The sequence below is a fragment of the Wolffia australiana genome, chromosome 7, assembly GCF_029677425.1.
Source record: "Wolffia australiana isolate 7733 chromosome 7, ASM2967742v1".
Classification (NCBI taxonomy): Eukaryota; Viridiplantae; Streptophyta; class Magnoliopsida; order Alismatales; family Araceae; genus Wolffia; species Wolffia australiana.
This window is the reverse complement of record NC_135841.1, coordinates 12,627,988-12,700,076: the sequence shown is the minus strand read 5'-3', so window position 1 is coordinate 12,700,076 and position 72,089 is coordinate 12,627,988. Positions and strand designations below refer to the sequence as shown.

Here is a 72,089-nt window from a genome sequence, read left to right as displayed (position 1 = left end):
GAAATAAACCTTCTTGTGGAGGAGATATTAATAATATTATCATTTATTCTAGGTGGTTGATTATATATATATGTAATCGGATGTATGAACTAATTATATTATCTAGTAGGGACCAAGAATTAGGGATATATTAAAAACTGTATTTCAGTTTTAATAATATATAAGAAATATAATTAAAGAAGAAGAGGAGAAAAAGAAGATATTACATCATCTGTCATATATTATTGGAAGATGAAGAAATGTAGATTATCTTAATACATGATCATCATAAATATCATGTTATTGTTAGTAAAAAATGTATTCATTTTATGTGTATATTTATATTTTTATTTAAAAGGATCATAAATCCAAGTTACGTTTAAAATGGTTCATTTCACTTATAGAGTGAAATTCATGTTTCTCTTGATTTCTGATGACTTAACATAGTTTTGTTACATTAACTTCATAAATCCAGTAATTTTTAGAGTCAGAGATAATATTTATTTTGATCTCACAATGTTTTGTAATGGAAAAACAATTCACAATCAAATAATATAATTATTATTCTGCATTTTGTATTAAATATAATTTCACTTATAAAATTATTTCCATTGCAGAAAAAATAATTTCTGAGATAGAAAATATAATTTAAAATTATAATATTTTATCAAAATTTTAACCTTTTCTACTCCTAAATGTGCATGCCTTGTGGATGATGCTCAACAAAAAGAGGAAAAAGAAAATAAGATAGCTCAGATTGCTTCAAATTCAAACGATGATATAAAACAATTTGGGAGGAGGCTCAGGCTGAAAGTTTGAGGGAAGTTTCTAATAACATGATAAATCCATGTATATGTTCATACATTTTAGATTTTTTGGTATTATTAATTTATAATTTATCATGTTCTCACTTGAATTAACGAAATATTTATGCACTAGCTATAAATTCTATTTTTTGCAAATTATGGTTATTTTTAATGAACTCCTTGACTTCTTTGAAGTCAAGAAATTGTAGTACTGATGATCATTATATAGTTTCACATATGCAGACATTTACATGAATAAGAAGATGATAACTCTTAAAGAGTTGGAGAATTTTCAGGAGGTTAGTGATTCTACAAGGGGCCTTGAAAGGATCAATTAGACTTGTGAATATTTAAAAGAGAAATCTTTAGAAGACGGGCCACTACCTAACCTACCCATTGGGCTCTCAAAAGCCTTATAAAGAAAGAAGCTAAAGATTACAGGGGCAAGCTCTCAACAAATCGAGAAAAGAGGAAAAATGGCAAGAAAAGAAAACAGAAATTTCCAAAAGGGTTACTCTTTTAATTATCCCTAATTACAAATAGACTTTTTCTCCCTCATTTCCCCTCATTCTTGACGTGCTCTTAAAGAGTTGGAGAATTTTCAGGAGGTTAGTGATTCTACAAGGGGCCTTGAAAGGATCAATTAGACTTGTGAATATTTAAAAGAGAAATCTTTAGAAGACGGGCCACTACCTAACCTACCCATTGGGCTCTCAAAAGCCTTATAAAGAAAGAAGCTAAAGATTACAGGGGCAAGCTCTCAACAAATCGAGAAAAGAGGAAAAATGGCAAGAAAAGAAAACAGAAATTTCCAAAAGGGTTACTCTTTTAATTATCCCTAATTACAAATAGACTTTTTCTCCCTCATTTCCCCTCATTCTTGACGTGCTCTAGAAATTGGCTGGCCAGGAAGACAAGGCATTTTTCAGAGTCCCGGTTGTTCAACCCCCTTAATGTAAGTTTATTGAAGTTTTCTCTTAATCCCATCTCTTGTTTGTATTGAAAAATGCCTGATCCTGGAAAAATATAATGATCCAGAGTTGGGAGAAAGCATTGAAGGCTCATTTAATTTGCATTGAGATTTTACGAACTTAGATTTCTATTTTCCCATCCTTATCCATCCATTTACCCGTAATATCCATATTTTCTCACTCTATTTACTCATTTACTCTATTTTCTCTCTATAAGATTGGTTATTTCTCTCTCTAGACCTTCACTCATATCCCAAGTTACTCCCCTAAAACTTTCATAAAATATCTTCTTCATTTACACCTTCAAATTGTATCTCAAACTCCTTCTACACTCTCTCTTCATTTTCTCTCTCTATCTCCTCATTTCAGCCTTTTCTCTCTGTAAAATTCATTCTGTATCTATTTATAACTTTATCCGTATCAATTGGTCATCCCCACAAAATTTTATATAAAAACTTCCTCGATTTACACCTACAAATTCCCTCTCAAACTACCTCAACACCATTTCTTCATTTTCTCTCTCTATCCTCTCATTTTGAGCTTTTCTCTCTCTAAAAATATTTATTTCTCTCTGAAATCTCTCCCTATATCTCTCTAGATCCTAAATCAATTCCCACTTTGAATTCCAAAATAATTGCATTTAAATATCACTTTTTATCCTTTCATAATTCATATTTTTCCTCTCATAGCTGCCACCCTGCGCTGCGTGCGGTGCTTGTGCAGCAGGGACAGTCCTCTGCATGCCCGTCCATGCACCGTCAGTGCACACGACCGCAGGGCACAAGGTAGCCCTGTACAGGACTTAGCCAAATCAGCTAACTCCTGACCATATTGGGTCAAGTACAATGGGGCTTAGCCCAGTTGGCCAAGTCTTGACTTAGCCAAATTTGGTTGAATCTTAGTGGGCTGACCAACTAAGGTCAGCCCTATACGGGCCGCACCAGTCCCGCCCGCCCATTCGGTCTGCCACCGCCGAGGCCGCTCTACTGCAGCCTCTCCACTGACACCGTTGTTGCTCCTCTGTCTCCACCGTTCCGCCGTCGCCGCCACTCTACCGCCATCACCCATTTTGCAATCGCCGACGCCGCCGCTCTGCTGCTGCCACCGCTCCATTTCCGCCATTCTGCTGCCACACCCATCGCACCATTGGCGATGTTCCGTTGCCACACCCATCGCACCACTGCCGCTGTTCCGCGACCACACCCATCGCACCGTTGTCGCCGTTGCTCCGCCACTGATATCGCCCCGCCACCATCGCTGCCTCCATCACTCTACTGCCGCCACCAATGCTGCTCTGCCGCCGCGACGCTCTGCTGCCACCACCACCATCGTCGGTGCTCCATCATCGCCGTCATTGCTACTCCATCGCCGCCATCGCCAGCGATTGCTGGAGCTGGTTAAATTCACTATTTTTTGCAATAAAAAATGATTAATAAATAAATAAAATAAAAAAATTAGAAACAATTTTTTTGGGCATTAAAAAATTCTGAAAAATTAGGAAATTTTAAGAAAATTCAGATAATAAATTTCCGGATATTTTAAAATGTAAAAAAAATATAATATATCTAGGTCTTGTTTTTAATATTTCTAGTGGTTTTTGGAGTGAATTAAATTCCAGAAAATTTGATAAATATTTACTTTTGATTTCGTTTGTTGAGAGAGATTAGGAAAACTACTTTACAATATTTTTAGTGTTTTTCTTTGTATTTTGGGTCCAATTTAAGTCATAGGAAATTATATAAAATACCAAAAATCCATAAAAATCCTAGAAATTCTATTTTGCACTTTAAAAATACTTTTTTTATCCCACACTTGAGAAAAAATTCTGAACTTAAATTTATGCCTCTCTATGGATTGATCCCTTACTTGCCATATATGAAGTATTGAGTATTTGGACTTATCAGTTATATCTTTCCCTCCTCTATCCATCCATTATCTTGGATCTATAAATTGAATCCCCATCCTTGTAAAAAATACCCTTATATATATCTTGTCATTAAGATTAGAAAAAAGATTTGCACATTCAGAATATTTTTTGTGTCTGCTCGTACATTGTAAGAGTGAAAGATTACGGGTTTTACACTATCACACACATTACCTCCAACTTGCACTCTCATCAACTCTTACTTGCCCTATCCGCTTAAGGAAACTTACGAAAATTGTCCCATAAACCAGAATCGATAAATGATCTTTTAGCCCTAACTTCATGTTTATCAACAGGAGGAGATGTAGATAGATTTATTTAAGGAAAAAGTTATAGAGTTTTCTGTTAGAAAGTAAAAAAAGAATTTACTGAATTTCTAAAAGCATGTGGAGTTTGATAAAATGCCTCAAAGAGGTGTTTCAAAATAAGTTGATTCAAAATACGCTGATTCAAAATAAGAATTAAGATTACATTCTAGCTAATTCAATGCATATGACTATTATTAAATTGAAATTTCCAACAATAAGACTTTTAAAATCACACAGGGATTGTCTCAATACAAATTATCAGGGTATGGGCACCTAGATCACTTCCACTGACCTTGGTGTGGGTTCTTACTCATCATGCACTTTTTTATGGCACAAATCCATGACATGTGAATCTTTTTCAAGGCCTCTATTAGCTTGTCAAGCTGCAACAGACGTGTCACAGCTCTTGGTCAGCCAGCCAAACGTAGGAGAGATCTCCCATGGTTGTTCTTGTTCTTGATTGGAAGATGCTAAAATGATAGTGAAAATACCCGTTTAAGGTTCTATGAGGGGTTTCCTTCCACTGTTGATGGCGTGAGACATCTCACAGTGACCCTTTCATCACCATAAGATGGCCCTTGGTGGTCCTTGCAGCAAAGAAATGACATCCAACCTGAGGAAAATAATGGCATGAGTTAGAGATTCACAACTTTTCGCTGGCCATCAGATCTCCTTAAGAGATGGACTGGTGGTTGCAATTAAATTGCAGCCTTGGAACTCACTCAAATCATGATCCTCCATCATGGTAGGAGGATCATAGTCAATTGTCCTTCACCAAATCAGATTGCCCAGTCATGTGGGCATTGGTGTCCTCATGAGCAATCGTCACCCAATCGCACACCTGGAAAAACAAGGTAAGTATTAACCTTTTGGATCTTTTAATCGCTGTCTGATCTTCTTTATGAACATCATATCATCATGATTATGTCTTCTCACTTTAAGATTGTCCTGTTATGATGCGGGCATCAAGCCAGATCAGCTCAAAGCATGATGATTTCTGAATATTATTTCTTGAAATTCATGATTCATATATTGATCTTGACCAGCCGGGCCTGCACTGAAACTTAAAGGACAAATTTGTTTATCCCATATCAAAAAAGTACAAAAATTATAAATTATGAAACTAATACATTTTTACTGAATTAAAACCTCCTTCCCTAGTCGCATGGGCTCCACACTCTATCTCTAGATATTGGGCCAACTATGGACCCTTCTTGTTCTGCCTTGGCTTGTTGTGCTTGTGTCATTTATGGGCTCTAGTTGTGCTGTTGCATTAATGCTGTCATTTTAGCGCTTGCTTGCAGCTGGCTGGGTTGCACACTAAGCACTATTTGCACTACGGATGACTTGAGAACTGCTGGATGAGCTCGCTTGGCCACTGGCTTCTGCACATCCTTTATTCAGCTTCACCTCTCTCTTTTTTATTAGAATCGGCCCTAAAATGTAGACCAACAAACTCTAGAGAAGACTCATGCCCAAAAATCTATTGCACCTTTATAAAGTCACAATGTCAAAATACGTTATTCCATGATATCAAATACTGGGCCTATTATCCTGTAAATATTTATGATAAAACTATAAAATTTTAAAAACAAACTGGTTAATGCATGAAATGTATTTTCACATTAAAAAATAATAATATGAACATAATGATCCCAAAATTGACTTGAAATGTGTATTATTGCATACACCATATGAGATTGGTCAATTATCATGGAATACAGAGGTCTTGTAAGCAGTTTAATCATCGTACCTCTCATCCGATCCAAGTGTTTCCATGGCTCTCAAACTTACATTTACGTTTTCTTTAAACCCCACAACTCCTCACCTTATCGCCCTTATTTATGTTTATGCCATCATAATTATGACTTTTTAATACAGGTATGTAAGATCAGTCATCTATTAACCTGGAAATATATTCTCCTTTAGATAACCAGGATCAGCTCAATACTTTATTTGCAATAATTTATTACTGATTCTACTAGCTGTCTCTTGTCTCAGGAAATTTATATTTATTTGCTTGTAAAATGAACCAATATGTAACTTTGAAAAGCAACGCCCACTTTCTGGTGTTGAAGTTATAATGTTAGGAACAATTAGTTTGCAATAAACTATATCAGAAATGGTTATAAATGGTTATCGACTGTATTAAAATTATTAACTGAATACAATTTGGGATTAACTCTATCAAAGTGTTTAGAAATAGTTATCAACTGGATTAAAATTGTTAACTTGATAAAATTTCAGATGAACAGCACTAGAATTTTTTGAAAATGGTTACCAACTGGATTAAAATTATTAGCCCAATACAATTTGGGATCAACTACATCACAAATGGTTAGCTCAACATAAATTGGGATCAGGTGTATCAGAAATGGTTAGGTGTTTTTAAAACTTTTGGATCAACTACATCAAAAATGAAAAAAAATATTCCTGAACAGTTCTGATACATTTTATAACCATTCTAGAAATTCTATAAGAAGTGTAGAAGGTACCTTCAAAATTGCATCTTTCAAAAGTGCAATAAATTTCATATTCAGTCAGTAGTTATGGTCAAAAGATTTACAATTGATGGAGGACCATCCAGCAGATGGCGGCTCAGCGACGACGACGCCACCCGAGGATGCTACGATGACGCGCCATCAGCCACGCCGAGGCGCTCGAGTCGACGTCCGTCATCCGGGGTTTAAGTACTCCGGGTAAGCAAGACTTTACCATTTTATTACTTTCATCATCATGTTGTATTTCTTTCCGAATTATGGATTGGGCCATTATCGTAGGGCCGTCCTCGTCTTTGATTTTATCTTTTAGAATTGTATTTGAATTTGTAAGGAGAGACCGAACCACGTTTCACGACGGTTCGATCTCTCCCCACGTTCTCTTGGCACCCCTCCTCCCTATATAAGGGGAGGGCATGCCCAAGGAACATTTGGAAGTTTTTGAATGAATTGAATTTTTCAAAGAGCTTCCCCTTATCGTAGTCGTAGCGTAGGGGGTGTGGCTGGCCCCAACCACGTCGAGACCACTCCGTGGTTAGAGCTCACGATCCGCCCGTCGAGATCACTCCGGACGGGTCGTGCTAATCGTGCCGTCGAGATCACTCCGGTACGTTTAAAGATTCAAGAAGTCGGCATCGCCTCGCGCGGACGGAAGCCTGCATCGAGATTACTCTGGAGGCATCTGAACACACGAGACGCCGTCGACCTGCGCCGCATCGGGAGATTTGTCTTCATCGAGGAGACTCGCCCGCGACGATCAAGAACCTCTGTCGCCAAGGATCTTGATTCTCTCCTCCACCTACACCCTTCTCAACTATTCGCCCCGACCATCTTCTACCCCGGCTCCCTGATTCCCCTCATCGTCCTCGCCATTTCTTGATCCCCTTCCCCTTCTTCACCTTCGCTGCTCTTGATTCCCCTCATCGGCCTCGCCATTTCTTGATCCTCCCCTTCTTCACCTTCGTCGTTCTTGATTCCCTTCATCGTCCTCGCCATTTCTTGATCTTCTTCCATCATTCACCCAACGTTTCTTGATCCCTTTTCCCCCCCTTCCCCCTCGTCCTTCTTGCTCTTATCATCAACCCCCTCCCGCTTCTTGACCCTCATCCTCGCCCCTCCCCCCTCCCCCTTCTTCTTCTTGATTCTTGATCCCCAAACCCCGTTCTGGAACCCTCTCGCCCTCACCCCTACACTCTCCCCGCCGCGGCCCCTGCTTCCCGCCGCTCTCTCGCCGCACGCCTCAGCATTGGCCCGCGCCGAGACCGGGTGCTTCGCCGTGTCCACGCCCAGCCCCGCGACTCGCCCACGCCGCTGCCCGCGCGCGCCGCGGACTCGTCCCTCCCGCGGCTCGTCAACTCCGCGCCACGCCGTGATCCGCCGTGGTCCGCCAGCTCTGTCATCACCGTGTCATCGCCGTGACCCGCCATTTCGGCTGTGCCTTGGACTAAGCCACCATCAGGTTCGCTCGTCTCCCCTCCCTCTTATTCCAGTATTATTACTGCTTGCAGTCCGGTCGCCCGCTATCGCGTCCCCTGCCAAGACCTCTGGATCGAACATCGGAATAGGCGTAGCCACCGACGTCGAGAGCAGGATTCTTTGAGGTAAACGGATTGTCTATGATTGCTTAAATATCGAACTCTCCAGGGCCCTTAGACGCCCCTCCCGTCCTAGTCGTCTAGTAGATTCAGCGGGTCAACGGGAGTCTGATTTCTGGATCATTCTACTCCGTGGCACGTCCCAATCTACTACGCTTACTTGTCCGCGTCTTATCTGCTCGTTTATAAACTTCAGTCCCATAAATTTGACAAAGTTATATCATAACATCATTTCACTTGTGACGTGAAACGCGCCGTTCGATCCCGGCCGCCGTCATTTCGCATCAACAATCCATCATTCCAGGATCACATTCAAGTCAATCACCTTCTTCGACATCTTAAGGGATCCATTAACCATGGTCTCAAATTCTACTACAAACCAAATCTTTGTACAGATGCATAAAACAATGCAAATGGTTCCAGCTTCCAGGAAGACAAAACGTGCACTAGTAGGTATTAGTTATGCCTCGGCACCAATCTCATCTCATAAAGTTCCAAAACAACAATAAATCTTAGGTTTCTCAAGCATAGAGGCCAAGTAAAACTTCCTGGTCAATGCAGCAATCAAATTTCTATGGCATAAATATATTTTCCAGGAATTCAGACTTGGTCTCGATCTTATAGAATTTTTTTGAGGTGAAACATTGGGGGTGACATATTTGATAGAAAATCCAGGCTTTGATGCCTAGACCTAATATGAAACCTTTCGAGATGCACTTTCATTTTGGTCAGGAGCATGTAGCAGCCCAAGTGAATTCAAGTAACTTTTGTTCCCAGTAAACATCCACAAATGCCCTCACGAAGCCAATGCTCATGCTTAGAGTTTCCCAGATCTGTGACAATCTCAACATTTTGCTCTAGTTGAGCTTGGAAGCCATGTGAATTAACAATGAGCTTGACTTGATCACAATAATCAGGAGTTTAGAGTGCCGTAGGATAGATACCCACTCCTCGCTTGACCCAGGCAATGAATAGGGTTGAGCGGTGTAGGACATGGTCCTAAGATTATGTGTAGTCTTGACCTGGGTTATCAATATATCACAACCACTGAAATAAATGATAATTAATAGAAAATATTTTTTTGTCAAAAACATGGTGCTCGGTATAACCAACCTAAGGTGCAATCTCTTGGACAGTCCAGCTGTTCCTTGGAAGCCACCCAGACGGGCTTTATAAATTTAGAGGTTTAGTATTTGTAAGAGTTTGTAGGCATGGATTGAGCATACATATCCCAGTTACACAAGTCCCAAATGTCCCACACCCATTGCAAAGAGTAAAGAGACAACAATAGTGAAACCTTAGTAGGTTAGTGGGGAGTTCTCGTTTGTTAGCAGCTGGTTAATGTCCCCCTTAAAAGTCTGCTAGGTGCCTATGGGGGACATCATGGACTCCCCTCACGTAGGTGCCTCCAACTCTCCACGGTTTACGCCACTGGTGAGGATTTTTAGGGACAAGGGCCTGGCATGTGAGAATAGCTGGAATGCCAAGTCGCTCAAATGATAGCTGCCTCGTGCATCCCAGGGAAGGTCTTGCCAAGTTGTGAATAAAGAATGGGTGTGATCAGTACCGTATAATTTGCAAGAGCATCCATCGTTTGTTTCTCCTCTCGTAGGTAGTGGTGGATACCAGTAAGGTGCATCTAACACCATGTAATGTCCTGATGTACACTCTGTACATGCCATTGTGAGCACGTCCCTGCAGGTTGCATATCAACTTAGTACTTAGAGTCCAATTTGATGACGACCGTGTGGTTTACAAACATATCCCTTTAGTTGGATTATCAGTTTTATTCTCTTCAATCCAAGCAAACAGTATGACATTATGCGTGTTGAAGTTTCTTGGCCGTTGCACAAGAAACTTTGACAGAAAGAAATTGATGGAAGAAAGGGAAAGAGAGAAAGAACACCAAGAAAAGAAAGAGAATTAGAATCATTGTATTTCCATGAAGATTTCTCAGTACATTGGTTGTAAATATCTACTGTATAGATAGTTGTTTTGGTATTTCACTGTAACGTATGTGTCCATTGTAACTAACCGAACGGATTTTTAAATTTGAATGGTTGTTTAAATCTCAACCGTTATAACACCTTTGGGTGTATCGATCACATCCGTTGATCGGTGCTGTATACCCGGACGGTTGTTTAATCTCAACCGTTATAATACTTGGGGTGCACCAATCACGTCCGTTGATCGGTGCCTGTGTACCCCGTTGTATATAACGTTTAAATCTCAACCGTTATAACTCTCTGGGTGCACTGATCACGACCGTTGATCAGTGCTATGTACCAATCGCTTTAGATCTATGTTTGTTCCTATCTATGTTTGTTCCCATCTATGTTTGTTCCTATTCTATCTTTGATCCTATTCTATGTTTAATCCTATTCTATGTTTAATCCTATTCTATATTTGAACCTATATTTGATCCTATTTCTAAGTCTCTAATGAGTATATAATATATGATTAATTTTACTATCTAATCTTAATTAAGTCCTTATCAGAAGATCGCCAAACGTTGAATCTTCAGAGATTGTTTTGGCGATTCGGCAAGTAGAACTCCTTTTCACAATGGGGGCTTGTCATGATAGTAATTTTGTAGGTTTTATTCCATCTGTCCACGCTCAGGTTTGTGGAACATTTCTGAGTGAACGACATTGTCAACATTAGGCCCGACCTTTTCCTGAGATTTTCATGTGTCCACAGAGGTAAGCACACCTCCCACTACCGTTCTCCCTTCAGAACTATAAATTCATTACTCTTGTAATCTTAAGTTACGGATGAATACAAGTTTTCTTGGTCATCTGACTTCAGAACTATAAATCAATGCTCTAAATCTGCTCGTCTATTCTCTCTTTTCCTATTTTGATCAGAATTTTCTCAGGTAAGACATGAAATCACGCAATCTGCTCTCATTCATTCCGTAGGTAATAAAAGCCAAATATTTGTACCCATGGTTCTTTTTTACCCTCAGTAATGGGCCATTACCTCTCCGACTCAGAAGAGCACATTATCTTTTAAAGGACAGGAATTAATTTAAAGACATGAAGGTCAAATTATTTCTAACCTTTGCTAAGATTGGTTCTTTTTAGAAGGGAGTTCTGGAAGTGATCACACGAGAAGGATCGTATCGTCCGGCAGGAAGAAACAAAGCCGTATAAACAAAGCCCACAGGCACACTCTTGTTGCGCAGTCATCGTCTTCCCATGGCGAAAGCCATCTCTCTTGCTGTGATCATCTTCCTTCTCGTCCTCCTTCAGGCGAGTTCATCTTCTCGAATAACCCACGATTTATCCTTCGTGATCTGACCTCCGGAATTTCGTTTTCTTCTGTCAGATGCATCTCCACTGCTGTGCGGCCATCAATAATGACGTTGGTAAGCGGCAAAACTGGTCTTGAGCTTAGGCCATCGTTCTTATACGGTCTCTGTGAAGAGAGACAGAGACGGATAGATAGAGCACTAGATCCTTACTTTATTCCCCGAATCTGTAACTGCCTCTTCATGGTATTTACAGGATAATCCCTGTTGTACTACCATCGAAATTCTAACGCGATGATTGATAGAAAATACGTCTTTCATGCAGACCTCAAAATTAGGCTTTATATAGATGTTATTAGCTGTCATCTTATATTTGACTGGTTGACGACTCCGAAGATTCATCGGCTTGTTACTTTAAACAAAGATTAGATTGTATCTTTTCGTCTTTATTGGTATCTTTGATTCTATCAAGATGAGCTATTTGCAGAGGGGCTGCGATTTGACGAGGCTTCATGTTCTTCTAAGTGTTCATACCGATGCAGCAAGGCGTCGAGGAGAAAGATGTGTCTTCGAGCGTGTAATAGCTGCTGCCATAAGTGCGGGTGCGTCCCGCCAGGGACATCCGGTAATTACGACGCTTGCCCTTGCTACGCCAGCTTGACGACTCACGGCGGGCGCCGCAAGTGTCCTTGAATCACCATCCTATGGACCTTCTCACTTGTTCTTGCTTATGTAGTAACAAAAAGCGTATGAATAACTTCTTCAAGGCCTGATTAGGATATGAATGGGGAATGCTGTCATGAATGGACGAGCACCACTTTCATGTATTATGTATTTCTGTTATCTGGTTGAGTTCACCCCACAGTGTGAGTTCCTTGTGGAAATATTATTTTCCACATTATAGTCGATCGTAAGTACTCTCCTGGATGAGCGATAAAAGTAGATAATCATGAAGAAAGAAGGGGGAGATAATTAAGATCATCGAAAGAAAATCTCGCAAGAGGACTGCTGAAATACATCAAAAATGCTTTGTTCAGGAAATGAATCAGTTAGGATTGATGTTTACCTTTTGTTTTGAACCACTCGAATATCTGCAGGAGACCTAATTCTCTGCATCCAACATTATTGTTGGAATCCTGGGTGGGTGGGGGGGCGGGGGAGGAGGGATGTCTTAGGTTTTTAAAAATTCTAAAGGGTGAAAAATATCCGATGTATAAACGAGATAGGAAATAAGGAGATGATAAAGCATTTGTACATGTTAGGAAACAACACCCTTGGCCCTCTGGATATGGGCACTAATTTATCTCAAACAAAGAAACAAGTTAGGATTTCTACGTTAAAGATGTAGATTCTTTGCATCTAACACCTCGGTTCCCTGCCTTAAGTTCTCTCCTCGTCCTTAAGCCACAAAGGTCTGCCCAAGAGATCATTTCTTCCTCGTGATCTTCCAATAAACGTGTTTCCTTTAAAATAGCTCTTTGATAAAATTGGTAAACTTAGAATTGCTTCACAAGGAATCAAAGCATTTTCAAGATTTTTCAAGCACCTAAAGGAAAACCGGACACAGTTTGGTATCAAACCCAATATATGTTATCTGCTCATGATAAGTTTCTATTTCATGTTCCATATTTATTCAAACCAGCTGTATCCACAACTCAATGTATAAAATGTAACTCATTCAATACAGTATCTATATTCATGTTTCAAAAGTGATATGCACAAAATATATTACGTCTGATTCAGTATTATTTCTATCTTCCTATTTTCTGATTCATATTTCACCACGACAAGCTTCATATTTATCTCAGTAAAATTAAATCAAATATCTCTCTGCCTCTATTTGAATCAGAAGCAGTATATATTTTTCTGATTTGCATGTTAAATTTTCTGATTCCCTCTTTATAGTAACCCATTCTTTTGAATCTCTCTCTTTCTTCCTCAATATACTCCTCAATAATTAAACCAATGATCTATGAAAATTTCATATTGTAATCAAAATATTGTCTCCAAATAGTGATTTCGACTTTTCTCAGTCTCTTACACGTACTCTCAAAATTTTCATCAGGATTTTGCTTAACCCAAGTACTCTAAAAAATAAGATTTTACTTAACCCAAGTAAACGAGCTCGAGGTATTCTCAATTGGCGAAGCCTCTAAAGACTGAGGTGTCCTCAATCAGCGAAGCCTCCAAGGTGTTCTCAATCGGCAAAGCCTCTAAAGACTGAGGTGTCCTCAATCAGCGAAGCCTCCAAGGTGTTCTCAATCGGCAAAGCCTCTAAAGACTGAGGTGTTCTCAATCAGCGAAGCCTCCAAGGTGTTCTCAATCGGCAAAGCCTCTAAAGACTGAGGTGTTCTCAATCAGCGAAGCCTCCTAGGTGTTCTCAATAGGCAAAGCCTCGAAGGTGTTCTCAATCCGCAACGCCTCCATTGCCTTAGCTGAGGTATTCTCAATCGGCGATGCCTCCAAGTACTAAGCTGAGGATTTCTCGATCAGCGAAGTCTCCAAGTACTGAGCTGAGGATTTCTCAATCGGCAAAGCCTCACCCCAAGACTCGCTATCACATTTTGCCACGTGTAACAGGTCGGTGGCAGAGGTCTGACTACATTTGTTTCACTAAAAAGATATCCATTTTTTCATTGGGTCTCATGATTTTCTTTTAAGATGAATTTACTACAAAATTTTTCACCATTATTAATCCTTCAGTATTTTCATATTTAGTTTCAGGTCAAGTAGCTCGAGGTCATTTATTGAACACAGAAAATGAAGGAGTAGCAAAACCCAATCAAATTGTGGATCCAGAGCCAGATGATGATACAAGAAGGAGATATATAATCCATCAAGGATGGAGATTAAAACAGTTTAAAATGGCAATATCCAGAAATATAACTGTCAGATTGGGCCCAAATTTTGGAGAAGCCTTGTCTTCTAACCCTCTATCCATCCATACATTTGGATATTAAAAATAACATCTGGAAGAGAGAGAAATATAGAATGGATGCTTGACCCAACCTTAGTTGGCCTAGAAGGACACCAGCTTGTGGAGGTTGAAAATTTCCTTGCTTCTTGGATTAATCTTTAAGGCATCTTCTTTATATTTATGATTTTTCATTCTTTCTTGAACGTTTCCAAAACATCAAGGCATGGGAAAAATGTACACTTTGTGGATGAATTATAAGGATAAAAGGCATTTTATTTCACTCAAGATCAAGATAAAAATAAAAAATTACTCCATCATTTTTCACATCTCATTTATTATCTGAGATGTACACATCGATTGAAAACTCCATTGAAAAATCAATTTCCTCTAAATTTTCATTAATTTTTTTCCATGTATCTTTCTTCCTTACTATCACATGAATACCATATCTATCATATCTACTCCCAATTTTTCATTAAAATTTCATTCATCTTCCACTTCAATTTTACATTTTATTTTTATTTTTCAAAATTAAAATAATTCCAAAATAAATTCAAAAATAGTACCAAGAAAATAAAGCTTTTTGGGAGACACAAACTAAAGACAAACGAGATTGGTCAAAGAGCATTAGCACCATTGCCCAATGGTAAATGGTTGTTGAACATCATATTAAACATCATAAATACTCCTAAGTCTCTAAGTTTTAATCCAATAATGTAATATACTTTTTGTCTATTTTATCCTTTAAAAATTAATCGCATCTCTCTATCTGAATGTTTATACTATTTTGCCCATTCAAGAATATTCAATAAATGGCTAATGTGCTCTAAATTTTTTAAAATTTAATATTTTTATGTCTGATAAAAGTATGACACTGCATGATATTCCTCAAAATATTTGACTATCCAAAAAAGCCTAATTGAACCATTCACTAATTATGCCTATGTAAAGTAAATGAGTGTTTTCCATGTCCTTTGTCTGTAAAAAAAATCAAGCTTTATAAAAATTTGACCAATTCTACATGACATATTTTTGCATGAAACATAGCACATTCGAAGTCTGAAGTCGAGTGGTTATTTGGTTGATGTCGATGACGAGTCTGCATGCCCGGTGTGTCAGATGACATTGGTGGCACGTCCAGTGTCGATGCGTTGACGTCGTCGCCACCATTCTTTCTTCATCAGGTCATGTATTGTGATATTGCTACCAAGGATGAAAATTGGTGAACCAAGGGCATGATTCATTGAAAAGTGTTTCTAAATTCAATTCATGACACAATTCAATAGATCGTAACTTGAACTTTTCATCAACATGTTAATATAATTAATCATTTTTTCACTTGATGTGGGAATATGGTGTTAAGAGTTTATCTTCAAAAATAATATGAACAAATATTTTTATCAAAAACACATTATACGATTTTTTACATGTATGTTCTATTTGCATATTTCCTTTCATCCATAATTCGCATCCCAACCTTTACTCTTTTGCAGTTGCTAAAAAAATTTTATCATGTAACTTTAATTGATATTTTTAATTTGATTGATTGTTTTAATTTTTTTCCGAGCTTTATTACTAAAAGAAATCAAGATTGATTCTGGTTGGAAATAAATATTGACTTGAAATGGAGCATCAAGGAGTTTTGTGCTCAGTTCTAGTGTATCTTAGAGAAACAGATTAGCCACTGATAACACACAAATCATGAGATTAATTCTATGATATTTACATTTAAGCATTAAAATAATTAAATATGTGAGTTGTCAAGCTCAATTTAAGACTTATTTTGGATCTTTGCAGATTATAGTAATTTTTTGATTTTTTTATGTCCTTTTTCCATAAGAAATTATTTTTCCAATGGAGAATATATTTTTTATAATTATTTTTGACAGATTTAAAGATCTATGAATTTTCCAAGTTGAAATAAATATTTATTATATTTTTTAACTTTGAATTTATTTTATTTTTTCGTTGATTTAAAATTTAACAGCCATGTGTCGCCATTTGATTTATCGAAATGGCGACCAATCACACCTTTCCGCAATGATTAGATGTGCTAATCATTGCAAAAAGATGTAATTATGGATCATGATGCCATAATGTGCCAATCATTATCTCACACGATGACATGTTTTTTTCGTAGGAGGCGCGATGGACCAATGACAACAAAGGAGCCATTTTTTGTGCAGTAAAAGATAAAAGAAAGCCAAAAGTTTTGGCAGTATACATGGTGTGCACATGTACCACCACAACTCAATAAAAAAGAGGAAATAAAACAAAAAATACTGATGCAGACATGGAAACAGATGACACATCAGAGACTGAAAAAGGAATCTTCCCTTTTTTCCTGATGTGAATGATGCATGTCAGTGTGCCATTCACTTTGAAAAGAGAAAAAAGGAATATTCCATGATGTGACGTCCGGCGACGCGACGCCAAGTCATGGAATAATGAATGAATAATTAAAACAAGTATTTTCCCCGTTTCCCTTGTAGGTACACATTGTGACTTTGAAAGACACGAACGTGGAAGATGAGACTATGAGGAATATAGATGAGTTGACAGTTCAGCCAAAAAACTAAAAAGAGGAAGTGTCAAAGCCGATGACAAGGGTGATGGAAATATAAGTGGCCGGCAAGCCAAGATCATTCCACACATTCCATGTTCATTAATAGAACATATTCATTATAGTGCACGTGTGATGCTTATAATGAAGTCCATGAATACATGATCGAACTTAGTGAATTATGATGAGATCGTAATATGGAGATCACTAGACTTTAAGCATGTGTTCTAAACATTCCTATTCAAAAGATACGTGAGAAGGACGTCAAAGTATCCAGATAGAATAGCACTATCTAGCCGTACTTATATGATGAGTATGGTTGGTCCCGTAGCTATTAGTGTGGAGACACTACGAATATATATTGGGTGCTCTTTATTGGAAAGATTTCACTGAATTGATCCGTACGAATCCCTGAATGGTATTATACCAAACTGTCAATCAGGTTGATTCACTTCACGGTGGTGTAAGTGGTCCTTAAACCTGATACACTAAAGACGACTTGTGGACGGACAGTTGTACTTTGGCTATGACCTACATGCCCTAATCATGGGGTTCTAAATAGTCTTAGTTTGGGTGCATCAAGAAGTTTACATAGACGATTGAGAGGTCAAGATGGGATTGTGCACCTTCGGTATAAGAAATGACAGCTCAAGGAAGAGGATATAATGATGTCCTTGGCCAAGGCAGTGAAATATTGGAGAAGAGTTCTTCGATGATTTTTGAATGCATTAGTAGTAACTCGAGTGACTGATTAAGGTTTGACCATTGACCATACCCTAAGTCGTCCAAGAAGTGTCAAGTGGATGAGGGATTATACGTACACAGTAACCGATGACAAACATTTTCCATGAGTCGATACACACTCCTTTGTATCTTCTAGAACATAAGATGTAGCTTGGCACCCCACTTGTTGAAGACTCGACCTATCGATTGGGTTAAATTGATCCCACATTAATTAATCTATACGATAATATAGTTAATTAATTTGGAAGGCCAATAAAGGTTATTGGGCCGCTGGAGTTGTTAACTAGTCTCATACATGGGCCTAGAGGGTCAAACGCAAATGGTCTTTTGGACATCAGATGATATACTTAAGTTTTGGGGGGTTTTATGAAAAATACCCACTAAGTATAAACAGAGGAAGGCCCTGAACAAAATTCACCCAGGCCATAATTGTTCATGGGCCTTTACCCTTCTTCTCCCTTCTCCCCACACCCCTCTCCAACCCCATGCGATTAGGACGATGTAACAACAAGGACAAAGAAAGAACAAGACTCATCAATGAGAAGGAAGAGATCTAATGTGCCGAGGACTGCATGGATATGTCTAGAGGCTGCACACTTGAGCAGCTCACCTCCTCTAACTCCCGAATCCAAGAAATCATGGATGTGATCCATGCAAAGTTACTATGTTTTATGTTTTTATCAATGTCGTACGATTTTGCTTGTGTTCCACTACGGATCGTTTTGATTTCTTCATCCATGTCAAGGTCTCTAGAACCCAACAGACGGGAGGAGAAAAATCAAGGGATAGGATTGCTCCAAATTAAAACGGTAATTTCTGACGATCCACACGTCCGATTGAGCTGAAATTTATGGCATTGCTTCATTGCCCCCCACTCTTTCCATCCATAGCCTTTGATCTTTAAATAGAGGCCTGGATCATTGTGTGTGTTGAAAGATACTGAGTGTTGATATCCATCGAGTGTGTTCTTTCTGGCTTGGGTGTGTGGGACAAACCATTAGATAAGGGCTTAGCGGCACTCGTAAATCAATGATCTAGGCGGAATGTAAGGATCTAAGGTAACCGTCATCGCCATACATTGCTTTTTCCTGACATCGTCATTAGCTTAATTAGGGTTTACTATCCCGCCACTCCTTACATTCTCATAATCTCGTCTCTCTCTACAACCATACCATTCACGCACTAGATCAGTATCATATCTGATGCATTCTCTACCTCATTCGCATAGCACTTCACATAATTTTAGGTTCATTTCCTCTTTTCTTTGCTAATTTCTAGTTTGAATTATAACTATAGAAGCTTTAACTCCACATCACTACCTCATCCATTAGTTTCTAGTCATTATCATATCGATAATCACTATAGTCAGAAACACTGAATCCTTGATCATCATTCCCTGTGGAGACGATCCATACTCATCTCTATGTAAACATTCATAATAAGTACTAGTATATTTATTGAATAATCTCAATTACCAACGACGAGTTAAAACCCTAAAATTGAGATTATCAGCCACACCCATGTTTAAGGCCCTGAAAGATGCTTTCAGATGCGATTATTTGTAAATAAATCAAAATATCAGTGATTTATGCATCTTTTTCCACTATATATATTGATCCTGATGGATTAAAGCATTATCTTAATGAAAATGTTATCTTGACCCTAGAGAGGACATTAATGAAACAAGGTGCTATGCATAAAATACAAAGAAAATAATGAAATTACATGATTACTGATGAAACTTTGAACATTAAAATAAATCTAAAACCATATATTAGAACTTGTTCAATGGAATTAACCTATATAAATATAATACTCCCTCTCTTTTATTTTGATTGGAGATAACCCATCAAAATTTGGGCAAAGTGAAATATTATCTTCAGGCACATCATTCCAGGTTATGGCTGGTAATGAATATAAATTTATTTGTATTAATGATTTTACAAGAGAGTGAGACATTGAGTGAGTTATGATGCAAGAGTGATGGGGGACCATCCCGGAGACGTCATGACCGGACAACATCAGCCTCACCGAGTTGCTCGCGCCGATGCTGGCCACTCGGGGTTTAAGTACCCCGTGTAAGCATCCCTATCTTCCTTGTTTTTGTTTTTGTTTGTGTTTGTGTTTTTGGATTTCATGGACTGGGCCGGTGTTGGGCCTCGTCCTCGTCCGTTACCTTTTATTTTTCAGTTTTATTTTCAAAATTGTAAGGAGAGGCCGAACCACGTCTCGCGACGGTTTGTCCTCCCCCGCCCCCACGTTCACTTGGCACCTATCCTCACTATATAAGGGGATAGCATGCCCAAGAGAACTTTTGAGTCATTTGTTGAAAAAGAAATCCAACTTGTGTCTCCACTATCGTAGGGAGTAGAGAGTAGAGAGGTCCGACTAGCCTCGCCCACGTCGAGATCACTCTGTGGTTAGAGCCCTCGTCATCACGTTGAGATCACTCCATGACGACGTGTCCAAGCATTCCGTCGAGATTACTCCAGGACGAGTAAAGAATCCCAGAAGTCGTCGCCAGCTGGAGCTGAAGAAACCTTCGTCAAGATCACTCCGAGGGAGTCCAAGGCTGCAGGTTCTACGTCGACGATCGCCTTCCATGGGATTATTCAAGATCCCACCAAGGCTCCCAAGAAAACCCCAAGAAACCATCTTCTTGAAGGTTTCTTGGGGCGGTTACAGCTCCAAAAATACCCCTCCTTGGGCTCAAGATCCGCTTTGCCGCCATCGCCTCTGCCCCCGTCGCCTTCCACAGCCGCCGACCCTGGCTCCTGCCAGCGCCCGCTCCCGCACGCCGCCCGCTCCCGCACGCCGCCCGCTCCGGCGCTCCGCCCGTGCCCGCACTCCGCCCGCGCCCTCGCGCCGCCAGCGCCAGCGCGCTGCCTCGCCGCATGCGGCCCGCGACCACGCGCCCCTGCACACCTCCCCGCGCCCCGCGCTGCTGCTCGCCGCGCGCCCCACGCGACCCAGTGCCCCGCGCCCCATTCGCCCTCGGCTCTGCCCATCCGGCTCCGACCGTCCACCGAACACGTCCATCGTCCGGCACCTCTCCAATCATTGCTGTTCCTTATCATCGACACCGACTCGTACACGACGATGCTGTGGACTATTGACAAATCAGGTACTTGCTCGTCTCTCCTCCATCTTACCAGTATCACTACTTTCTACAGTCTCGTCATCCCCTATCTCGTCCGCTGCCCCATTTCTACTTTCTACTTTGTACAGTATCACTACACTCGTCAGTAGGATAGCCACTTTTCGTCGAGAGGTAGGATCTTCTTTGTGGTACGGGGTAATTACCTACTTAGACGAAGAACTCCACCTGGGCCGCCAAACGCCCCTCTCTTCTTAGTCGTCCAGTTGGTCTACTGGGTCATTGGGAGTTTGATCTCGGATCAATATCTTCCCCTTGATCAACGAGGGTCGTCTTCACCATTCGTGAACGACTGATTCATTGCTCATTCGACGTTTCAGCATCATCATACTTTCATATCATTCACGAACTCACTCATCGATTCTTGTGGCGTAATACGAGCCGACCGATCCCGGCAGGTCGTATTACATCAAAGAGCTTTACAGTACTTGGAGGACATTTGAATAATGTTAGATATGATGTTCTTATGTGAAAAAATCATCCATCTCATATACTGGTACATTTCTGAATTCAAATACTTTAATCGATATGTTAGAGGTTAGGCTAAGACAATAGGACAAGATGATATATGTACTCATAATTTGATATTAATCATTGTAATTCTCAATACTATATTTTTATTATTGATAATCTCATTTAACGGTTTAACTCATCGTTGGTGATTGATATTATCCAATAAATATATACTGGTACTTACCTATGAATATTTAGCTAGTGATGAGTGCAGATGATTAAGGATTGAATTTTCCTAATGTAGTGATTATCCATATGAGAAGAAATAATAATAAAGAACTAATAGATGAGATAGTGAAATTAAGTTAAAGGTTCTAGATATTTATAATTCAAAATTGAAATTAGAAAAAAAAAGAGTAAATGAACGTAGAATTATGCAAAGAGGTATGTGAATGAGGTAGAGAATTGGTTTGATACAATAGTGATCAAGTGGGTAAACAGCATGGTGGTAGAGAGAGATAGAGATGAGAGTATGGGGGTGTTTGGAGACGGTGTGATAGTAAACAGGCGATAGTAAACCCTAATTACGCTAATGATGATGTAGGAAAATAGCAACATAAGGTGAAGATGCGTACCTTATATCCTTACAATCCACCTGAATCACAGTGATTTATGAGTGTCGGTAAGCTCCCCCTCTTCTCTAGTGCTTCTTCCCACACACCCAAGACTCCAAGAACACATAATGGATCTCAACACTCACTATCTTTTAATCAGCCCAAACAAGTAGGAAGCAATTTTAAGATAAATTACATAGTGATCAATGCCTCTATTATTATAACAAAAGGTATGGATGGAAAGGGGGGTGGGGGGAAGATGAAGCAATGCTGACAATTTCAGCTCAATCGGATCTGTGGATTGTCAGATATTACCGTTTGAAATCGGAGCAATCCTAGCCCTCAATTTTTCCTGTCCCCTCATCATTCGCTCTGATGCTTCTGCTTTGGCCATTTTTTGTTGAACTCTAAATTCCTTAAGATTCCTTATCCTCCCATCTTTGCGTTCGGGCTTTTCAGACCTGCCACTTGTACCTGTAAGGGAAAAAGCTAAAAAGGAATAATACCACTATGTTATTTAAATGTATTATAAAGTAACTAGCCCGTGGTTGAAAAGGCAGCGCGTAAGTGATAAGTCCAAATCTAGGGGTTTTATGTTACTACTTTAATTCAGACTAAACCAACAACACTTATGAAAATTTCAACTTAAATACATTATAATTAATATAGGGAAAGTAAGAGGTCGACCCTAAGAGAGGTAGACATCTAATTTAAGAATTTTTCTCAATCTTCAAAAAGAGAAAATGTCTTTAAAAATGACACATACCAGTTCTGGGATTTGTCTAAATTTTTAGTTAATTTATCTAATTTTATATGGTTAAAATTAAATCAGAAAACCAACGAAAAACATTAAAACATTAAAGAAATATTTTTAGAATTTCTGGGAATTCAATTTACACCAAAAACCACTAGATATATTAAAAATTACAGTTAGAGATGTTTTAGGTGTTAAAATCACTAGAAAATGAGTATATGAATTTTAGGGGTTTTTGCTGATTTTGTTGGAATTTGTAAATGCAGAAAATATTTTTTCCTAATTTTCATGATTTTTCCTAATTTTTTATAATTTGTAAATCCATAGATGAGAAAAGAACTTGTCCCAATGATCGCCAGTGTGCGCAGTGATGTTGCAGAGGTGCGGGAGTTTTTTTGCATTTTTGAAATGCAAAAAAGTTTTTTTTATTTTTTTTATAATGTTAGTTTAACCCGGTTCGAACTGAGTCGGGACAGTTCGGGACTTAACAAAAAAGTTGGCTAAGTTCTGAAAAGTTGCATCTTGTGCCCAGAAGTTGCACCTCTGTGCATGCTTAAAATCGGCAATGGTGATTTTAACGCTACCAACCCTTAACCCCTAACGCTACCAACAGTGCACAATACCGCATGACAGTGGCACCGAGGGGAGAAACCAAGTTTGTTTTAGATAAAAACAGATTTTTTAATGGTATTTTTTTGAGTTTTGAAATTGAATATCTAGGAAGAAATAGTAATGGATTTTAGAGAGACAAATAAATGATTTTAGAGAGAGAAAAGGTCAAAATGAGGAGATAGAGAGAGAAAATGAAGAAGAGATGTAGAAGCTGTTTGAGAGAGAATTTGAAGGTGCAAATGAAGGAGATACTTTATGAAATTTTTAAGGTATGAACTAGGGTTAAGGATGAAGGTTTGGAGAGAGAAAGAGTCGATTCTAGAAAGAGAAAGTAGGAAAACAAATGTTTAGAGTGAGAAAGTGGTGGTTTCAAAGGGGAAATGGATAGATTACGATGGGAAAATGTATTTTTAGGTTCCTAAAACCTCAATGCGAGTTTGGATCCTTATATTTAGCTAGGATCAGGTCATTTTCAATGCAAAAAATAAAATATATTGAATGAAAACTTCAGCAAACTTACATTAAGCAAGTTCAACAACCTGGATTCTGAAAAATGTCTTGTCCTACTGACCAGCCACTTGCTAGAATTTTCAGAATGAGGGGTAATGAGGGAAAAAAATATTATTTATAAATAGGAAGAATTACTGAAATACCCCTTTGAGCATTTTCTATTCTATTTTTTCTTGCCATTTTGCGTCTTTTGTGATCTCCATGGTCTAAGAGCTTCCCCTTGTGATCTTCAACTTCTTTCTTTGTAAGGATTTTGATAGCCCAATGGGCAGGTAAGGTAGTGGTCCATCTTCCTCATATTTCTCTTTTCAAGGTCCATAACTCCACTTGAATCTTTCGGGCCCCTTTGTAGAATCACTAAGATCCCAAAAATTATTCGACCCTAAGAATCATATGTTCTCATTCCTGTGAATTTCTGGACAACTGGAACCATAAGATACTTAACAATAATCAAACTGCTCGACTTCAGAGAAGTCAAGGAAGAAAGTGAAAAATAACCATAATGTATAGAAATTGGAATTTATAGCTAACGCATAAATATTCATTTAATTCAAATAATAAAATGATAAATTCCCAATTAATGATACCAAAATTCTGTAAAATGTCCGCAAATAACCATGCATTTATCATGTTATCAGTCACCACGCACCACATCAGCATTTTTTCTTTATCCTCCAATCAATTGTTGACACACGCATGACACTTTTACACACTCTTGCCACATGTACATGTGGGGCCGTGTCGTGTGGCCACGTCGCCTTGCCATCTTTTTGGCCAATTTCAAAAGATAAAGACAATAGGAAGTCATTTTTTCACCTCAATCCACGTGCATTTATTGCAAAAAAATGATCGCCTTTTTTATTTGTCCACATCACATGTCGCCTAAAACAACCAAAAGTGATTCATTGACCATTGAATGCAATCATGGCATCGCTAATCACGATGCCATGACTGCTTAGCTAAATGATTGGCTATTGTCAATCGCTATCGCTAGCTATGATTCATCATCATTCCACAAATTGAACGGCGGCACATGATGACGTGAAATAAGATATTCAAAATAAGTTTTAAAATCCATATTTAATAATACAAAGGTCCATAAAATACGTTATAAAAATATATTGTGACTTAAAAATTATATCTTTCCAAATTTAATGTCAATAAATTCTAGGAAAATCATATTCTGACTCAGAAAATTCTTTGTTTCAGATTCTATAGTCAGAAACATCCCCAAAAATACATAATATCATTCAGAAAATGAATTGTAATCATTTTAAGCATGATAGCATGCATATATAGTTGAAATAATGCAAAAAAATCTAAATATGACCAGATTAAGGTACTGAAAATGCATGTTATCAGTTATCTCGAATTGGATTATCATATACCTCTGTATATTATTTACTCACACTATACTATTACTTATTATATTTCTTCCTCCATGAAATTCATGTGTATCAAATAAAAATATTCTCAAGATATCAAATCTAATTCCTCATAATTAAACTTATTGGCAGAGAAATGAATAATCAAAATATTTTTCATTACTATTTATTTTTTTGGGTTGCTGTTATCTTTGAAATTAATAAAAAATAGATAGCACTGATAAAATTTAGTGATCAATACAATGTAGTTATTTTAGGTTTTACTTCATTCAAACTTAGCCTCAAATTTTATATGAATTTCCTATTCCATTGTTGTTTAGACATAAATATGGTAATAAAGGTATCAAGTTGAAGTATTTTAGAAAATTTTTAAAAATAAGATATAAGGCTTTATAAATGAGAAATTTACATTTTTAATTTTAATAATATATAAATGTGCAAATGTGACCTAAATTTAGGATATTAAAGGAGACATATTTAAATTACATTATAATGGTTATGATGATATATTTATTATTTAAATTAAATTAAATTGAATATTCAAATAGCATCAGCATGTGTTATTGGTCCATTCACCAGCAGCCAAGTCATCATGCATTAGAGAATAGTGGGCACTCGAAACCAACTCACAACTTGGATATCAGGTGTTCAAGATGTGCATACTAGCGATTGGTGCATCCAACTAGAAGGTGAGCATCTATGATTCCAGCGGCTTTTGAGTGTGCAATTAATATGTATGTGGGTACATATCCAGAAAGAAGGCAACTATTTGGGTGTTAACAAAGTTTAATTCAATAACATATAGTTGTTTAGTGTAAAATTAATTACAAGTAAAATGAGTTTTGGTTGTGCCTCATAGACATTTTAGAATTTGCCCATAAATCATCTACCGCTTAAAATCCGTCATGTATGATACTAGGGAACAGTCATCAGTGATGAAAATTTCAACCTTTTCAAAGTCAAACAAAGTTAGTTAAAAGTTTCCAGATTTTGAAATTGTTGATATTTATAGTTATCCAGGAAAAATTCTTTTAAGAAACAGGGTATATTATGATTTGAATGCATAAAAAAATATTAAATGCATATGATTATGAGTACAAGTATAATCTTATTAGTTGGATATTTGTTTATCCAGTTTGTGACTTGCAGAATGCGTAATAATGTGCTATAAATCATAAGTTTACTTCATTACATAATTTATGCATTTATATATTTTATCCGTATTGAACTTTAGATCATTACATAATTTATGTTATATATCCTAATTATATGGTTTAAATTTCATGAATTTATAGTTTTATCTTATGTCATTTGGGTAATTTGAAGCTTTATGTTTTCTCTGTTTGATCATATTTTATTTGTCTAATACTTAATGTTTGATTATATTTTATTTGTCTAATACTTTTTCTCTGTTTGATTATATCATAAATGAATTAAATGTTACCTGGATATTTATTAAGCAAGGTGGTGACTTCCAGAAAATTTAATAATGTGCTATAAATGATAATTTTACTTCACAACACGATTTAAGCATTTATGTATTTTATTCATAATGAAATTTAATTCATTTGGTTGGTATGTCGTATATGCTAACTTATATGGTTTAATTATATATTTTATCTTTTTTAATGAATTTTTATTTAGAGAACTTTGAATTTGTATGAATAAGCAGACAAGATTCTTATTAGAACTAAAGGGCTCTTACATTATCCTTAAGAAATGAGATATTTAATTGATATTATCTAATACTTAATGGGATGGATAAAGTGTTGTGTTTTGTGGCTTCGATCAATGATCCAAAAATAATTTTGAATCAAATATAGATAATATAACCAAGAAATAAGTGTCATATCACCTAGTGCAAAATAACTTCTGCAGTCACTCAGATCCTTGGGTGTGTTTCGCTAAACTATTAAGATATATATCCATCTAGTCATAAACATGTGATCCTTAGAGCTCTAGATCTCTACATCATTCCTTCAAATTGTGCTACCAGGAATCAGAGTGGATTTCCGCCCCATCCAATCTCATTCAATTGACACTCTATAAGATGAAGATAAGAGAACAGATGGCACTGCATAATGACTTGCATGAGTATCAAAAATGGTCGAATCCCCTATGTAGACTCTCAAAGACATTTTTTATAAAAAAACGCAAAACTTTGACATCCATCAACCCTTGAAAATCTTCTATGTGTGAATGTTTAGAACCCTGTATCTTACTAGTTAATAATTTTAATGACCTAATCAATTTTCTCACTCAACCATATTATTATATTACATCAACATATAGACAAATTAGTGATGGGTCAGTTTAACCTAAAAATAGTGTAGACACACTAAGGATAGATAATGTATGCTCTTTCATGAAAAGAGTTCACTGTATTGATCCATATGAAACCCATAATGGTAGTAGACACACTACAGACAGAGTAAGCTTTAAGGGCATTTTTTAGCACAATGATTTAATGTGTTTTGATGAAAAAAAAGAGAAATGCGTCGGGTCGACCAGGTCGACCAGGTCAGATCCGATCCGATTGGGTCTGATCTATGGATCGGATTTGATCTGATCCAACCCGATCGGGTCATATTAGGTCGGATCTGATCAGGGAGGATTCGGTCGGATCTGATCTGCCAAAAATACATTTATTTTTATAAGGAAATGTGGGAGCTGGGATTCAAACCCGGCTCCCGCACTTCTGGGAGAGAGAAAGGAAATGCGCCACCCCTTGCTCTTTTATATATATAGATATACATTACTTTTAAATACTTTCATATGTAAATTATTAATTTAAATAAATTATAAATAAATTATTTAAGGATAAATAAATGGCAGAAAAATTCCAGAGAATATTCCTTAATTTTTATTATCTCAAATAAATTAAAATAAAAAATACTTGAGGATGATAAAATTATAAAAAATAAAATTTTGGATTTATTGAATGAAGTTCAAAGTGATGCATGCCTCAATATGGGTTTTGATCAAAGCACAATAGGCCCTAAGTCAAGTAGTTGATTGCTTGTATGTGAAGATGAAATACGAAGCTAAGATATATTAAAAGGCTACTTAGTTTGACCTTATGATGAACAAGTTCAATCATGTATTTAGGACTTTAACTTTTTATAACATGAAGATAGACATAGTTTTAACAATTTCAAGTATTTGTGTGAATTTTTCTTCATTTGATTTGTTGAATAAGTTATCCAAAATTCTACTTATTACCTTCGACTATTTAAAGCTGAATTTACCAATGATTTAATGAAAATGAATTGCATTAATATATTATTATCCAAAATTCTAATTTTTATGACATGAAGATAGTCATAATTTTTAACAATTTCAAGTATTTGTGTGAATTTTTCTTCATTTGATTTGTTGAATAAGTTATCCAAAATTCTACTTATTACCTTCGACTATTTAAGGCTGAATTTACCGATGATTTAATGAAAATGAATTGCATTAATATATTATTATCCAATGGTGATATATTTATTTAAATAATGTCTTAAACATACCAAAAAGTTCAAGATTATATTTAAACCTCAAATTGTTTCCCTAACGGCTAGTTTTTGCTCTGTACTCTTGCAAGGTGTTTTGAACTGGTGGTAACATTTCTTAAAATTTCTTAATATCCTAAAATCAAAATTAAAATAATTATTGATAACACCCTAAATTTGGTATTTATTTCATGCTATTATCACAATTTCATGCATTTAAAGAGCGTAAAATTGGGTTGTTATCATCCATTTACATGAAAAAACTGTTTTCAAGTCATTTCTAATTTTTTCCTAATTTTCTGTTAATTCTATGAATTTTAAGGGATTTATTTGAGCTTGAAATAATTACTTTTGAATGAAAATGGCAAGTTTAATATTTGATTTTGAGATTTATCAGTACAGGGATGAATTAGTGATTTTTCTAGAATTTTGTAGAATTTTTTACGACTTTTTAGGATTTTTCTTAGATTTATTTGAAGAGGAAATGCATTTTTTCTAAGAAAAAAGATATATTTATAAGGAAACAAATGAGTATTAAGATAATTTTCAAACTTTGAAGGGTTTAGTGTAAATTTTTGTTGCAATTATACCCTCAAAACAGCTCTCGGTCGTGGTTGCAGGCATAAGATGTTATTTAAAATGTTCTAGGTTTTATTGCAAATGATTTAATATTTTAGGAAAAAAACAGGAGGAGAGAGAATGCGCAAAGGGCATATACACAAATATTTTTGGGCGGCGTCCATCCGTAATTGCGTGTTTTATAATGGGCTTTGCCGCAAAAAGGCCAAAGAGTTTCTCGCGTGTCGGCGTGGCGTCATCATGGCCGTCGGATGAGAATCTGACGGCGCTTGAGGAGGGGTTGGCGCCGAGAGGTAAGTTCACCGCCCACGCAGCGCGTACAACGCGCACGCACAGGCGGTGACGTGGCGCTTGCGAATTCGCCCATGCGGCAAGAAAGGCATGCGCCACGTGCGTGTTCTATGTATACTCCTAATTTGTTTTACTTTTTTTGTCTATTTTTATTTTTCGCCGGGGGGTACGTGGCGCAACGAGAAGGCACCCACCTGAAGAAGTTGAAACATTGCTGCCAGTGAAAAGACGGCACCTCAGCGAGCGGTTAGAAGAAGAAAAAAATTAAATAAATGATTTAATCCAATGGCTAATATTAGTTTAAATTCATTTATTCATAACTTTCGATCCAGAAGTCCGATTGAGATGATTTTTTTTATGGATTTGATCGTCGTGATCCCCTCCTTCTATTTGTATGTTGGATTATTGAGATCAAGCCTGCATTGGTAGATAAAATTTAATTACTCATTAGGGGTAAAATGGTAATTTTGCCATTTTACCTACGTATAAAAGCCGAATTTCAAGATGAGGGGGTCATTCTTGATTGTTCTCTATCACAGCTGCAAGACATAGAGGAGCCCCAGCCTGGATCAACCTGTTTGGTACATTTCCCTTCATTGTATTTGAATTTTGGTGCATTTTGAATGAAATTAGTTCAATTTATTGTTTGTTCTTCTTGATTCTGATCTGAAATTCTAAATCGCTTGGCTTGAGCGGCATGTACAAGCCCTGATTAGGATTGAGAGGAGAAATTGAGAGATTTAACTAGGTATTCAACTGCATTCCCAAAGAAAACTCTAAAAAAAATTTAAATTCTAGGGTATTAAAAATTTGTTTTTTTATTTATTATCTAATATTGTAGTCAGTTCTGAATTATCAAATCTATAAAAAACAAACCAACCAAATCAACACTTTCTTCTCAATCCCTCTAAAGTGAATTCTTTGATCCTCTCAATTGGATCAATTAATTGAACTTAGAGTTCCCTAATTTCTTCTACTTTTCTCATCTCTTCTACCTCCCTCTCTAAATTCCCTTTCTAATTATGTCAATTTATCTTCATTGAAGATCAAGTTAGTCCTAATTATTAAAAAAATCATCAAATTGAACTCCTTACTAGCCTCCCTTGGATGATACCCCTACTCATCATTGTTCAACTTAAGTGAGGTTTTATAAATTTTATTGTATAAGCGAAAATTGACAACGACAAGGGTTTAAAATTGCATAAACTTACCCCTATTTTGGCTTATCAATTATCATTTTATATTTCTTAATAATAATAAATACATATTACTTTTGGATTTTTGACAGATTATCATTATGCCCTTTCAGATTTCTAAACTCCATATATACAGTTTTGAGCCCTAATTTCAAACTCTTCTTTTAGCCATTTGAAAATCACACTCCAAAAGCTAGAGAGATCTCTCAATTCATGGAGCAATTTTCAAGCCGTGTTTGAGCAATCTTTGAAGATATCATTTTTTCCTAACATCAATCCAAGTCCATGGAACTTGGAATCGTGTTTTTGGGTGCAGGGTATTTCAACATTCGAAGGAAGGAAGGCCGGCATCTGAACTTTGCATGTCCTCGACCTTGTGATAAGTTTACAGTACTTACAATAAATTTCATACTGATTTTGATTTTTTGTTTAACACATCAATTGTTTCTAACATCCATATAAAACCCAAAAACTTAGAATCACATCATTTGTTTGAGATTGAAAAGAGTTACAGGGGTTTAAAGTCGGACACAGAGGGATCGGGCAATAAACTAAGAACGTGGAAAGATTGTTCTCCAGATATTTATGTTATTGTTTTTTAGCACTTGGTGTGAGATAAAAGTTGTAAAAAATGATGTTAAAACACCGTTGCAGGTGGAACCATTGCATTTGGTGCAGGATTGAAAAAATATTTAATTTTTAAGCATCAAAGGTCAAATGCGAATCAAGAATTTTGTCCAAAGAAAAACGTGGTGGAGAAGAGGATTGAAAAAAGAACAACCACAAACAATGAGATATTACTGAAGGGAAGTCATAGTTACATTTATGAATCTTTGTATCTGAATTAAATTTTTTGCATAAAAGTATTCTTGTTGAAATACTTAAAATTGATCCTTGTCTTGAATACTAATCTGTTGAGGGGAGTACAGTATTCAGAAATATATTGTTATTGTTAGATCTTTATGATCACTCAGGTTAAGGCTTTGGGGCCAAAATAAGAAGGATTAAGGGACCAAGTTGAAGATCAAGCAACGTCATTCTGTGGAAGCCTTTGAGGGTTGAGGACGACAAAGCTTCATCAACATTTTCTTTTTTCTTGGTATCCTTCTTCAGCCCTATTTCCAATTGATTTTCCTGGGGGGCATTCACACAAACTTGGTTAGGGCACATCATCACCTCAAGACAGATGCCCCCGAACAGTATTAAGGATTAGCCTAAGATGTCTAGAAAAAAATAAGTGTGTCTCCGATTTCCCCTACCTCATTTCTTAGGTGGAAAAAACCTAGGTTAATTAAAAATAAAAATATAATATAAATAGAGAACCTAATTCAACCCTCCCCCCCTCTTGGATTATTCCTTGACCACCTAAACTAACACTAACCATTGATTTAATCTAAAAATTTATATTTCCTTGTCCTGGTCATTGTTTCCATGTTTTAGGATTTTGTCTTTAGTTTGGCATTAAATGAGATGATTGAGTATGAATATTACATATCATCCTCAATTAATAGCTCCCTTACGCTACATGTCCCCCACGAAAAGACTAAAAAAGGGCTGATGGGAATGGCCATTATGGCAAAGTTTTTTCTTTATTATATTAATAATACAAATGAGAAAATGTGTGTGTTAGCAATCACTGGCCATTTATGCTATCATGATTTCCAATGCCATAATTAAATTTTTCTGCAGTGGCTAGTGACTTAATCATTGTGGAAAACAATGATTCATTATCATTTGAAAGTTTATATTGTGTCACATGGCCTTAATAAATTCGAAAATGCCTTAATAAATTCATATAAAAATATATAAAAGGCTGAAATTTAAATATCTATATTTTCAGGCTTTGGAAAATCATATATTTGTAAATAAGATGTAGAAAAATATAGCAAAATCATATTTCACTCCAAAACATATTCTTGTTTAGAATAAAATGTTACAAAACTATGTGAAAAATACTTTTAAATTCAACAAACCCTTCTAGAAGTAAATTTAATCATTTTAGGCTTTGCAACATGCCCATGTTATCACTTTAATGCAAGTAAACATGTGAATATAGTCATATTAACCTATTAAAAATGAGAGCAATGGAAAGTTAAATCACCTTCTCCTACTTCTTGCTATATCAAAGTTGAGATTTTTTCAATCATGTGATTAGGGACTTGTAATTCATAGTCAAAATGGAACCATTGGTGTCTCAGATCTTAGGGCATCTTTCACAATTGTTACATGAATCACTTGATTGAAATTTAGTTATTATATCATTCCGTGATCTGTAAGGATCAATTCAGTGAACTCTTCTCTAAATAAAGACAGCCTTGAGTCCTTCACATCTCTACAGCCAGATGATGAGACATAACTATCATATTATTAGGATCAAATAGTGATATTATTTTCTAACGGTTTAATGTTTTGTCTCAAGTATCATTTGAATATGAATTGTTAAAATATGTCCTTAAATACTACATTTCATGGTCTGATGATTTCATCACAATTCACTTATTCATTTGATATATTAAAGGATATAAACAGCACATGAGAATAATGATAACTAAACATTCATTTCAATTAACTTAAACATGATATTAAGTGTGATTAGCTTGATGGTTTATTATATTCAATCGTATTCGATTAAGAGAGCATTATATTATCACGTCATGAAAAATATAATGATCCGTGTTTGTGAGGACACCTTTACATTTGAAGATTTCAAAAGAATAATCCTTATTGGCTCTCTACATAAGTACTTATCCGGGTATGGTGTGTGTGATGATCATAGAGAATAATTCTACGTATTATTTAGGAGATAAATGATATTGTATTAACTTCAAGGATTACCTACCAGGACCCATAGATGAATTTGGGTTGTAAGTATCCACAGAAAAGGCTTAACCTACCGCATTCTGTGCTAAAGGAGTTGGACGCCAAATTTGCGCACAAAATCATTTTGGGCACCTCATTACCTTCTAACTCAGACAACAATCCAGATGTTGGTATCTCCACCAACTAGAGTCCCACATGACATGGAAAAAAAGTATTTTATAAGAACGTAAAGGGATTTTTTGGCAAGTCTAGGTCATAGTAAAAAGGGATTTCATTACTATTTCTTCTATTTGTGAACATCATCTCAATACTTGAGGAGGCTGAAGGAGAAAGTTGTTTTTGGAAAAATTTTGTTTCTAGGGCCTTCATCTGGTGGAACTACATGGGTTTCATGAAGTGGAAGAATTTTAAAGGAAATCAAAATGACATTTATAAAACATAATGCATAGATTGGATCCATGTTTTCTTGAATCCTTGAGTGAGATGAGTTGAGCTGCTCAATTGTGTAGCCTCTAGATGTATCCATGAGGAACATAGTGCATTAATCCTCTCTCTCTTGACCAGCTAATAACTTGCAAATTATAATGTTAAATTGATGAATATTACATTACATATATGTGTTGTTTATTGGCCATATTTGCATGTTATCATACATAAATGGACATAAATGACTTGCACTATGATTTTGTGATTTTTTTTAATTTTTTAGTATTTTTACATGGCATTTAACCTCAGTGCATTGAAGAAATATTTTTTGCAGGGCATAAAATATTTGGTTAGAGGTCGTTGTGGGTTTTACTATTTTTTCTGATATATTTCCATGTTGTTTTATAATTTTATAAACATTATTTAGCCAATAAATGATGTTTAGAATTAAATGAATATATTTATTATTTATTTAGTATTTTAAAATAATATTTTTTAATCAAATTTGTGATGTCCACGTCATTCGCTCAAAAATTCGGGCGAATGATTGGAAGCGCCAAAATAAGCTGTTTATAAGCTCATTATGGCATCGCAATACACAATGCCATAATGAGCGAATCATGGGTCGATGAAAAAATATGACGCGGGTGGAGAGGGAAAAGTAAATTTTGTCTTTTTGTTTATTGGCTTTTCTTTGTGAAATAAATGCATGTGGATAATCGATCTCCGCGTGCATTTATGATTATTCTTCATATGCAAAATCAAATAGCCGTGTGCATTGATAGCACGCGGCATTGACTCCACGTGCATTTAATAAAAGGTAAGCTTAGCTTTTTATTTTATTAAAACGAGAACAGAAAATGGTGATGTGGCGCGTTCTCATCTGCTCAAATGCAGCATTATTTTGCAATGATTGCAGCCTGTGGAAGCGTGCAAAGACGTATCAGAACGCAATCCGAGGGCAGAGAAATCAAGGCGATGAATAAAAAAAGGAGCATTTCATATTTTCGTGGAGGAGAGATAAAATATCCAACGGCCATGATTAATCTCTAGTAAAAATAGTGATATCTTGAGATCTAGCCATCCAATTGCGCTCAAATTTAGAGGGTAGGTTTGTCTTTTCACCCTCTATGATCTAGAGGTTGGATAGAGATTGGGAAGAAGCGGAAATTCACCGAGGAAGCTCTCACCCAAGAAATTGGCTTGGAAGGACACAGGTGCTGCTTCTTAAGTTGACAGATCTTGGTTCAATCTTCAAAGTTGTAAGTTTCTTAATCATTGTTTGAAATTTATTCTTGAATGATTTTAAAACGCCAAGGCATGGGCAAAATCTACATGCCCTTGAAGTTGATTTGAATGGTGATTAGCATTACAATTTTATTCTGATTCAAGATCTGACTCTTAAATCTTAATTCTACATTGATTTTCATCCCATTTTGCATCTTAGATCTCTAGATTAGGGTCAAATTTGATCTTTAATTCAATTTCCCCAAATTCTTCTACTTTCTCTCTCTAGATTAATTCGTCTACTTTCTCTCTATATATTTATAAATTGATCACTGGAAAATTCAATTCAATATATCAAAACCTAGATCCAAAATTTCATCAGAAAATTCATCCATCTTCAAGTCCAATTTTAAAAATCTTGTTCTTGATTAATAATTCCCAATTTTAATACATAAAAATTATCTTCATAAATCTTCTTGATTGGAATATTGGTAATCCGAATTAATCTGGTATAAGAATCAAAATTATCCTATCTAGAGTGTCTTGACTGAAAATATTATCAAAATAGCTTTTGCTTAATTTTGATTAATTATAAACAAAATTTAACACAATTAAGGCCCATTAAATGCAAAATTAATTCATTCTTGAATTACTTCATTCGAATTCGGATAAAAATTCTTGCAGAGTGCCTCCTGTAGTTCCACCCCTTGCTTGCTCTATGCATAGTCTTTAGTGATTAAGGGTTATTATAAAGTTTATTGCATAAGTCTAAAAGTGAAAATAACGACATATTTTACCTACCAATTTTAGGCTTACCACCAACCCTGTTTATGCTCCCTTGTCATTGTTTAGATTGCCTGATCATGTCGAAAATGAAGAGGAACCAAAGTCTTAAGGGAGGAGAATGGGAAGGGACCTAAAAAAATCTGGCATGGGTGAATTTTGTTCAGGGCATTCCTCCATTTATATTAAGATGGTATTTTTCATAAAACCCCTCAAAATTTCAATATATCTTCCAAGGTCCAAAAGATCATTTGTGTGTGACCCTCTAAGCCCTTGTGTCATTATAGTTAAATGACTCCATTGGCCCAATAACCTTTGTTAGCCTTACAAATCAGTTCATTATATCATCACATATATAAATTAATGTCATATCACTTTAAACAAATTGATGGATCAAGCCTCCAGCTCGTGGGGTGCTAAGCTACACGTGTCGTAGAAGATACAAAGAAGTGTATATTGATTCACTCGTGAAACCTGTCTATCATTGGTTACCATGTATGTATAAAACCTCATCCACTTAGCACTCATAGGATGGCCTAAGGTATGGCTTATTGTTAAACCCTAATCAGTCTTATGAGTTAGTATTCGTGCATTCAAAAATCATCATAGAAATGTTCTCCGATAATTCACTAGCTTGGACAAGGACTTCACTACATTATCTTCCTTGATCGGTATCCTTTGATACCAATGACATATGAATCCATATTGACTACTCAATCATCTTAAATATTTTTTTGTCCAACCCAAACTAATACTGTTTAGAATTCCACTATTAGAAACTTATATGACATCGTAGAAAGAATAATTGTCCATCCCAAATGTCTTGGCTTCTCAAATATAAGGACCACTAACACAGCCATGATATTAATCAACATGATAAAGAGTGTGATATAATACAGTTCCTGGATTTATATGAATCAATTCAGTGAGCCCTTTTTGATAAAGAGCACCCATTATATATCTTTAGTGTCTCCACACTAATGGTTACAGAACTACTCATACTCATCATGTGAGTAAGACTAGATAGTGTTATTATACCCAAATACTTTGATGTCCTAATTGAGTTTCTTTCAAATATGAATACTTTGTATTATAGTATCCTTGTAAGTCACTATGTTGGATCATGTCGTCATTGACTTCATTATAAGCATCACACATGCACTAGTTTGTATCATCAAAGCTATCTATATTATGGAACATATTATTCATCTGACAACATGTGCTTTGACAATTACATTCCTTTTGATTCATGATCAAATGTTTCTGATTGTAAACTACTTAGATTCCTATTACTAAAAATTCTCCTCTCACGATAGCTACCATGTTCTTTTGTTGACGAAGAATCAATATATTCAAGTGGGGGCTTCGTAGTGCTTGCATCTGCACACGGATACCAAAACTTACATACTCTGAAACATAGTACAATTTCTCAAATATAAAACAAAATAATGATATTTTTGTGAATTTAGGATCTTCAAGATATGAGTGTAAAATAAAATGATTTTTCTATAATGTAAGTTCAATGAATAATCAAATAATTTTGACATAAAATTTTAAACGATGAGAACAAACCTGAATTTTATTTTCAGTTATATATATCATACAAGTTTTGAGTTTTAACTCAAAGATTTGGCCCATTGACTGTGCAGTAAGTTCCATTTACTATAGGTAGACTTTGAATACACATTAAAAATTTTGGAAATTTAAATAAAGTGCAGTAGGCGCAATTTGTGAAGTTTTTTGGAGCACTACACTGTATCACTTTCACTTGATATTGCCTACACTAACAAAAAAAGCTCCTTCAATGATGTATGAGCCCACAGCCACATAATTGGAGTGTGTTAAAACACCTCTTCAGATATCTAAATGAAAGTATTATACATGGTGTCTTCATTCTTTGCAATTGTGATATTTTTATTTTTTTGTCTAAAACAGTGCTGATAAGCCAAGCTAACACACTCCAATTCTGCGGCTGTTGGATTGATCAACATTTAACAGGCAGATACCTTTTTTACATAGGAGAAATATTCGTTTCCTGGTGCTTTAAGATATAATGAATTGCTGCAAGATCAAGTAAATATGGTGAATGCTAATTTCTGGGCAACATACCAGGATATCTATGTGGATTCACTCTCAACTTGGGTAGATAGAAATCAGCATCAGAACACTAAATAACACTCCATTGCACTTACATGGGAGCCACTTCGCACAGTATCCAGCCTTCTATGCAAGGATAAAATATCCGGAGATAGAATTCCACTTTTTTTGGAAAGGGTTACTTCTAGGATCTTCTAGCCGGTACCCTCAAGCAACAGCCACGTAGATGACCAGACAAATCCCTCAAGGAATGTCTCTTATTGCTGATGGACAAGCTGAGCTTTGACTTGCTCTAAGCTGAGTTGGCAGGGTTTTTAATATGCAAAAATGATACACGGTGGGCAACAAGCTACGTGCAGGTAGGCCATCAAAACACTAGTCACATCAACCTGCTCCGGCTTCTTTTGGCACTCGGAGAAAAAAATTTCTATTCGACGATCACTGGCCTTTGGCCTATTATTTTATTTCAACAGAGACAATTGACTTTACATAGAACAGTAATGACAACACAACCGAAGAAGAGTTCAAGTAGACCAACAACAAGCAACACGGCAAGTAACCCACGATAACACTACAAACACATATCTTCGAAGATTAACTTGATTTAAGAGACATTACGGAGTTACAATAATAATAATGATCGATAATGATAATCTTTATCGGAGTCCTCTATCATCTCTTATTCTATTATGTACTGATTCTGCAAATTATCGTCACGGCCGATAGTATTTCTTTTCGAAAACACATTTCGCGGGCGCTGAAAAAACGAAGAAAGTAAATTTCGCGGGCGATTTCACCAGTCAATTCGGCGGATAAGGAACGAAGACCCAGAGTCTCCAAGTTATGGCTGTGACAAATTCTCTATTAAACGTTAGATTTCGTTACGAAAAATGGGCGGTATGTAACAAAGAAGCGATTTTGATTGGGACCCAGTTCGTGGGAAGGGAGAAGTCAACTGTGTTGGCGGGTTATCGGCAAGATTCGCATCGCCGGACACAGACGCGTTTGTTGCGAGAAATATTTATTATTCGTTGAGTACTAAATACTATTAATTGTTCATTGAATACTGAAGAGTTCAAGTAGACCAACAACAAGCAACACAGCAAGTAACCCACGATAATAAGCACATAACTTCCAAGATAAACCTGATCTAAAAGACATTTAGGAGCGCCTCCAATAATAATGATCGATAATGATATTCTTTCTTGGCGTTATTTCTCATCTCTTATTCTATTTTGCGGTGATTCTGCAAATTATCGTCACGGGCGATAGTATTTCCTTCTGAAAACACATTTCGCGGGCGCTCAAAAACGAAAAAAGTAAATTTCGCGGGCGATTTCACCAGTCAATTCAGCGGATAAGGAACGGAGACTCAGAATCTACTGCAATTCGTGGCTGTGACATTTTCTCCATTAAAAGCTAGATTTCACACGAAAACCTGGCGAGATGCAACAAAGAAGCGATTTTGATTGAGACCCAGTTCGTGGGAAGGGAGAACTCAACTTGGGTCGTTGGATTATCGGCAAGATTCGCATCGCCGAACGCGTAGACGCGTTCGTTGCGAGCAAAATTGATCGTTTATCGAGTACTGAAGACTATATTAATTGTTCGTAGAATTCTGAAGAGTTCGAACGCGGAGTTGGAGAAGATGGGGGGCGGCGGTGGGGAGGAGCAGATCTCATTGGAATTCACGCCGACATGGATCGTCGCTCTCGTCTGCTCCGTCATCGTCTTCATCTCGCTCGTCGTCGAGCGCCTCCTCCACGCCGTCGGCAAGGTTTGCCTAATCTCCGTTCTCTCTCTCTAGCACTGAACTCTCTCTCGCTCTGACTCGGGTTCTCGCTTCAGCAACTGAAGAAGAAGAACCAGAAGCCGCTATTTGAAGCTCTGCAGAAGGTCAAGGAAGGTCATCAACTACTTCCGAAGTTTAACTTTTCTACAGTGGTTTAATCGCTTTTTAAAGTGTTGTTCAGTTCTAACTATGGCAAGGGCGTGCAGAGTTGATGCTCCTCGGATTTATCTCGCTGCTGCTGACGGTGTTCCAGGGCTCGATTCAGAAGATATGCATCCCCGAGCGATTAACCCAACGCATGCTTCCCTGCAAGAAAGAAGATCATTTGTTCGAGTCGCCTTCCCACTACCAAACCGGTTTCTTCTCCGGAATTTCAGGAAGCGGCCGTCGGCTTCTTGCCGGAGGCGGCGGTGTCGTACAATGTCCCAAGGTTACAATTTCGGAAATCCTTCTTCTGTTTTAAGTTTAATTTGCAGTTTGAAGTAGTTTTTTTATTTTATTGTCTCTTTAGGGAAAGGTCCCGGCTTTGTCCCTGGAAGCCCTGCACCAGTTGCATATCTTCATCTTCGTTCTTGCCATCTCCCACGTCTCCTTCTGCGCGATTACTATGCTTCTGGGGATGGCTCAGGTAAATTACTGCTCGAATACCTGATTGATTAGTTTCTTGTGATCGATTGATTAGACTGTAAATTTCTGTTTTTTTTAGATACGTGAATGGAAAAATTGGGAAGATGCAATTCAAAAGCAGAAAGAAGGAGAGAATCAAACAGGTAACGCCGGTAGAGTATAGCTTGATTATCCCAGTACCAAATCAACCAGATTATTGTTTCAGAATCTTAAATTCATTGCCTGAAACACTTTTTCTTTTTGTAGCGCCAAAAATTTCCCATGTGCGTCAGTTTGACTTCATCCAGGAGCGTTTCAAGGGATTTGGGAATGACTCTAAAGTCGGGAGCTGGGCGGTGAGAATCTGACTTTTGGATTAATTAAAATTATTGAGGGTGACTTATTTTCCTAATGGAGAACGCATTTATTATATGCGACTTTTACTTTGATGAAGTCTCTTTAATAATGACTAATTAAGTCCTTTATGCAGTTAAAAAGCGGAGATTTTTTTCACGTTACTTATACAAATGCTCTTGTTTCAGCATTCCTTCTTCAAACAGTTTTATGGATCTGTCACGAAATCTGACTACACTACATTGAGACTGGGTTTCATTATGGTAATATCGAGAACCTAAATTGTCGATTTTAGGCGAACAGCTCACACATATTTTTTCAATATAGACCCACTGCAAGGGGAATCCGAGATTCAACTTTCACAAATATATGATACGGGTGTTGGAATCTGATTTCCAGAAAGTGGTGGGCATAAGGTATTTGCATTCACTTTTATTCCAAGTCATCTTCAATGGTTGATGTCATGACATACAAGATGTTTAGCATATTTTCCATGTACTTATTTATCCGTCTAATTGACTTTCTGCTGCTACTGCAGTTGGTATCTGTGGATTTTCGTCGTGCTATTTTTAATGCTTAATATCGATGGTACTTCAATCCTAACCTCAACTTTTCCATGTTTAAATCATACTTTGAATTACAATCTCATTCAACTGTCCATTTACTTTCTTGCATGTCTCGTTCAATTTGCTTGTTTATATCCTCACTTTCATCTTACCTCATCTCCACTTCATTTTACGGTTGAAGATGATGCAGTGATAATGCATTGGTTCCCTAGTTTCTTATATAAAGCTTTATTTACATGCATACTCACAATAATTCTTAATTCTTCTTGAAGGCTGGCATACGTACTTTTGGATTGCGTTTGTCCCCTTAATTGTAAGTCTGATATACCTTGATTTTTCTTCCATACGTTTTTCTATGTTCGGACATAATGAAGTGTCAGCTTAAATTTCTTTCCCTTTTTCTGAAATTCTGAATGAATGATGAGAAAGATCCAGACGAATTTGAAAGGCTCAGATTAGTTCACTTTAATACATGAAGGAGTGGAGATAAGTAGTAGTTGAATTTGACTCGGAGATCCTCCAGAGAAGAATCATACGCCATTGTGGCCTGTAACCAATTTTCATAATAATTTCTCTCTCTATTCTTCCAAGATCCTTTCCATGTCGAGACATACCTAAGGTCATGACTGATTCCTTGAAATGTAGGGGTCAATTACCCTGATTTTTTTTTGAACAATAAATAATAGAGGTTTTTTATGCGCCCGATGGGATTCGATCAATTACCCTGATTTACTGGAATTTCCAAAAGAGATCCTCCAAATAACAGAGAAGTCAATGTCTGAACAATCCAGAAGGAGAGGGAGAGATAATCCGAGAGGAGAGAAGGGAAGGACTCAAGATTCCCACCCACAAAGAGAGGAGAGGACGTTGCCTACAGTGGAGGTAAGATTGTCTGCAGAGACAGTGGAGGGTTAGAGAAAGAGTAGGGAATAAAGAGGAAAAGGTGGAGAGAACATGTCTTATGATGAGCAATTTCCTTGACTTGAGGTGCACCCTCCCTTCAGGGATTAGCTCTCTGTGGGTTGGAGTAGCTGCGATATCCAGCTGGTGCTTCACATTGATGTAGCCTGCTATCATATCAGATCTCTTTCATAACCTCATTCAACTTTTCTCTGGACTTCGAGTGCAGCTGCTTCTTGCTGTTGGGACCAAACTGGAGCATGTGATAACTCAACTTGCTCATGAAGTTGCTGAGAAGCACTGCGCCATCGAGGGCGATCTCGTAGTAAAGCCATCAGATGACCACTTCTGGTTCCACCGCCCTCGAGTTGTCCTCTACTTGATCCACTTCATCCTTTTCCAGAACGCCTTTGAGATTGCATTTTTCTTCTGGATATTGGTGAGTACTTTAAACAACCTCCTTGGAAAAAAAATATTCTAGATTAGTTCTAGAATCTATCGGTTGATGGGCATTTGTTAATTCCTCCATTTGAAATGTGATGCAGGTTACATATGGATTTGACTCCTGTATCATGGGCCGGGTGCGCTACATCATTCCCAGGCTTGTGATTGGGTGAGTGATTTGATCCCCAAGTCCTGTCTGGGGTATTTCCATGGAGTTTAGGATATTTTTCCTTTAATTACATAATTCCCCCCCAATAGAAGGCAGGCAAGAAAATGTTGTCAGTTGGCTGATTTATCATGGGAAATCATCCCAAGTAGATTCAGGCACTGATATGGGCATGTGGCCGCCACTTATCTCTGTTCTCTTTCTATCTTCTTCTCCATTATTTTTTTGTTTCCTTAAAACTTCTTAGATAGAGTGAGATTTTACCTGTGTTTATTAAATTCCGAAAAATGACGGTCATCTTGGATTGTGGTTTTAGGGTTCTCATTCAGGTTTTATCAAGTTACAGTACTCTCCCACTATATGCTCTTGTCACCCAGGTAAATTTCAGACACAAAGATCTTCCTTCACTTCAATGATGGTCTGGTCTGGTCTGATCTGATTCTTTTGTTGTCAATGTTTGTAGATGGGCAGCTCATTCAAGAGGGAGATATTCGATGAGCATGTGCAAGTGGGCCTTATTGGGTGGGCCGAGAAGATCAAGAAGCGGAAGGGAACAGGCCTAGCATTCAAAGCGAAGGCGGCCACGGGCGTCCAGATGCAGGGCATGGGCGAAAACCAGTCCCCTAAAGTGGAAGATGGTGCTACTGGAGGACCATCAAATGTCCAGCTTCAATAGTAAGCTTAAGGAGGCGACAAGTATCCTGATATCTTTTAATCACTTGTGCGCTGTAGATGACATTTCTAGGCACAGTTTATTTTGAATATGGGACTTCAATGGAGTTTGATCAGGCTGATCTAAGTTCATCCTGAGAAGGCTTAATGACAAGGGACAGAATGACAGGATTGTCAGTCATCCATCACAGAGTCTGCAGTTATGTTCTGTTTTCGGCTGAAAGGCTGGAAGGGATGGAATGGGAAGGCAGATCCACCTTTGAGCCTTACATCCTTATGTCTGTGTATTGGGTAAGGGTCTGACAACAACGTTCTGGATTTTCCATCCTGTGCATTAAATCCCTTCAATTAATTAATAAAATTACTTTTGCTAGTTATTAAAAATTTCACGAGATTTGCCAGCTTTTACTTGATACTAATTCAGCCAATTCTCCCAAGACGTTTTTCTTATCCGACAAATTTTTTTTCGTGTAAAATCTATTATGACAGTATGAAGTCTCTGATATCGATATCATGTACTGGTTCAGAAACATCTACAGTCATTGGAAAGTAGGAATCATCCCATCCTGTTCAAGTTCATTTATGATCTGCAATTTTAAATTGGCAAACCAAACTAGATGGGACAGCATGGGTTGTCAGACACGCCATGCCTAAGAATAAGATGAGCCCGTTGTCTGATCTCTGGACTGGGACAAGGTACTGAAGAAAAAATCTCTTGAAATTTTAATCTTGCTTATTTAATTAATGTAGTCATTCAATTAAAATTTTGGTCTGAACGATAGACTGATATATCTTCGCAGTGGGTAGATGAATAAATCAGGCGATTAATGAATTAAGACATATATATAGAGTGAGAGAGAGACAGAGAAAGAGAGGGGGAGGGAGAGAGTCGCAAAATCTGAGTAGAGATAAAACCAAGTTTTAACAAAATTAAGATGGATCAATCGGATCGGCCAATTGAAATTTATACCAAATTTTGATAGACTGATGGTAAATTAACTCAACCACACTAGAGTAGTTAGAGGTCAAAACGAAATGATATATGGAAGATTTGTGGTGAGTACCAGCCGTTTCCTCGTTTTTTTACTTCGGTGAGGCCTACAAAATTATAGCTTTTGTAGCTTGCAAGTTGCAAACAGCGCTGCGAATTTGGAGTTCAGATGAATGGTGGTTTAAGGTGAAGAATTGGCAGAAAGTTCTTCGCAGTTTTGGGATTTCTATGATTGTATCCTTATTATAGAGAATGGAGATTATTTTTTGAAGTATGTACCTGCCCTACAATATTTTTCAAGCTCATTAATATTCGAATTACTGCAGAGAAAAGCATTGATAAAATATGGTATCACTTCAATCTGAAACTTCATTGCAGTTCATCAATCTTCCAATATTAAATATGTCATGGGATCGCTGAGAAAGTTATTATAACAGTAGTCAAATTGCACGAGGGAATAGTTTCTGATTTCTATATTAGCTGTCTTATGGATTTATTCTCTATTAAAATTTTAGCATAATAACATATTTATCACATACCATTGTAGTGGAAAATTTATCTAAGAACTCCCCAAGACGTGGTCATTTTTTTAATTTTATTTTACTTGATTTTGTGATTGTTTTGGCTTGTGACACTCTTACTGATGTAAAATTATATTCTTATTGCATGAATAATTCTTCTCATTTTTTTCGCTTTGTTTAAATATCATCAACTCTCACGCTGTGTTTTAATCATTAATCATGAGGTTTTTATGGATAGGGATGCATCAACATATTTCCTTTTCTTACACCTATTTCCTACACCTATTTGATAAATGTATCCCTAAAAGGTATTTATATGGTTAAGGAACATTTATGTAACATTTTTTAAAAAAAATATATGACTAATTCCTGATACTAAATGGATGAAATAAAAGGCTCAAAATATAACCCTAACCAGGTACATTTTGTTAGATAGTGATCGAGGTAATATTCTACATTAAATTTAGTGTTTTCCACTTATCTAACTGGGTTGTCATATGCAGACGATATTCTGAATTTGATGATTGATTCAATTTCTGAAATATACCTTAAAAGAGTCATTAAACGAAGTGTTGTATTTCCTTTGAAACATAGGAACCATGGTAACATTTTTTAACCAATAAAGAACAACCTCGGCTTTTTAGAGAGTTCAGTTCATGTGTCATTGACTTTGTAGCTCAGCAGTTCAAGGGCCTGGGGGTGTTTAACCTTCCAGTTATGACTGTCTTCTTGGATATGAGCCATTTTCTCAAGAATTATTATTTATCTTCATAGTACTTCAAAGTGTGTTTCACACATCAAATTGATCACAAGAAAATGTATCACTGAAATTTATGAAGCATAAAGATCAATAAGAATCTAAATGTTGTAAAATGATTATTTATATATACACCTCTCTGTTATTTCTACCTTGGGATTTGATACATATTTGATCACATTAAAAAAATATCTCCCATGGAGTATCCACCTATTGTTGCATGTTGTGATTGATGATCTCTAAAGTAAAAATATTATAAAGTGTTATTAGCTTCACCATCATTATGAGTGTGTCAAATTTTAAGTTAAACCATTTTAAAAAATTTTATTTTAAAAAATTGAAAACTGAAAGTTTCTGAAAATTTCGTGGCATATAACATTGCATATCTTTCTTTAGAATCTTTTTTATGTAAGTGAACACTGAATTGTTTCTTGAAATTTGGTAGCGGAAAACATTATATCTCGCTGAAACTCTTTTAAAAGTAAGTGAAAATTGAAATTTTATGTTAGCATTACCTCTCTCTGTGTATTCTTCAAATAATATTACTTTAAAAAGGTATATATGTTTGTTATAGTATTAAATAATGGATATTATGCGCATGTGAAGTAATCACACTTCAATATCATGTTTAAATTCATTCAGATAAATATTTATCGTGTGATGTATATAACAAAGTCCTTCAATACATCATGATGATATCATAATATTAATATTTAAACATGTATACCACATATTCATATTCAAAGGATACTCATGATGGACATCAAACAATATGGAAATGATAACACTCTATGATTCTATTTATATAATAAGTATGGCTGATCTTGTTGCCATTAGTGTAGAGACACTTAGGGTGAATGATAGGTCCTATTTAGGGAAAACATTCATTAAACTGATCCATATGAATTCCTCAATGGTATTACAACTAAATGCTGATAAGGTTGATTTATGTCAGAGTTGTGTTAGTGGTTTTAGGAACTGAGTCACCAATGAAATTCTGTTGATGGACAAGTCCCTAATCACATGATTCAAATTAGTCTTATCTGAGATATATAAAGAAACACACAAGGTAATTGAACGGTCAAGAGGGGATCATTTTATCTTAGTATAAGAGGAGATTGACTCAAAGAAGAATATGCATTAAATACCTGGGTATGGTAGAAAATATTGGAGAAGACTTTATCCAATAACCTCCGTTATGCATTAGTAGTCATTCAAATGATAGATAAGGATTTGATGGTTAACCATGATTTAAATCATTTGAGAGCCTAACGGGAATGAATAATTATAAGTATATGGTGACAAATGAAGGTAAAGGTTCCATGAGAGAGCTAATTTATCATGAATCTTATTGAGAATGAGATTTAAGCTTGGCACTCCATGGGCTGAAAACTTATCCTATCAATTGGGTTAAATCAAAGATCGATTAATGAATTTATCTGTTGATAAAATAAATTAGTAATGTTGACTATTGTACATTATTGGGACATTATAGTTATTCATACGACCGATACATTGCCGTAGTGGGTCGCACACAAAAGATCTATTGAGATTGTTGGATATACCTAAGTTATAAGGGCTTTTATGAAAAATTTAAATTTAAAAATTATTAAACGGGACCACCGGATCAGGAAAGCCCCCCATTTTCTTCTCCTCTTCTCAAAATCCCACTTCTTCTAACGTGACTTAAGGATCAACTAGACTCTCAAGGGGTATTGAAGACAATCAAGATGACTTCCATTCTAACATCAACTGCATGGATATGTCTAGAGGCTGAGCATGTGAAAGACTTGAAGAAACTCTATTAGGGAGGAATGTAAGATTGGAATTAGTTCTAAACAAGGTTATGTGACCATTCTAATTTGATTTTTTTCTGTGTAAGTTATTATTGGACAGTTAATCATGCCCCTAGAACCCAAAAGCAACTACCCTTGACATTGATTTAATTTTATAATCTTCTTTGGGTCAATATCCTGTTATACCTATGGAGAATGATCTCATCCTAGTGACACAATCATCTTCATGTACTTTTTTTTCCTTCTCAGCTTGTTGTTTGGAATCCCCCAAATAGATACTCATAGGTTATAATAAAGAAACAATTGCCCATGCACAATATTTTTTTGTTAAGTTTAAAGATCGTTTACAAAACTATGAAATGAATCATCCTGAGTTGCAATTAGACATTATATTATGCATATATTCATAGGGATTCAATCAGAGAAACTATTTACCTGAACAGAACCCAACATAAATCCTTCATGTATCCACACTTTTTTTGGATTATATAGCCTTGATATGGATGAAACTCAACAGATTTCAGCAAGATAAGACTTTGATTGATCAAAATACTTGGCACTGATTGTATCTATCATTTATTGGATTCTAGGGTAAGACATATTGAGCTGCTGCAGGCTTAGATGTATCTACATGACCCTTGGCACATCAAAGTTCCTCCTTCCTCTTGATGAGCTTTATTCATGCTCCATGGTCATAACACCATCTTGATCGTATCAGGAATCGAGATGATTCAAGGGGATAAGGGAGAAGAAGGAGAAGATCCTCGAACAATTCTGGCACGGGTAAATTTGGTTCAAGGCCTTCCCCTATTTATATTAAGTGGGTATTTTTTATAAAAAATTCCAAACTTTTAAGTATATCTTTCGATATCCAAAAGACCATTTGTGTGTGACCCTCCAGGCCTATGTATTAGTCTTCATTAGCCCAATAATATTTATTGTCCTTATAAATTAATTAACTATATTATCATATGGATTAATTAATATCGTATCGATTAACCCCATTGATAGGTCTCCTCGTGTTATAGAAGATACAAAGGAGTGTGTATCGCCTTACTCATGAAACCTGTCTATCATTTGTTACCATGTATGTATAATCCCTCTATTTGGCGCTCCTAGGATGACTAAAAAAATGGCAAATTTTCAAACCATAATCAACATCTCAGTTAGTACTGATGTGTTCATAAATCAATGGAGAACTCTTATCTTGTATTCCTATACCTTAGCTATGGGCTTCATTGCATCATATTCCTTGAGCTGTATCCTCTAATACCAAGGATAGATGATCCATCTTGACTACTCAATCATCTTCATGAATTTTTATTAAACCCAAACTAAGATTTTTTAGAATTCTATTACTAGGAACTCAGAGGACATAGTATAAAGAACAAGTGTCCATCCATAAGATGTCTTGGTCTCTCAGATCTAAGGGCCACTTACAAAACCATGACATTAATCAGCATGATTGAGAGTGTGATATAATACCATTCATGGATTGATGCAAATCAATCAAGTGAGCTATTTTCGATAAAGAGAAACCATTATCTATCCTAAGTGTCTCCACACTGATGGTTACAAGACTAGTCATACGCGTCATATGAGTAAGACTCGATAGTGTTATTCTATCTGAATACTTTGATGTCCTTATTGAGTATCTTTCAAAGATGACTACTTAGAACACATACTTAAAGATTAGTGACCTATGTATTATGGTCTCATTGTAAGTCACTATGTTGAGTCATGTAGTCATGCACTTCATTATAAGCATCACGCATGCACTATAATGAATTTATCGTATTAATGAACAATGAACGTGATGTGCAACATGTGATTGGTTTGATAGCCACATATATTTCCATCACACTAATGGCTATAGGATCTCTCATACTCCTCATATGAGTGGACGGAAAAATATTATTCTACCCAAATCTTTTGATGCTCTTCTTGAATATCATTTTAAATCATGTTTAAATACAAGTGATCACTTTATTATGATCACATAAAAATTACTTAGTCACGACACGTATTAAAGGATTTTATTATTTACATCATAAAAAGTAATTATGAATAAAAAAGTGTTCAATGAACATAAACATAATATTGGAGTGAGAGTGGCTTGTTGCCCACATGAATACAACGGCTAAAATTTGGAGAAAGGATGAATAGCTTGATTATTCTGATTTTTGAGAATTTATTTAGCCTAATGAAATTATATATTCATCTCATTTACCATTTCTATTTTTCTTTTTCAGTTAGTTCTAATATGCTTGACTTGATTAGGAGATAACCCATCATGTATTGTAAAAAAAATTATACCTTGAGTTCTAAGAGTTTCTATAACCAATATGAACTAATCTTCACTGATATTGAACACATATCTCAGCACCAAAGCCCTTTCACAAAATCCGGAGATTATCATCCACTATAAGTTTCAACTGACTTTGAATATTCTTATTTTATTTTCCTTGGGTTTGATTACAATCAATAGTGACCTTCCTTAGTTTGTTATAATAGCCAAGTAGCACATGTATATTCAAGATGTTATCTACCTAGCAATCATTAATGAAAAATGATTGTGTACTATTAATGAACAACTATGGTAGATTACCTAGAATTTTCTTCATTTTCTAGCCATACTATTATATGTTTTTTAAAACTAAAATCACATCAATAATATCATATAACATAATATTAATAATTTTTGCATGAGAAATGATAATACATGGTGACTTGAGATGTAAATATTCATAAGAAATGATATTAGACCTTTGTTCATATCAGCATAATAGATTGCAAGTTCACTTAATGAAATGGATGTATTATCATTTCGGACGACAGACTATATAAACTAGATTGACTGTATCATGTGATTTATTATCAAAAGCAGGTGTCATCTGGCTGAATATTTACAGCTGAGAATAGATAGTCCATCTCACCCAAAATAGCCAGTGTTATCATCTCAATTATATGATATTTTATCCTCATTTATTGGTTATGATAATTTAGCCAAACAATAAGGACATGGACTCATTTCCAAAGGCAAGTGAGAAGTTGCAGAATCCCAATATGAATAAGAATGCTATTGTTATTTATAAGTCTTGGTAGTGGGATCTATTTAGGGCTGAAAGTAACCAAGCAAGGGGAGATCAAGCAAATTTATGGAATACTGAGTCTGATATAAAAAAATTCAGAGAATTCAGTACCCTAATTGGAGATGCCATAATTTGAGAAAGTACCCCCAAAAGATGTATAAACAATTCAAATATCGTCTTCTTGCCCTGTAGTTTTGGAAGGAGATGGAATCAATTCTTGGGACGAAGCAAATAAATGTAAGTTGTGAGTTGACGTAAAAGAGAGCTCGAAATAATAAAAAAACATCGAATAGAGGTGTCCATACTCATGGAAATGGATGCACTTCAAAGTCTCATGATTTTGAGTTTACATACGTCTAATCAAACTCCTTAACAGACAACCTTCACTTAGTATTTTGCACCACGGTAATTCTACAATAATGAGTTTCCACATTTTTGTCTTCACAAATTACTTCTACAACCAAAATTGATAACAAGCCTGACAAACAAACCAATTAAATGCACCCAAGATTAACTCCCAGAAAACAGAAAACTCTTCCCCATCAACTCTACTTTACTATCACTTGCATGCAGGCAGGATAGCTAGCCTTACACGAGACTCTCTTCCGATGGTAGAGAAGGAATCTTCTCTTGACTTTGGCCAGCAGTTTTTTCCAACCATGGGGGACGGACTGCATTGTAGTAGAAGAATGCCATCATCTTAGACCATTCCTCTGCGGTTCGAACAACTGCAAAAACTTGGAATTTTCAGAGACCGAGAGAAATTGTTAAGGATCTTATCTTAACTTAATGGAGCTTGAAATATGTATCCAACCAAGTTCAATAATCCACCAAGAGTAAAGGGATGAGAGTAAACAAAATGAAAAATTAGCGTTGTTCTACAAGCTTCCACAAAGCTCCTAGAACATTAATGTTCTAAATAAAACACTAATGTTCTAGAAGCTTCTTGGAATTTATTCCAGAAAGAGATCAATATATGTCAGTTCTTCCTCCGGAGTACCTTTGTCTCGGTGAAGAATCTTTCCCGCCTTTGTAAAGACGATCTCCGGAAAGTTGGAGACGCCAAGAACCGATGCTAGATCTTGCTCAACAACTGCATCAACAGCAGCACACTGCAAGAAGATTTTGTGTGCATGAACATTAGCCACAGAGAGAAATAATAACTCACGAAGCTGGAGATCCCTGAAACAATCCGAACCCTGGGTGAAGGTAGTCCACTCTCCCAGAACATCTGCACAGCTTTCTCCAGCTCGAGCCGGGCTCTCTCGTTTTCCCGTGGCCTAGTAGAAAATCCCAGAGCTTGATGATGTTGATCATGAAGAAAGATGATGATGATGGTGATGATGCTGACAAAGAAGATGATGATGACGGTGGTGATGATGCTGATAAAGAAGACGAAAGCAACAGATGTTCATAATAACGAAAGATAATGATGATGATGATGATGATGGTAATGATGCTGATAAAGAAGAAGAAAGCAACAGATGTTCATAATAAGGAAAGATAATGATGATGATGATGATGGTGATATTGGTGATAAAGAAGAAGAAAGCAACAGATGTTCATAATAACAAAAGCTAATGATGATGATGATGATGATGATGGTGATGACGCTGATAAAGAAGAAGAAAGCAACAGATGTTCATAATAACAAAAGCTGATGATGATGATGATGGTGATGATGCTGATAAATAAGAAGAAAGCAACAAATGTTCATAATAACAAAAAATGATGATGATGATGGTGATGATGCTGATAAATAAGAAGAAAGCAACAGATGTTCATAATAATGAAAGATGATGATGATGATGACGGTGATGATGATGATAGAGAAGAATAGAGCAATAGATGTTCATAATAACGAAAGATGGTGATGATGATGATAATGAATAAACAATGACGATGCCGTCGATGATATGGAAGAAAACGATAATGAGGCTGATTATAATGATGACGATGGGAAATAATACGAAGAAGATGACGATGGGAAATAATACGAAGAAGATGACGATAATGAAGAAATTCTAGTGATAACAGTAAGATGATGACGATGATGAAGAAATACTAGTACGAACAGTAAGATGATGACGATGATAAAGAATAATTGGAAGAAGATGATGATGACTAGGACGAGGATGAGGACAAGGACAATGAGGAGGTTGATGATGATGATGCTGATGACGACCACGAAGAAGAAGAAGACGATGATGATGATGATGATGATGATGGAGAGAACCATCCGATCTCTTGTATCTGTCGTGGACAAGGAGAACAATAGGGTTAATAACAGTAAGATGATGACAACGATGAAGAATAATTGGAAGAAGATGACGATGACTAGGACGACGATGAGGACAAGGACAATGAGGAGGTTGATGATGATAATGCTGATGACGACCACGAAGAAGAAGACGACGACGACAATGATGATGATGGTGGTGGTGATGATTATAATGATGATGATGATGATGATGATGATGATGATGATGATGCTGATGATGGTGATGATGATGATGATGCTGATGATGGTGATGATGAAGGAGAGAACCATTCAACCTCTTGTATCTGTTGTGGACAAGGATAACAAGAGGGTTGAAATCTCTAAACACCGTGTCCTCCCATTCGTTGGCTGTAACATCCCTCATGGGTTTGATGTAATCGTCATCCTGCCAGACAATCTCCTCGCCGCCATCATCATCCCCATCATCATCATCCGCCTTCTTCCTGTTCTTGATGGTGATCTTGTTGAAGAACTGGTTGAAGTTGAATCCCCATCCGTCGGCGTCATCCGGCCAATCGGGGTCGTCCTCTTCCACCACCAGCGGGTACTCTGCGAGCAGCTTCTCCATCTTCCGCCGGCGTTCGTCCGCGTCGTCCTCTTCGTCAACGTCCGGCACCGAACCGATCACCTGGCGGATCTTCCTTCTCCACTCTCTCCTCTCTTCTTCGTCCATTTCGAACGGGTCGGACCCGTCGGAGAGTTCATCCTCGCTTACCCTCTTGAAAGCTCTAATCTTTGCGATGAAATTTCATCAGGAAAGAGCCCCCATGAACTTAGATTTGAGGAGAAGGAAACGTACCGGAGAGTTGAAGAGAGTTGAAGAGGATGATGGACATCGACGGCTGGCATTGAAGGCGACGGAGCTCGAAGAAGGGCGAGAGAAGGCGCTGCCTTCGAGAGGAAGAGAAGAGAATGGAACGCCGAGAGGGCTTCGTAACGCCATCGGGAGAAGCTCTCTTTCTTCTTTCTATCTCTGCATGGGTGAGTAATTAGTAGAGATTTGTGTGGGTTGAGTTGTTTTTTTTTCAACGAAAGAGGAGAAAGTTTTCGGGAGAGTAAGCTGAAGAGGATGGTATTGTTGAAGGAATAGAATGAAATTAATTGATCTCGGGTAGGCAATTCCGCGAACGGGTGGTGAGTGAATCGAGACCCAGGAATTTAGAGAGAGAGAGAGGGAGACAATTGGGAGATGCAGAGAGATTAGAATTGGCTGAAAGAGAGTAGGGGAGGGAGAGGATTGACAAAGAGAGACTGAGACGGAATTGACAAAGAGAGGAGAGGGGGGGCGAGAGAATTGACAAAGAAGAGAGATAGAGAAAGAGAGGAGAGAGAGAGAGAGAATGAGAGGAGAGAAGGAGAGGAGAGAGAGAGAGAAAGAGAAAGAGAGGAGAGAGAGAGAGAGAAAGAGAGGAGGGAAGGAGAGAGAGAGAGAAAGAAAGAGAATTGACAAAAGAGAGAGAGAGAAAGAGGGGGGAGAGAGATAGAGGGGGAGAAAGAGAGAATTGATAAAGAAGAGAGAGAAAGAGAGGACGGGAGGAGAGAGAGAGAGAGAAAGAAAGAGAATTGACAAAAAAGAGAGAGAGAAAGAGGGGGGAGAGAGATAGAGGGGGAGAAAGAGAGAATTGATAAAGAAGAGAGAGAAAGAGAGGAGAGAGAGAGAAAGAGAGAGAGCTATAGAGAGAATTGACGAAGAAGAGAGAGAGCTAGAGAGAGAATTGACGAAGAAGAGAGAGAGAATTGACAAAGAAGAAAGAGAGCTAGAGAGAGAATTGACGAAGAAGAGAGTGAGTTAGAGAGAGAACTGACGAAGAAGAGAGAAAGAGAGAATTGACAAATAAGAGAAAGAGAGCTAGAGAGAGAATTGACGAAGAAGAGAGAGAGAGAATCGACAAAGAAGAGAGAGAGCTAGAGAGAGAATTGACGAAGAAGAGAGAGAGAGAGAGAGAGAGAGAGAGAGAGAGAGAATTGACAAAGAACAGAGAGAGCTAGAGAGAGAATTGACCAAGAATAGGGAGAGAATTGACAAAGAAGAGAGAGAGAGAGAGAGAGAGAGAGAGAGAATTAGCAGATGGAAGCAAACCTTCGTGAGTGCAGAAGGGTAAGGACGAACGCTGCACAGAGACGATTCTCACAAAAATAGTTTCAACGCTTTTTCAAGCAAAACCCTGAAATACTACCCCTGTGCCCCGAATACGGATATAGTCCAGCGCCTATCTTCTGCTTTCCGCATATTAGTCCAAAGTCCTAGGCCTATAACACAGTCCAGCAATTCAGTAGTTCCTAAACTGCCCATGGAAAGACCAACTTAGTAAATATCATAACATTTTAGCCTAAACAGATCATAACACTTTAGCCTCACTAATTTTTGCCCTAAACATCTAGTGAAAGGGCCTGAATACTAATCATTTGTATTTCCCTATCCAGGATGCCGATATCAGGATGGATGCTGCTTTCGGAGACGGAATTGAAGAAAAAGACGTCCACCCCATCCGGTATCCTGATTTCGGTATCCATCTCCATGTTGACATCCGATATCATCTTTATGCTTGGATGCTGATGTCGGATACCGGTTTTGGATGTTGAGATTTCCAATATCTGACATTATTTTCAAAACAATTTATTACAAAATAGAGTTTTATTACAACATTTTAACATTTTTTTATTAATGCTCTGTCAAAAAAAAGTATTATATTAGGACTTCTATAAAAATGATCCTAAGTTTGTAAATTTAAGTTAGAAATCTTTACTATTCTCATTTTTCAAATAACGTTTTGACATCTGACTTTTCATTTTGTTAACTTGGACGATTTCTTGAGTTTATTATTATATCTATTTCATTATTTTCCTCTCTATAGTTGGGTAGTTAACTTATCTTTTTTTTACTTTAGCCTCTTTACTGTTAAAATCTGTCTCTTCTTTTGTTCATGTCTATGTGACTTTACCGTGTAACTGTTTTTGGTAAATGTGATTTCCTTTTAGAAAATATTATGTGGCTCTGTTTCTACATGAATCAATTAGCGGTGCAATTTTTCATTAGGCAATTTAATTAATTTTTTATTTATTGCTTATTTTCTTCCTCACCTAGTTTACTGCTCATTTTACGGCGACAAACAGGTAAGTACACATACTTGATGCAATGTATACGAATACTTTTTTTTAAAAGAATAAATGAGACCCAGCTGACAAAGATGACGACTGATAGATAGGTATCAAATTGCCAGTCAAACTTTAGAAATGACAATGTTAAAGTTTTTCTATTTGTTTAGCTTGAACCTGCTATTGAAATTTCAGAGTTTTATTTATAAAATTATTATAATTATTATATTTGTTCAAATGTTCTTGTAATTCAGAGAATTCATTAAAATGTTAATAATTTATTTCATAACCATTGAATACAATCATCACTAAAATTTAATGAGTTATTTTGATGATACATGAATTATACATTTAATGAGATTAAATCAAATATATTAGTTAGTGCAGTCATATTTTGTACACCTCGACCTTGTCCACTCAATATAAAGACTAATTTGAAATAAATTTTACTTATCGCTTAGTATCTCATGTTAATTGGTCTAATTACAATTTTGATTCAGAATGTAAGATGTTTATGTCAAATAATAATTAATGTGGTTAGATCTTAAAATTCTGAATTTAGAATTGAATAATATAATTTAGAATTGAATTGAATTACTGTCGCTAATTAAATTATTTTAAAGTTTTTTTAGAGCATTGATGCATGTTTTTTACCGTCTCCATATGCATTAACCATAGAGGCAATGCAAAAATGGGGCAGGACATCCAGGACCTCGATGAGACAACAAAAGACAACTTAGTCCGGCATGGACTTACAAATCTACACATCTTGCTAATATCTAATATTAGGAAAACGAACTCCAACATAAAAGATCCAGTATAGATAAATTCAAATGATGATGATATCTTTCCCAGTATCCAATATAGTCAACTGACACTGACTTTTTTTTTCAGATATTTGATATGGGAGCATAAGATATTGGATATCAGGACTAATACTACTGGGCAAACACTACTGAACATAAAAATTATTTCGAGAGAGAAATAGATCATAAAGCAGAGTATAAATACTGTCCCATAAATACAGTATCCTCAAAGGCCCATGCCTGGCGCCGATAGACATTATAGATTATTTTTAAACAAGAAAATATAGTAAATATTTGTGATGATGAATCAGGATGTTGGACAAGATATCAGGACGGATATCACAGAGCAAACACTACTGATCATAAATATTAGTGGGAGAGAGAAACATATCATGACGATGAATAAGAATATTGGCCCATTAATAAAATTTATCGAGATAGATACTATTGATTTTTTTAAAGAAATATATATATAAATATATACAGAAAAATTTATATTGAAGAATCAGGATGTTGGAGAAGAGAGATAGTGATACTCCAAGTGCCATACCCTGAAGGATACTAAGAGAGAGAGAGATTACAGCCCATATAAGATTGTTGGCCCAAATGGAATATCAGCCAAAGTTCTCGGATCCTGAAGAGAGAGAACCATGATATGCACGCCGTAGCTCAGCCAAGAAGTCCACTTGATGAGGGAGATTGAACTGACCCCAGGCTGGTCCACCGGCTCCACCGTACAAAACCGGTTTGTCTGCTTTTATTGTTTTTCAAAAAAAATAAATAGAAATATCAATCACACATTCCCTGGTCCCATAATTTACCTCCAAGTGAAACAATTACCTCCAAACCTGATCCCAATGTATCATCAGAACATTGGACATACACGATAATTAAACATGGTCATCCATTTTAAACTGTGCTGGAATTCTCTACACAGAGAAACTAATCCACTCTAATTCAAGAATTTATAAGAGAGAGCAATAGGAATCTGCCTCTTCAACCAAGCCATTAACTTTGTGGACTAATTATAATTGAGCCTGACGATGTTCTTTTTTTATGGAAGGAAAGGGGGAGACAACCTGGAATCCATGATCAACACATCGATGATGTTGATGGAGAGTGGACGAAGATGATGATGATGATGATGATGATGGTGACAAGATTTCCAAGAGCATTCATTATCACTGCCACTGTCATCCTATTTCCCAGATCCGTCATTGTCAGCCATCAATTGCAAGCTCAAATGGAGCATTTACTCATGTCATCCATCTGTTGAATTTTTCATCATCATTGTCATCGTCATTTGTTCACGCCTAAACATGGGTAATAACTATGATGACAAGATTCGAGAATTCGAATGACAAAGTCTTCATATCCACCAACCCAAACAAAAGTTAGTCAAAGAGAACATCTTTATGTCAATCTTAATTCTAATAAAGCATGCTCACCTTGTCGATCTGCGGCTGGGTCATTACAGGATTGAAGCGCATTTGCCCAACCTGTAGACAAATCAATAAATGAATAATTCTTCACATTAATAAAATTTAAATTTGATAATGCACAGATAACATAGATGACATGTGATACGAAAAAACACGAAACCCAGATCATTACTAGAAGAAAACTCTCACTGCGTAAGACGGATTGAAACATTTGAATTTAAAAGTTGGAAGCGAATTTCAATAAAAATGATTCCCTGGAAATCAAGAGTTTAAAATGCTTACGTTCTCTCAGCCATCTTGCGGCATTGCTGCCCGCGCACCCATCAATCGGAATCGCCATAGATGGCTTTTCTTTCTGACCAGTAGGGAAATTTCTTGACTGGTACTGAATATTTTCTGCGTCATGGCCGGAAGCATAATTTAACCTTTCCAACCGATCTGTCAACAGAGGGATTACGAACAAAATAAATTAACCTACAAAATCAATGGCGTTATAAATGGACAAAGACGCGAATCCCAGACAGAAAATTGCTACCGATTCATAACCCCAAAAATCTTCCCGCAGCGTCCCAAAATCATCAAATAAATGTGATAAAACAGGAAGAAATATTAGCAAAAACAAGCGGAATGCCGACTGCGGGCAAAATTTTTTGCAAAAGAATATTTGGATTTTTTCTCTTAATTGCAAGAATATTAAGAAGAGTTATCAGAAACGACCTCCAGACTTCCGCCGACCGAGCGAGCGATTCCTGAATCAAAATTAAAGAAAATACATCAGAGCCAGAATGATCCCCACTAAAAGAAGTCAATTTCACGGACGAATTATTCCAAGAAAACAACGCAAAAACCCTAGCAATCAAGGTCATCAACAGCTTAACCGTGCAAAAGCCCAAGATTCCAAAAATCGAGAGGAAACTTGGAATCAAAATTGGTTCCGCGAAGAAGGATGAAAAAAGAACCGTAAAATACCGTTGGAACGGAGGAGCGTATCGTGCGATGCTCTCGGCGACGTTCTCCGGCATCTTCGTCAACGATTGAGGGATTCCCAGAACCAAAAAATTCAAAAATCTTCAATTCGGGAACAATGGGAAGTACTCTTCCTCGAGAAAGATGAGATCTTTGCCGACGGGTCTCGTCTTCTGCCCGTCGGCGACGATCATCCGGCCAGCAGGCAAGCACTTCCGACATAAATTACCCAAGTTCGAGCTCGATGAACGGGACGGGACAAACGCGTCACGCGTCCCCGTCCCGTTACCGGCTACTGAGACAGTGAGACGTAGAGAAGGTCGTGCGGTGCGGTGCGAAATTTCGCACGGTTTGTGCGAATTTTCGCTTGCAGCAAAGGCACAATGCGATGTACGGTGCGAAATCGTGCGGTAATTCGCAACTCACATCGCACATGTTCGTACAAAATCAGACCGCTCGCAGTACGCCTTTGTTCTTATTACCGAAAATTAGCATATTTGCTGCTGTACGGTGCAGTGTGTGAATATTCAGTGCAAAGTACGGTGCAAAAATCGCACCACACAATCACACAATGAAATTTCGGTCGCGTGTTTGGACCTTTTCTAGCATATTACAATTTTTATTGCATATTTTTGGATCCCACATTAAAAATTATAAATGTTTGAAGAATATTCTATTGCTTGCCTTTTTTTTGAAAAAAAATATATTCTTGGGGCCCACTTGGTACCAGGTTCAATCACATTGGATGTGGACGGGACGGGAATCAAGTGTGTGTCACTAGTTCACATCCTGCCTCTTGTCTGGCAGGCACCAATGCATATGCTTTGAGAGTCTGTCTAGAACTTACTAATTTAAGTAATGAGGTCCTGAGCGCAACTTGCTGGAGATTGAGGGCAATAGACCGCCACATCTTAGATTTGACATAGTGCAAGTCTGGGGAACATCTACAGAATTCACCCATTTGGGATATCTTGGAGAGAGCCTACTCCCAGGGATGGTGTGAAAGTTCACCACAAGTGGACAAATTTCTGGCTGCCCTGAACCCCTGGGCAGTTATAGGGCCGAATCAGAAAATTCAATAATTAAATTAGAATAATAATAAAATTTAATATGATAAAGTTACTATTTTAAAGTCCTAAATACAATTTATTTCTCTGGTAAATTTATTGTGAATTGCCAAGGCTTGGAAGGGATGTAATAGCAAAAGGATGGAATGAGAATGTAAGGGGTGGAACGGGTCAAAGGAAAGGTGTGAAAGGTATGATTTGGGTGGAATGGGCGAACTGGCGAAAGGGGGTGGAACATGATGGAATGGGGAGGAATATGGTAGAATGGGGGGGCATAAGACAAGGAGGTGGAAGAAAAGATGTGGAATGGAGGTGGTGGTAGTGAGCTTGCATTTGTAGTCATAGATGGGGTTAAGCAAGAAGGAAAGGCCAAACGAAAGAAACAGAGAACTCAATGGCAAATTGACGGGCTTTCAAGTCACAGGTCTTGGAAAAACCAAGGAGCAAATCATTTTCCCTCCAAAAGAGGAGCACAAATTTTAAGTGATGATGGCCTCCACTAATTAGGAAAGAGAATAAAATGTAGATGAAAGTGATTAAGAAATAAAAGAGCATTGTATTTGGTCTACTCCATGTATAAATAGTCTTTCCAAGATACAAGTTATTCCACCTGGTTGTTGCAAGTGTTTTGAAGTTTTCATTCATTCATCTTCCTCTTCTTATATTGAAAAATGCAATCATGTAAAAATAGACGATACTATTTGGAGAGAGGTGTCAGAGGTTCAAAAGATGAGCATTGACATATTAAGAAGTAATTTTACTATTTCCCCTATCTATTTCAATTTTCTTATTTTCCTTCAATTCCTCTTTATATCCCTGCCCAAATCTACCCCTTTTAGCGTATAGAATCCATCCCTTTATCTCTCAAAAAATCTAAATTTTATGTAATATTTCTATATCAGAAAATTTAATAAGAAAATCCTCCATCTATGCTTTAAAGCTCTACCTTGACCGTCCCTCTCAGTTTCTCCACGATTCCTTGTCATTTTGGCCTCTCCCTAGTATTACGCCCCTCACTATGAGGCATTCCTCCCTAGAGGCCTGCGTTCTTATTGGGAAGGGCGTTTTCGCGTGTAGACTCACAATCTTTAATGACTGAGTTCTATTTAGTGCGATTCTGCAATACACTATGGGTGGTGACACCCTACCCTGATCTTTTAGGCCATCACCCCCCGGTGTTAATACACTACGGATGGTGCGTGTGCCCGTCAATGCTTCAGCATGACGGATCAGAGAAGACCTGCGTGTGCTAGGCGCGCGAGTTGATGGAAACGTACGCGGGGGTGCCATGCAACGTGTGCAGGACTCACAGGCTAGGTGGCAGTGCCGTGGTGTGGTGCACAGAGTTGTGCGCGGAGCCGCGCAACTATGTGCAGGCATCGCATGCATCGCGTGTGCATGGCCAGGGCAGGAGACATTCCTCCACGAGACTAAGGCATTGGTGCACAGTGAGCGCAAAGGCAGCGCAGGTGCGTGGCGTGCTCTCAGGTAGCGCTGAGGGGGCTGCGCCTAGATTGAGGCACCGAGCACGACGACACCCAAGCAGACTGTGCGAAAGGTGTCAACGCGGGCGTTGGTGGCGTGTGTGATCGCCAAGGGTGGGATGGCGTGTGTGATTGCCGTGCCCACGAGTGTGCGGTGCCTGGCCCGGGGCATGCGTGTAGTGGTGGGGCTAGGGGGGCACGCGTGGAGTGACGATCTTCAAGGCGCAAGGGTGACACTACCTAGGAGTACTGCACCTCGTCTCGTCACTTTGGTATCAACCCTGGTCTTACCCCGCGTAATGTTTATGACTACAATGTAACCTCCAATGATATGTATGTAATGAGACTATTCCCTATTGGGGCTGCGTCCCCTCCCTTTCCTCTTACCCCTTCTATGCAAACTTAAGCTATTGCAAGAGACTTCCGTTGCAAGAGATCAAGGCTGCTCAATGTTCTGCTCTAAGCACTGAGGACGGTACAGGCCAGATTTGAGCATTTGTCCTAGATTGAGATTTGATGGGTGACAATTGGTATCAGGGCGAAGTTGGGCTTCTTCAGCCTGTGTTCTTGAACATGTTGGAGGAGAGATGGAGTTTGTTAGACACTCCAAGTCACTTGAAGAAAGACGCTTCAAGGCAAAATGACATCAGCAGGAGTTATGCCTATTGCAGAAGGATGTCTTGGGTTTAAAGACCTAGTCAACAACAACAAGGATGAAGCAAATTCCAACCTCGAAGACCTGAGAATGGAATCCAGTTAGAGGCACGAGTACTTACAAGACACATTACACGAGCTTACGGAGATCGTGATGTCTCTAAAGCTCAAAATGGCAGAATTACGATGGACCAAGAGTCCCAAGACTCACCCTAGTGGAGGAAGGGAAAAGGTTATGATGCCACCTTAAAAGTTTAATGGCACCCGCAAGGAGGTAGATGTGGCTGACTTCTTATACGACTGCAAAAGTTATTTTGAGATCCACAACATTCCAAAGGAGAAGAGAGTCCTACAGGCCAGTTGCTTCCTCTTAGAAGATGCCAAATTATGGTGGCGCCAATATTTGGAAGGCGGAGATTGGCCACCTACCACTTTGTGCAGGAAATTAAAGACAACTTTATGCCGTGCAACATTGCGTGGATGCGCAGGGAGAGCTCGACAACCTTCGGATGTCTGATACTCCGAGAGAATATGTCAACCAATTTGTGTCGATTTTCAGGAGGATTACAGACATGTCCGAGGGGGACAAGCTCTACTGCTTTGCGAAGGGACTCTCCCACTAGGCCTAGACAGAGCTAGAGAGGAGGCACTATCGAGACCTTAAAGATGCATATCAAATTGTGGAGGAATGGTTGACCTCCATGCCAACAGAACTGCAAAACTGTAAGGGAAATCCATAAAATGGAATAAGCCACGACAGGAATGCATTTAGGCACCAAAAACCCCAACCAGTCAAGGCCTGAAGAGAAAGTAGAAACCAAGCTACGATAGAGGCCGTGACAAGGGTAAGAGCCCAAGATTGGGGAAGGCGACTGTAGGTGGTGGGGGCAACAAATTGTTTGCCACGTGGGCCCCCACTTTATGAGGGATTGCCCAAGGGGTACGGGGGCGGCCACCGACGTCAACACGATGTTCGTGTCCCTGGCCCAATCAGACTTTCTCAAGGGTAGCAGTATGGTAACACTAAACCCTCTATAATGCCTGGCAGCATTGCATGGGGATGCTCTGGTCTAGTATGAAGGTCTCAGTCTCCTGCACGTACTGGTACTCATCAACATTAAACCCGCTATAGCCATGGTTGACACGGGCCAACGCACAACATCCTCACAGAAAGAGTGGCAAAATGACATGGCTTGAAGTTTTCCCCAAGTATATGGAAAATCAAGGCAGTCAACTTGGAGGTGCGAGACATTGTCGGCCTGGCCAAGGTGTTGCTGTAGGTGGGAGTGTGGGAGGGCCAGACCAACTTCACGGTGTCCCCCATGGATGACTTTGCTGTCGTACTAGGTCTCGACCTCTGGATGGGAGCTCGTGCGATTGTATTTCCCCAATACGGTGGTACACTGTTCCCTGAGGGATCTCACCCATGTTTTGTGAGAGACCAAGGGGTCTAGAAACTGCAAAACACAGCTCTATTGTCTGTGATGCAAGTCAAGGACTGCTTAAGGAAGGGGGAAGAGACCTTCCTCGTCACCATACGAGGCCGACATCACGAAAAAAGGGTGGAAGGTAGGGGTGTACACCATCCCGATTGGCTGCACTTAGTTGTGGTGCCAACAACGACAATAACCACAGTGCTGCCACGGGTGGACTACTAGGGTCGATAGTGGATAAACTACGAGAGTTTGCCATAATGATGCTCGTGCAACTCCCAGCGAAGTTGCTTCCCATGTGGGACGTGGACCATAAAATTGAATTACTTTTGGTAACCGTCCGCCTGCGTGGGCACCATACAAGATGCCGCATGCGTACTTGGAGGAATTGCGAAAGCAACTGCAAGAGCTGTTGGAGAACAAACTGATTCGACCGTCCAAGGCACCCTTTAGTGTACCAATCCTCTTCCAAAAGAAGAAGGATGGGTCACTTTGACTCTGCGTGGACTGCCAAGGGATCAATAAGGTAACAATGAAAAATAAATATCCTGCACCGAATGCTGAAGATCTGTTTGATAGGCTCGGGGATGCTTGCTTCTTCTCGGGGATGGACTTGAAGAGTGAGTACCAGCAAGTGCAGATCAAGGAGAGAGATGAGCCGAAGACGACGTGCGTGACATGTTATGGGTCTTTTTAAGGTGATGGACATGTGAGGCACCTGAGGAAGGTGATGGCCAAGCTAAAGGAGCATGAGCACTACCTCAACCCGAAGAAATGTGAATTTTCCTAGCAAAAAATTGTGTTCCTTGGTCACCTAATCGGGGAATGGAATGTACGCATGTACCCCTATAAGGTGAGGGCTATCCGAGATTGGGTAGTGCTGAAGAGAGTACCATAGTTAATATCCTTCCTCGCGCTAGCCAATTATTACTGGAAGTTCGTTAAAGGCTTTTCATGACAAGTTGCTCCGTTGTCAGATTTGATGAAGAAAGATACAAAATGGCAATGGACGGACCGTTACCAAAGAGCATTCGACGAGTTGAAGAAAGCAGTCTCAAGTGAGCTAGAACTATATGGCCCAAGTTTTATTGGCCTTACGAGGTACATACTAATGCTCTTGACTTTGCACTTGGGGGTGTCTTGATGCAAGATGGACACCCCGTGGCTTACGAGAGGAGGCGCAAGCTGTTTGACATAGAGAGAAGGTATTCATAACACGAGAATGGTATGACAACCGTGGTACATTGCCCAAGAGTATGACGTCACTATCTACTTGGAGGAAAATTTGCGGTCTACACTAACAATATGGCCACTAGTTGCTTCGAGTCCTAGAAGAAATTGACCCCGAAGCAAGCTAGATGGCAAGACGTCTTGGCAGAGTTTGACTTCAACTTGAAGTACAAAACAGGGCGTGCTAAGCACAAAGAACTAGAGATTTTTGTGGCCTCATTTTCAGTAGTCCAAGGACGCATTCTAGATGATACAAAGTTGGTATTGAAAGATGATCCTGAAGTTGGCCGCCTTATGAAGCATATTTCTGTAGGTGAGACGAGGAGATTCTGGATTGAAGAGGATAAATTTGTGTGAATGGGAATTGACTGTATTTGCTGCGCACTGGTGGGTTGCTAAGAGCCTTTACAAAGCACATGATGCACCCCACGTCGGACACCCAGGACAAGCGCGCACGCTTGCACTCTTGTCCATCAGATATCACTAGCCAGGAATGGAACATGATGTAGAGGCATATATTCTCTCATGCCTGGTGTGTCAAAAATATAAAATTGAGAAAGCTAAAGCTACAATAATGCTGGAACCTCTCCCAAGGGCGAGCAGACTATGGGAGTCCATCTCGATGAATTTCATTACATGTCTTCCGCGGGTGGGTGGGCAGGATACTATCTTGGTAATGGCAAAGCCCTCAAGTTATCTACGTATATTTTTTTCTCTAGGTTTAGATAAATTTTCCATTTTTTAGATTAATGTTTTTCCCTTATTTTCCTCATGGGTCCTATATAAGGAGCCCTCATGTATTAGAACAATAGATTTTCCCTTTGATAGAAACCACTTTTTGGAAAGAGGTCCGAGTGACCTAGAAGAAGGCGGCTCGCGCGCCGCCGCGCGCGCCGCCGCCGCGCCGCCCCGCTCGCCTCGCCGCGCGCCCCACGCCGCCTCGCGCACCCGCCGCCTTACGCGCCCCGCCGCCGCGCCCCGCCGCCTCGCCGTGCCCCGCGCCGCCTCGCCGCGCCGCTCCGCGCCGCCTCGCCGCGCCGCTCCGCGCCGCCTCGCGCGCCGCTCGCGCCGCCCGCGCCGCTCCGCGCCGCCCGCGCCACCCACCGCGCTGTGCCGCACCCGTGCCACCCGCGTCGCCCACGCTGCTAGCGCGCCAGCCGCGCTGCCGCGCCAGGCTGAGCCGGGCGCCACCGCATGCCCAGGCTCAGCCAACCAGCCCCATGGGCCATTCGGCCTAATGGGCCGGCACCAGTCGGCCGGGCCCATCATGCCCAGCCGCCGACACCGTGCCCTGAGGCGCCGCAAGTCCGCGCCCCAAGGTGCAATTTACCCTTAGCCGCCGGCACACTTCCCGAGGCGGCCACGTCAGCCCAACCCCTGTGGGCTTTCGTTATCGGGCCGCCTCCAGCCCATCAGGCCTTCTGGCCCATCACCGGCCCAGACCCCGGCCTAGACTACAGCCCAAACCGCGGTCCCGCCAGCGGCCCGGACCTCGGCCCAAGCCACGGCCGGCCGCCGCCGCCGACACTGACCGCTGCCACCTCAGGCCACCGTTGCCACCTCCGGCCATCGCCTCCGGCCACCGCCGCCACCACCGGCCGTCGCTGCCATCACCGGCCGCCGCCGCTGCCGCCGCTCGCTGCCGCCGCTCGCTGCCGCCGCTCGCTGCTGCCGCTCGCTGTCGCCGCCGCCGCTCGCCGCTGCCGCTCGCTGCCGCTACCGCCGCCCGCCGCCGCCACCGCTCGCCGCTGCCGTCACCGCCGCTCGACGCTGCTGCCGCCACCGCTAGACCCCGCTGCTGCCGCTCGACACCGCCACAGCCGTTTGCCTACGCCGCACGCCGATGCCGCTCGCCAAAACCGCCACCGCTGCTCGACGCCACCGCTGCTCGACGCCACCGCTGCTCGACGCCGCTGCTGCTTGACGCTGCCGCTGCAATGCTTCGCCGCCGTATTCGTCATCTGGCTGGCTGAACCTACCCGCCCACCGGTAGTCGGGCCCACCAATGCCTCGACGACTATCCGTGGAGCATCGACCACACGAAGATAGAGACACCCTTCGGCCCCAACGAATTGAGGACCCTGCGCAAGACCTTTCTGGGACACCCCCACATAGAGCGGGCGTGCCGTCCTAGATGATCGTCCCCGAGGAGGACGACGGACACCACGACCTTTCGCCGCAGGACGACGACCACGTCGTCCGTCCTGCATCACTTGGTGGTCGTGGACCCTTTTTCTAAATATGCAACATTCATCCCTACCACGTCAGAAGTGCTCGCGGATGGTGTGGCTTTACTCTTTATGTCCCATTGGGCGAAGTACTGGGTTCTTGATGGAGAGCGCCTGCCCAAGATCGCCGCCATGTCTTTGAAGCCGTCATTCATCGTCACCATCGTCCCCTGTCGGTTTGTGCCATCACGATTGGCACACCAATGCTACGGTGCAGACATTCGGGTTTAACACCCCAGGTGATAAGCACGATCGTGCCATCACATGTTTTGAATTTCTTGCAGCTCGTGCTCGTCCTACTTGTTGTTTTATCATGTTCATGTTTTTGTCTACGTCGAGTCTATGTATTCATCACACCGTGTTCGTCCATATCGTCGAGTTCATATTCGTCCGTATCATTGCATCGTCTAATTTCCAAAGTTTATTTTGTTGTAAAAGGGGTCCCCTTATTGGACCCCTTATTTGGACTCTTTGTAAGGGCCCTTCATGGCCCTATATAAGGCCATGATTGGCACCAAATGTCGTCAAATCTGGATTTCCATTTTGTGGTAGTTATTGTTCTGTGATCAGATTTCACGTTAGAAGAAGGACGAGGAAGAAGAAGGAGAAAAGGAAGGAGGAGAGAAGAAAAAGAAAGTGGAAGAGGAATAAGAGCAGGATAGGGTTCCCACCCCACCATCCCACATCGACTATCTCTCCCAAGAGACCATGGGTTTCAACCATCGACCAGAAGTCCCACCTGATTGGATCCGTGTCTGGACATCGCCCTTGCATGGCAGTGTAATTCTACGGCCGTGACCCTATACGGCCCCACAACTGGTCAACGCAGAATCACGCACCAGACCGTTCTGAGGATATTTGCACTACAACCATTCCCACGATCGGTCAAAATAAAGGCGTACACATTCTCTAACGCGTACGTTAGTCGACCGTGTGGGTGAGTAACCTGCCCATAGTGTTCCGATGGTTGCATAGGTGTATTCTCACTTTCGAGGGATCTCCCAGTGGCCGCTCGTTGTCATGACGCTCGCGGACACCTCCCCTTGTGTCCACACCTGCCAGGCTAGTTTGACGCGGCCTTTGCGAGCGAAAGTCATGCCACGACTGGTCCATGCAGACTGAGGCAGTGCTAGAACCAGCAAACATGAATCGCTAGGCCATGGGAACAACTCACAATCAGTCCATGCGGCTGGCATAAGCTCACGCCCCATGTGCGCCAACCACCCCCGTGGCTCCGACGTATGACGGCGCTACACTCTGCCAGTTTGGTCTTGCACAACCCTTGAGCCCCAGTGCCCGTCCCTCGAAAGAATCATCATGCCGTCCCGTCGCGCACTGATTGTTGCCTGGACTCGCGCACCCTTGACGTGTCACTTGCCATCGCTCGCACCCGCTATAGTCATCGCTCATGCCGCTCTTCAAGAACAGGTCGCACCTGCCGGGCTCAATTGTTTGCTCAAGCCGCTTCGCGGTAGCTCTTACACTCTCCTCCTCGCCTTAAACCTCCATCGCCTGCTCCTCCATCGTGCCACTGCCGGTCGTCAAGCTATTTGTGCCCTCCTCTGGCACTTCTCCACCTCATTTGCCCATAACGGCCCATCGCACTGACGAAGACATTAACGACGAACGCCACCACTGAAGATGTACGCCATTCCCCTTGCTCATCAGTTATATTATGTATTGTAGTATATTTTTGGCTGCACTCCACTGCACTCGGGTTAGTTTAGGTGAGAGACTTTATCGAGAAAATTTACGAATTGAGTGAATTCTTTGGTACTGGTCGAGCCCGTCTGTTATGTGCGAGCATCAATGAAATTCATTATGTTCGACACCATAGTCGTCATCATCACTTTGACGAGGGTTATAGGGTCACCGTTACCATCATCGACCGTCCATTCAGATCTCAGAGCTCAACAAATTCCCCACCATACATCCTTCTAAGAATCACGTCATCACGTAGTTACATCTCCCTAGTGAATTACCCATCGGACGATGCCATTGGTGACGTCCAACATCTTCTTGGTATTAGAGCATCGTCTCAATGCCGTTCGAACGATGACACCGTCGACGTTCGACATCATCTTGGTATCAGAGCCAGGTTGTGGACACCCATAGTACAATTCCGTACCCTCGCATCATAACATCTGCATTCATCCATTTTCGAAAACCCATCTAGGTATCCCCCTCGAGGAACTGGCTATGGTCCTCGAGACGCGATTGAGCAGAAGGATGCATCCGAAAGGTTCGACTTCCCCGCGATGAGAAGACTGGTCGCCAATCAAAAGAGCCAGCCCTAAACGACTCTTAGAGCATCGTCCCCTCACGCCTCCTTCAAAGCTTGGGCTAACCGCATCCGTCGATAAGGGTGCCAACGAATCACTCGGCCCACGTGGATACGTCTGTGGCCATCGTGGATGAGCTCAATCCGACCGTAGCGCCTCATAATCACTAGATACTACCTACCCTAGTGACATCGAGGAGATAGCAACGACGAGACGTCGCCCACATGGGGAGGATCCCGTGGACGAGCCTACACCCCAAGCTCCCTCCGCACGTGGCCGAGGAGCAGGACATGGACAAGGGAGAGCACAACAACAACATCAACCCATGGAGGACTCGACCAAAGAACGAGGCGTGTGTCTCCAAACCCTGATCGGCGTCACCAAACACGTGGAGCAGTTGCTCGCACGCCCCGTACTACCTCTGGTACACATTGCCACACCCGTACCCATGGCTCCAGAGCAAGCCCGTGACCCGCCCTGGATCACGCGACACATAGAGCGTCTGAGGAGCCCATACGATGCCTATGAGTACCTATAGGATGACAAATGGAAAGATGAGGAGCGTAGAGAACCACACCCGGACCGATACTGTGCACTTGACCCATAGGATGTCCGTGTCCGGGATGGACAATACCAATAAGACGATTATGACCGTGGGTAGGAGCCGACCTACCAGCCCATCAAGACGACTACGTCCAGCGCTAAGACCGCCGGTACGACAAACCTAACGAGGTTCCTCGAAGTCCGCACCATGTACGACGGTCAACCCCAATGATGGGTTGAACACGAACGCTTCTCGACCCCACCCGACGATATGCCGAACTGCGACATGGAGGATACCTGGTGCCCGAATGATGCCCAGACAATTATGAGCGTCGATGAGATGAGCATCACGCCAGGATCCAGAAGAGCGTATGAGCTGACGTCGTCATCTTTAAAGGGTCAAGGAAGTCGAAGGAATTCGTTGACTAGGAGTTGAACATGAATTCCTATTTACAATTGTATTGCATGGACGATGACTTGTGTGTCGAATATGCGGAGACGAGACTTGGCAGAGAAGCCAATATTTTCTGGGAGAACACGCGCGTTATGACAGAGTGACGAGGATGACGCATCACATCTGGATTGAGATGGCCCAAAAGCTGAGAAGCAAGTACGTGCCACAACAGTATCAGATGACCTTATTCCTTTCATGGCTCGACCTACGACAAGGTCGACAGTCCGTGACAGAATACATCGAGGCCTTCAATGAGTGCCAAATGCGGTGCCGGTCCGTGGAGGATTTGCAGATCGTCATCAGCTTGTTTGCCCACGGGCTTCCACCAACCCTATGCAGCGAGGTGATTAAGAGCAATCCCGTAGTAGTCGATAAAGCCTACTACATAGTGGAGCGCATGGAGCATCTGAGTGAGGAGGTTGTCGCTCACACTACCCCAGGTGCCCCTCGAGCTACCCCCGCTCAAACCACCCCGTCTGTGACTGCATGGACCTTGCAGATTGCCGAAGGGCAAGGAAATGCCCCGACCACTTCAGTGGGCTCTGCCCCATGCAGATGACAATTAACTCTCTGTTATTTATTAACACAGACTTAAAATGATTTAATTTTTATGAAAATTGGGAATTAAGCAAAATTCAGAAATTGTGAAAATACCTTAAATTAGCAAATCTTAATCGGAACTAAGGAATGTTAAACATTTGCTAATTAAGGAAATTCAGAACTAAATTGAGTTGATTAAAGATTCAATTCGATTCAACATGATTTAACCTTAACTAATGAATATTAAACATTTGGAAAAGAAAGGAAATTTGAGAAATAACTGAGTTGAAATCAGAATTTAATAAGAATTATTGAAATTAAATGAAATTATAAAATTTATAAATTTGAAACCAAAATTAAGGGTGAATTGAATTCAAATTGAGCCTAGGAATACCAGGAATGAACTTGGAATCGACTAAGGAATTCCGCGCAACTAACAACAAGCTTTTCCAATGATTGAGGCTTGACTTTTGGGGAAGAACACGGTGCCGGATCGTGCGATTTGCTGTCCAAAACGAGCTACAAATTCACTCCAAGGCGTTCTTGAGTCTTCAAGGGAGCCTGGCGATCTCTCCTCAAGCTTCAAAATCAAGAACCACCCCCCCTAATTTGATCTCCTGATCCTTTTAAATCAGGAAATCGAAAGAACATGTTCTTCCAATTCTGGTATGATCCCTCTTTTATTAGCTTTGTACGCAGGTGAAATGGAGCAGAGCGATTGGACCACATGGCGCTGGATCGCGTCGAGCTTCGTCCTTGTACGTGTGATTTGCACGGACAAAGTTTAACAGTCAGCGTTAGACTTGAGTCCCTATTGGTCCACGCAGTGCTTTGCATAGGCGTAACTCGCTGCGTCACATGCAGCGAGTTAAGTCGCACGGAATTGGTCCATGTTTGTCATGCATGGGGCGCGACACACACGATGTTGTGTATGTGCATGCCACGCACCGAAGACGCTTTCCTCCTG

The 72,089-nt window shown here is 39.1% G+C and overlaps 4 protein-coding genes across 7 annotated transcripts; 2 read left to right on the top strand and 2 right to left on the bottom strand.

Annotated features, from left to right (window-relative positions):
* Window positions 1-11,236: 11,236 nt before the first annotated feature.
* Window positions 11,237-12,177, top strand: LOC144705670 (uncharacterized). The gene is made up of 3 exons (XM_078578442.1): window positions 11,237-11,335; window positions 11,412-11,451; window positions 11,822-12,177. Exons 1-3 carry the CDS (start codon window positions 11,282-11,284, stop codon window positions 12,025-12,027), a joined length of 300 nt encoding a protein of 99 aa, XP_078434568.1. The 5' UTR covers window positions 11,237-11,281; the 3' UTR covers window positions 12,028-12,177.
* Window positions 12,178-39,394: 27,217 nt separating this feature from the next.
* MLO1 (Seven transmembrane MLO family protein) lies at window positions 39,395-43,579 on the top strand. The gene is made up of 14 exons (XM_078577675.1): window positions 39,395-39,736; window positions 39,808-39,865; window positions 39,958-40,181; window positions 40,263-40,379; window positions 40,458-40,521; window positions 40,625-40,713; window positions 40,900-40,974; window positions 41,039-41,127; window positions 41,250-41,299; window positions 41,550-41,590; window positions 42,407-42,616; window positions 42,723-42,790; window positions 43,104-43,164; window positions 43,251-43,579. Exons 1-14 carry the CDS (start codon window positions 39,608-39,610, stop codon window positions 43,461-43,463), a joined length of 1,488 nt encoding a protein of 495 aa, XP_078433801.1. The 5' UTR covers window positions 39,395-39,607; the 3' UTR covers window positions 43,464-43,579.
* A 7,406-nt stretch (window positions 43,580-50,985) lies between these two features.
* MRL7-L (Thioredoxin superfamily protein) lies at window positions 50,986-55,133 on the bottom strand. Of its 3 annotated transcripts, none has more exons than XM_078578530.1 (6): window positions 54,978-55,133; window positions 53,697-53,870; window positions 53,173-53,630; window positions 51,815-51,896; window positions 51,617-51,728; window positions 50,986-51,344 (listed from the first exon to the last, which is right to left on the bottom strand). In XM_078578530.1, exons 2-6 carry the CDS (start codon window positions 53,838-53,840, stop codon window positions 51,205-51,207), a joined length of 936 nt encoding a protein of 311 aa, XP_078434656.1. In that variant the 5' UTR covers window positions 53,841-53,870; window positions 54,978-55,133; the 3' UTR covers window positions 50,986-51,204. The 3 variants fall into 3 exon arrangements, with proteins under 3 accessions (XP_078434656.1, XP_078434657.1, XP_078434658.1); XM_078578531.1 differs by having other exon boundaries at window positions 53,173-53,625; XM_078578532.1 differs by lacking the exon at window positions 54,978-55,133 and having other exon boundaries at window positions 53,173-53,625; window positions 53,697-54,348.
* A 2,193-nt stretch (window positions 55,134-57,326) lies between these two features.
* On the bottom strand, window positions 57,327-59,413 carry LOC144705921 (uncharacterized). Of its 2 annotated transcripts, none has more exons than XM_078578789.1 (5): window positions 59,211-59,413; window positions 58,959-58,990; window positions 58,524-58,679; window positions 58,248-58,298; window positions 57,327-57,553 (listed from the first exon to the last, which is right to left on the bottom strand). In XM_078578789.1, the coding sequence occupies exons 1-5, from the start codon at window positions 59,261-59,263 to the stop codon at window positions 57,414-57,416; spliced, it is 432 nt and encodes a 143-aa protein (XP_078434915.1). In that variant the 5' UTR covers window positions 59,264-59,413; the 3' UTR covers window positions 57,327-57,413. The 2 variants fall into 2 exon arrangements, with proteins under 2 accessions (XP_078434915.1, XP_078434916.1); XM_078578790.1 differs by having other exon boundaries at window positions 57,327-57,550; window positions 59,211-59,412.
* Window positions 59,414-72,089: the final 12,676 nt, after the last annotated feature.

Coding starts and splice junctions, on each gene's coding strand:
- MRL7-L (XM_078578530.1), bottom strand. CDS start 53,840: ATGGCGTTACGAAGCCCTCTCGGCGTTCCATTCTCTTCTCTTCCTCTC. Junction 51,729..51,814: donor GTGGACTACCTTCACCCAGG/GTTCGGATTGTT, acceptor ATCTTCTTGCAG/TGTGCTGCTGTTGATGCAGT. Junction 51,345..51,616: donor GATTCTTCACCGAGACAAAG/GTACTCCGGAGG, acceptor AAGTTTTTGCAG/TTGTTCGAACCGCAGAGGAA.
- LOC144705670 (XM_078578442.1), top strand. CDS start 11,282: ATGGCGAAAGCCATCTCTCTTGCTGTGATCATCTTCCTTCTCGTCCTC. Junction 11,336..11,411: donor TCCTTCTCGTCCTCCTTCAG/GCGAGTTCATCT, acceptor TTCTTCTGTCAG/ATGCATCTCCACTGCTGTGC. Junction 11,452..11,821: donor GGCCATCAATAATGACGTTG/GTAAGCGGCAAA, acceptor AGCTATTTGCAG/AGGGGCTGCGATTTGACGAG.
- LOC144705921 (XM_078578789.1), bottom strand. CDS start 59,263: ATGCCGGAGAACGTCGCCGAGAGCATCGCACGATACGCTCCTCCGTTC. Junction 58,680..58,958: donor CGGTCGGCGGAAGTCTGGAG/GTCGTTTCTGAT, acceptor CTCTGTTGACAG/ATCGGTTGGAAAGGTTAAAT. Junction 58,299..58,523: donor CGCAAGATGGCTGAGAGAAC/GTAAGCATTTTA, acceptor ATTTGTCTACAG/GTTGGGCAAATGCGCTTCAA.
- MLO1 (XM_078577675.1), top strand. CDS start 39,608: ATGGGGGGCGGCGGTGGGGAGGAGCAGATCTCATTGGAATTCACGCCG. Junction 39,866..39,957: donor TCTGCAGAAGGTCAAGGAAG/GTCATCAACTAC, acceptor AAGGGCGTGCAG/AGTTGATGCTCCTCGGATTT. Junction 40,182..40,262: donor GTGTCGTACAATGTCCCAAG/GTTACAATTTCG, acceptor TTGTCTCTTTAG/GGAAAGGTCCCGGCTTTGTC.